General features: G+C 42.6%; 4 protein-coding genes, 2 non-coding genes and 1 pseudogene across 11 annotated transcripts; 5 read left to right on the forward strand and 2 right to left on the reverse strand.

The window, feature by feature from the left end:
• The first annotated feature begins 1,671 nt into the window (after positions 1-1,671).
• On the forward strand, positions 1,672-15,629 carry LOC129847348 (growth arrest-specific protein 2-like). The gene is made up of 2 exons (XM_055915117.1): positions 1,672-1,883; positions 13,647-15,629. The coding sequence occupies exons 1-2, from the start codon at positions 1,761-1,763 to the stop codon at positions 13,854-13,856; spliced, it is 333 nt and encodes a 110-aa protein (XP_055771092.1). The 5' UTR covers positions 1,672-1,760; the 3' UTR covers positions 13,857-15,629.
• A 7,651-nt stretch (positions 15,630-23,280) lies between these two features.
• Positions 23,281-23,431, forward strand: LOC129847351 (U2 spliceosomal RNA; annotated as a pseudogene).
• Positions 23,432-23,610: 179 nt separating this feature from the next.
• LOC129847350 (U2 spliceosomal RNA) lies at positions 23,611-23,793 on the forward strand. Its single transcript, XR_008758407.1, has one exon. It is a non-coding gene; the product is annotated as a U2 spliceosomal RNA (small nuclear RNA).
• A 2,434-nt stretch (positions 23,794-26,227) lies between these two features.
• On the reverse strand, positions 26,228-35,945 carry LOC129847344 (small VCP/p97-interacting protein-like). 3 transcript variants are annotated; one of them, XM_055915109.1, is made up of 5 exons: positions 35,721-35,945; positions 35,229-35,292; positions 34,825-34,875; positions 28,407-28,523; positions 26,228-27,990 (listed from the first exon to the last, which is right to left on the reverse strand). In XM_055915109.1, the coding sequence occupies exons 2-5, from the start codon at positions 35,289-35,291 to the stop codon at positions 27,976-27,978; spliced, it is 246 nt and encodes an 81-aa protein (XP_055771084.1). In that variant the 5' UTR covers position 35,292; positions 35,721-35,945; the 3' UTR covers positions 26,228-27,975. The 3 variants fall into 3 exon arrangements, with proteins under 3 accessions (XP_055771084.1, XP_055771086.1, XP_055771085.1); XM_055915111.1 differs by having other exon boundaries at positions 28,345-28,523; positions 35,516-35,938; XM_055915110.1 differs by lacking the exon at positions 26,228-27,990 and adding an exon at positions 33,424-33,488 and having other exon boundaries at positions 28,435-28,523; positions 35,721-35,938.
• A 4,309-nt stretch (positions 35,946-40,254) lies between these two features.
• LOC129847345 (growth arrest-specific protein 2-like) lies at positions 40,255-50,264 on the forward strand. 2 transcript variants are annotated; one of them, XM_055915113.1, is made up of 3 exons: positions 40,255-40,490; positions 45,059-45,166; positions 48,861-50,264. In XM_055915113.1, the coding sequence occupies exons 2-3, from the start codon at positions 45,152-45,154 to the stop codon at positions 49,068-49,070; spliced, it is 225 nt and encodes a 74-aa protein (XP_055771088.1). In that variant the 5' UTR covers positions 40,255-40,490; positions 45,059-45,151; the 3' UTR covers positions 49,071-50,264. The 2 variants fall into 2 exon arrangements, with proteins under 2 accessions (XP_055771088.1, XP_055771087.1); XM_055915112.1 differs by lacking the exon at positions 40,255-40,490 and having other exon boundaries at positions 44,923-45,166.
• A 7,523-nt stretch (positions 50,265-57,787) lies between these two features.
• Positions 57,788-57,978, forward strand: LOC129847349 (U2 spliceosomal RNA). The gene has a single exon (XR_008758406.1). It is a non-coding gene; the product is annotated as a U2 spliceosomal RNA (small nuclear RNA).
• Positions 57,979-60,443: 2,465 nt separating this feature from the next.
• On the reverse strand, positions 60,444-67,445 carry LOC129847346 (small VCP/p97-interacting protein-like). 3 transcript variants are annotated; one of them, XM_055915114.1, is made up of 5 exons: positions 66,947-67,445; positions 66,660-66,723; positions 66,242-66,292; positions 63,002-63,189; positions 60,444-62,645 (listed from the first exon to the last, which is right to left on the reverse strand). In XM_055915114.1, exons 2-5 carry the CDS (start codon positions 66,720-66,722, stop codon positions 62,636-62,638), a joined length of 312 nt encoding a protein of 103 aa, XP_055771089.1. In that variant the 5' UTR covers position 66,723; positions 66,947-67,445; the 3' UTR covers positions 60,444-62,635. The 3 variants fall into 3 exon arrangements, with proteins under 3 accessions (XP_055771089.1, XP_055771091.1, XP_055771090.1); XM_055915116.1 differs by having other exon boundaries at positions 63,064-63,189; positions 66,660-67,444; XM_055915115.1 differs by lacking the exon at positions 60,444-62,645 and adding an exon at positions 64,840-64,904 and having other exon boundaries at positions 63,101-63,189; positions 66,660-67,445.
• Between the last annotated feature and the right edge of the window lie 3,934 nt (positions 67,446-71,379).

The following is a 71,379-nucleotide window of genomic DNA, read 5'->3' on the forward strand; positions in this document are numbered from 1 at the left end:
CAACCAATAGTACGCAAGTATAAACACCATGGGACCACGCAGCCGTCATACCGCTCAGGAAGGAGAAGCATTCTGTCTCCAAGAGAGGAACGTACTTTGGTGCGAAAAGTGCAAATCAATCCCAGAACAACGGTAAAGGATCTTGTGAAGATGCTGGAGGAAACGGGTACAAAAGTATCTATATCCACAGTACAACGAGTCCTATATCGACATAACCTGAAAGGCCGCTCAACAAGGAAGAAGCCACTGCTCCAAAACCGCCATAAAAAAGCCAGACTACCGCTTGCAACTGCACATGGGGACAAAGATCATACTTTTGGAAAAATGTCCTCTGGTTTGATGATACAAAAATAGAACTGTTTGGCCATAATGACCATCATTATGTTTGGAGGAAGAAGGGGGAGGCTTACAAGCCAAAGAACACCATCCCAACCGTGAAGCACGGGGGTGGCCGCATCATGTTGTGGGTGTGCTTTGCTGCAGGAGGGACTGGTGCACTTCTCAAAATAGATGGCATCATGAGGATGGAAATTTATGTCAATATATTGAAGCAACATCTCAAGACATCAGTCAGGAAGTTAAAGCTTGGTCACAAAATTTAGTTTTATTGATTTTTTTTTTTTTCATTGATATCAGTGTTCCCATTCCTCTGTCAAAGATAGTCAACACATATTTATTTTACCTTTATTTAACTACGCAAGTCAGTTAAGAACAAATTCTTATTTTAAATGACGGCCTAGGAACAGGGGGTTAACTGCCTTGTTCAGGGGCAGAATGACAGATTTTCACCTTGTCAGCTCAGGGATTTGATCTTTCAACCTTTTGGTTACTAGTCCAATGCTCTAACCACTAGGCTACCTGCTGCAAATTGGTCTTCCAAATGGACAATGACCCCAAGCATACTTCCAAAGTTGTGGCAAAATGGCTTAAGGAAAACAAAGTCAAGGTATTGGAGTGGCCATCACAAAGCCCTGACCTCAATCCCATAGAAAATTTGTGGGCAGAACTGAAAAAGCGTGTGCGAGCAAGGAGGCCTACAAACCTGACTCAGTTACACCTGCTCTGAATGGGAATGGGCCAAAATTCACCCAACTTATTGTGGGAAGCTTGTGGAAGGCTACCCAAAACGTTTGACCCAAGTTAAACAATTCAAAGGCAATGCTACCAAATACTACATGTTATTTACAGATTGATTACCAGGAATTTATTAAGTTTACCAGGAATTTATGAGAATTACCAGGAATTTAGGAGGATTACCAGGAATTTAGGAGGATTACCAGGAATTTAGGAGGATTACCAGGAATTTAGGAGGATTACCAGGAATGTATGAGGATTACCAGGAATGTATGAGGATTACCAGGAATTTATGAGAATTACCAGGAATTTATGAGGATTACCAGGAATTTATGAGAATTACCAGGAATTTAGGAGAATTACCAGGAATTTAGGAGGATTACCAGGAATTTAGGAGGATTACCAGGAATGTATCAGGATTACCAGGAATGTATCAGGATTACCAGGAATGTATCAGGATTACCAGGAATTTATGAGGATTACCAGGAATGTAGGAGGATTACCAGGAATTTAGGAGGATTACCAGGAATTTAGGAGGATTACCAGGAATTTATGAGGTTTACCAGGAATTTAGGAGGATTACCAGGAATTTAGGAGGATTACCAGGAATTTAGGAGGATTAACATGCATTTTGTGGAGGGTTGTTGGATTGACCTCCGGACTAATCTAATGATGTTTGTTTGTGCATGTGTGCGTCTCAGGTGAAGCATATCTTTGAGGACCCTCCCTGCAAGTGTCCCAATAAGTTCTGTGTGGAGAGACAGGCTCAGGGCCGCTATCGCGTCGGAGAGAAGATTCTCTTCATCCGGGTGTGTGTGCCACCTCCTCGTCTTCTTTTTAACGCACTTTCTCTGACACAAAAAAAACACCTTGTTTTTGTAACATGATTTTTCTAGTTGCACACGGCTCAGCCACGTAGTTAACAGCAGCTGGACTTTAAATTGGGCTTGGACTGTGCCTGCCAAAATATCTTTGACCGAATGTTTTGGGTTCGGTGGGGTCAAATCTGAAGTGTTGAAATCTGGTGTAAATAATTTTGCACATGGCTGGCTTGTACTGTAAGTGATTTACACTGGGGTTGTGGTGTTTCATATTGCTGTGAATATTATATTGATACGGCAGATATGAATACGGATTGTATGCCCGGCTACAGAAATACTTACTTAGGTCCATTGCTCCTCAGTGTCCTCAGGGACCCATAGACCATTGATGACTACAGATGGCTGTTTAATGACAGCCAATTCTGTCCTCATAGCAAACCCACTCTTTCCTTCTTGTTCTGAGATTTGATGAGTCTGAATTTTATGAGTCTGGATTTGATGAGTCTGAATTTTATGAGTCTGGATTTTGGCTGACCCACTTTTACCAGGAATTTGTTGTTTATTGACCTTTCACTTTTGTCAGGATTTAAAAAAAAAATATCCAGGTTGGAGTTATATGAGGTTTTCAGTTTAACAACAATAATGTTTCTCATCTCAATGTGAACTGAATCGCACACACACACACACAGTCACACACACACAGTCACACACACACACACACACAGTCACACACACACAGTCACACACACACACACAGTCACACACACACACACACACACACAGTCACACACACACACACACAGTCACACACACACAGTCACACACACACACACAGTGCACATTGCAGTGTGTTGATATTTGGACTGCCTGACTGTGTGGATGACAGACGTCCATTGTCTCTGCTGGTAGCAGCTCCTCTGCTGCTGTGAGCCTTCATTTACTGGTGATGCTATTCCAACTATGTCTGTGTCCTGGCCCATAGAGATAGAAAGAGAACTCCTCTTTGTATTATCCATGTGTCACAAGCCGGCTCATAGCCTGTGACAAATGAGAGGACACGAACAACAGGTATAGGCCAATTCAAAAGTGTTCTTTATTATTAAACCAACTACTAACTTAAACTAAGAAATAGGAATGAGGTGTGGATGTATCATAATGTAAGGTGTATGTAAAGTGCATGGGTGCATGAATATGTGTGTGTGAACATGACTGAGTGAAAACTATGCAAAACTAAAAAGGAACAAACAAATCATGAGCATACCTGGAGGAGCAGAGAGAGAGAGAGCAAGAGTGATTAGTGACAGCTTTATACCCTGAGCCCAGGTGGCTCCAATCACTTAACGACCCTCCTCTGCCTGCAGGAGGAACCACCCCCTGCACGGCAGAGGAGGAGCTGTGACACCCCCCTCCTTAAAATGAGGGTCCCACCCTCAACCCAACTTCCTCCAACATATTCAAAATAATTCAAATTTCCCAAAAACAAATAAACAACAAAAATACCAATCCCGGCTCCTAGCAGTAGCCCCGTGTCCCCCAGCTGACTGTCCGCCCCTCAAACTCAGCAGCCCTGGTACCTGGGGAGCAATTTAAGAGAAAAGAGGCGCAGACAGCCCGTAGGGGTCAGCAGAGAAAAGATACAAGCTAGGTTAAAGGAGCACGGGACAGAGCATCAGCAATGATATTATCCTTACCCTTAATGTGCCTAATATCAAGGTTGAATGGTTGCAAGAACAAAGCCCAACGCATCAGGCGCTGGTTGGGGTTTTGCAGGGACCTCAGAAAAACCAGTGGGTTGTGGTCAGTGAACACAGTTAAAGGGGTCAAACCAGAACCAACATAGACCTCGAAGTGCTGTAAAGCCCAAATGAGACCTAAAGCCTCCTTTTCAATTACAGAATAGTTTTTCTGATACTTATTAAAATTTCGGGAGAAGAAACTGACTGGACACTCAACCTTGTCGTCATTCTCCTGGAGAAGCACAGCCCCAGCACCGATTTGACTGGCGTCTACCTGCAATTTGAAAGGTTTCCCAAAATTTGGTGCTGCCAATACAGGTGCCAAACACAAAAGAGTCTTAACTGCATCAAATGCCTCTTGACACTGGGTGGACCAGATAAATTCAGCCTTGGCCTTCAACAGATTGGTCAGTGGGGACACTACTACCGAAAAGTTTACAAAAAGCACGGTAGTACCCCGCCATTTCCAGGAAGCGCATCAGTTCTTTCTTTGTAGAGGGCTGTGGGAACTGCTTCACAGCCTGAACCTTGGCTTCTACGGGACAGACAAATCCCTGACCAACAACCTTGCCTAGGTATGTGACTGTAGCTTTGGCAAACTCACATTTTGCCAAATCAATACCTGTGTCCAACATAGACTGCATCTCTGTTTCCAGTTTTAGTCTCTTCTCCTCAGATACACGATAAAATCTGTGTTTGATAGGCTTAGCATCTCCGATGTCTATATCATGTTCAATTAAGTGGGTTTGTGATGGAGTGTCAGAAAACAAAACAGGGTAGTTTCTAATAAGAGCTACCAATTCATCACGTTTCTCAGAGTCTAAATGATCTACCAAAACCCCAAGGTTTTGCAAAGTCTGGGAGTTTTTCAACCGTCCTTGTAAGACCTCATCTGAAACTTTAACTTCCTCTTCTCCCCCCTCCACTAAATTAAAGCCACAAGATGCAGGGACTGGGGCAGCAGTCAACACTGACCTCACTGCTGGAGTGCCTTCAACTTTGCTTAGATCACGGGAGTGATAACATTTTAACAGGTTCACATGGCATAATTTAGAGGACTTCCTATGACTAGGGGTTTCAATAAGATAGTTCAAATCTGACACTTTACGCAACACAGTGAAAGGACCACAGTATTTTGCCTGAAAAGGTGAACTTACAAGAGGCAGAAGAGCAAGTACCCGATCACCGGGACTAAACTCACGCAGCTCAGCCTGTCCGTCATATTTCAGTTTCATTTTCCGTTGAGAACATTTTAGTTTTTCTTTCGCTAGTTCACCAGTCCTATACAACTTCAACCTAAAACCATTTACATAGTCAATAAGGTTCCGAGGTGGTTCCTCAGGCAAACAACCATCCTGCAACACTGCTAAAGGCCCACGCACCTTATGGCCAAACACTAAGTCATTTGGGCTAAACCCTGTGCTTTCCTGCACTACTTCACGAGCAGCTAGTAACAGCCAAGGTAACCCCTCCTCCCAGTCGGCAGACAGTTCCGTACAATATGCACGAAGCAAGGATTTTAAAGTTTGATGAAAACGTTCCAAAACTCCCTGGCTCTGGGCATGGAACGCAGTAGACTTGTTGTGTTTAACTTTAAGCTGTTTGAGAACCTGAGCAAATAAATGAGAGGTAAAGTTAGACCCCTGATCTGACTGGATGGTTTTTGGAATCCCAAATGTTGAAATAAATTGAGTTAAAGCTTTAACTACTGATTTTGAAGTTATGGTACGCAAGGAAAAAGCTGCCGGATATCTGGTTGCTTGACACATAACAGTTAATAAGTAGCTATGACCTGACTTGGACCTTGGTAATGGCCCAACACAATCGATAATAAGATGCTCAAAAGGTTGCCCTACGGCTGGTATTGGATACAACGGTGCAGGCTTTACAACCTGATTTGGCTTGCTTGTGCGCTGACACGTATCACAAGTTTTAATAAACTGAGATACATCCCGCTTTAAACGTGGCCAGAAAAAATAACGAAGTATACGATCATACGTTTTACGAACACCCATATGACCTGCCACATCACCATGTGAAGTTTGCAACACTTTATTTCGCAAAGTAGTAGGTACAACTATTTGAAAGACTGGTTCTCCTAGACCCTGATCATAGTGTGGAACCCATTTCCTGACCAACAGCCCATCAAGAAGAAAATAACACTGAGCACTATTCCTCACCACTGAATCAGGAACCACTTTATCAAACAGATCAGCCAAAGTAATATCGGCTTTTTGCTCAGCCATCAATGAATCTCTAGAACTAGTCAACTGTTCTGTCTGGAGTTTGACTGGCAACTCAAGACTTTCTGGCTTACTCTCAATCTTCTTACGAGAGGCTGCGCGGGTAACCGCACAAACTGTAAATACCTCAGGAGACACACAGTTCTGATCCGGAGATTCCCTTGCAGGGGACACTGAAGGTTGCTTCTTACAGATGTTTAATTTGCCATCTGCCCACACCTTACTACCTGCCAAGTCATTCCCCAAAATCATGTGCACTCCCTCTACTGGCAACTGAGGTCTAACCCCAACATCTACATCACCCTCTACCAGACCACATTTTAGGGTAACTTCATGTAAAGGACAAGAGAATGGAACTAAACCCATACCACATACCATTACACAACGGCCAGTATCAGACTCTTTAGAGAACGGCAAAACAGATTCCAGAATAAAAGAATCTAAAGCTCCAGTGTCTCTTAGGATCTTGATTTTAACATTCTGGTTGCCATCTACCAGGGACACTACACCATCTGAAATAAAGGCTGAAAAATCACAGCGGGAAAACTGAGAATCAAACTCAACTACTGGCTGACACAGCTCACCCTGGTGGTCAGAGGCTGTAACAGGACTTGCCATCACAGCAGGTTTAACTTGAACTGACTGTTTTGATTTAAGCAGAGGACAATTTTTCTTCCAATGTCCTTCAACTAAGCAGTAGCGACAGGTATTAGCATTAACCGGTGCTTTAAATCTTCCAGACCCAAACTTCTGCCGAGGCCTTTTGAAAAAATCTCCAAAAAAAGGTGACCTCCGATTCCTAGGAGTAAAGTTATTTTTATGGTACATGTCACTGTTTGACTCAAAATGGCTTTTATGTGTTAGCCTGTACTCATCTGCAAGGATTGCTGCATCACTTGGAGACTTAACTTTACGTTCATTCATGTATGTAGCAACCTGGTCAGGAACAGAATTTTTGAACTGTTCTAACACAATCAAATTAGACAGACCCTCAAAAGTACTAACTTCAGAAGCTGTACACCAACGATTAAATGCAGAAGTCAAATCACAAACAAACTCAGAATAGGTTTGTGAATCTAACTTTTTCCTGTAACGAAAACGTTGACGATATGCCTCTGGCACAAGCTCGTAGACCTTCAGAACTGCTGATTTAACTTTAGCATAAACTTTACTGTCAGCTACACTCAGTGCTGCAAAAGCCTCACGTGCTTTACCTGTAAGTACACATTGCAACAACGTAGTCATGTCCAAATCTGACCAAGCTCTAGCTTCCGCAATACGCTCAAATAAAGTAAAGTATGTGTCTGGATCTGACTCATCAAATTTAGGCAACAAATGAAGATTCTGTGAAACATCAAACTGTGGTAGTCTTTCCGGTCTATTAGCATTTCTCAATCGCTCTATCTCTAATTGCATTTGCATTTGCTCTAATTGCATTTGCCTTTGCATTTGCAACAGTTCCCTCTGCTGCTCAAAAGTTAATGAAGGGCTAGCCTGAAAACTTGCACCCTCACTACTAGCAGACTGACCGCCAAAAACACCCATTTCCCTAAGACCCTGCTTTAAGCTAGTTTTAACAGTCTCTTTAATTTTTTTATCAACAATCTCAATCTGATAATGTTCAGCAATTTCAATTAACTGCTCCTTAGTACACAACTCTAAGGCTACCTCTGAAGGAGCTTGAACAAAACTACTCAAAATGGAAGACATTTTCCTCAACCAATACAACTATTACAAATGCTCAAAAAAAACACAACTCACCTGCTGTCAATCTGGGTTCAAGGACAGGAGCCACACCCCACTATCCTCCAAAAACTACTAACTAACTGGCCCTGGTCTTCGTGCAGTCACATGTGGTGGGGTTTTATGCACACAAAACCAGTGGAGTGGAAAAGACAACCAGAAACTGGCGGCCCTCCCATAACCACGGAGGTGCTCCCGAGCCGATGTAGGGGAAAAGGGAAAGGGATGCTCTACCCACGTTCACTGCCACCTAAAACAAAAACACCACAAGCCTCCTATTGACACTCGCTGATATGCCTGAACAGGAGAGGACTCCCACCTGAACAAAACCCAGAAAAAAACAGAGTGAATTGCTTAGCTACCAAGCTAACTGAACCAAAAGAACACATGGCTCTCAACGCTCTCTTCAACAAAATTGGCCCAACAAAAACATCCACTCAAACAAAAAAAATTGTCAATCTGAACTAAACTAACCCAAGTTAACTACTATCCCGGATGAGCCCCCACTTGTCACAAGCCGGCTCATAGCCTGTGACAAATGAGAGGACACGAACAACAGGTATAGGCCAATTCAAAAGTGTTCTTTATTATTAAACCAACTACTAACTTAAACTAAGAAATAGGAATGAGGTGTGGATGTATCATAATGTAAGGTGTATGTAAAGTGCATGGGTGCATGAATATGTGTGTGTGAACATGACTGAGTGAAAACTATGCAAAACTAAAAAGGAACAAACAAATCATGAGCATACCTGGAGGAGCAGAGAGAGAGAGAGCAAGAGTGATTAGTGACAGCTTTATACCCTGAGCCCAGGTGGCTCCAATCACTTAACGACCCTCCTCTGCCTGCAGGAGGAACCACCCCCTGCACGGCAGAGGAGGAGCTGTGACACATGCTTAAAAAGAAAAATGGTTTATATCCATCTAGACTCCTCTTTCTACCTCTATGGGCCAGCCAGGGTTGATGGGGTTCGGGGGAAAAGAGAGCCCTCAGGATCAACAGGCTTGATAAATAATACATAGGATTGGAATAGCCCTTTTCTAAAACACAAAGATACTTTACGATAATACATATGCAGTTATTGTTGCCAATGAGCTATTGCCCTAATTTGTATTTATTATTAATTGTTTCCTCGTTTACATAAAATATAAATGTTCTTATGTCAAAATATCTTACTGTATACTGTAACGTTCTATTTATTTATTTGATTTAACTAAGGCAAGTCAGTTAAAGAACAAATTCTTATTTACAATAACAGCCTAGGAACTGTCTTGTTCAGGGGCAGAATGACAGATATTTACCTTGTCAGCTCGGGGATTCGATCCAGCAACCTTTCGGTAACTGGCCCAACCCTCTAACCACTAAGCTACCTGCCACCCCTAACTCAAACAGACCTTGCAAAAAAAAAATGCCTTGCAAGAATGAAGTCTATTGACAAGTACAGATTGGTGAAGTAGCATTTGGTGCTCTTGGGATCTTGGATTTACAACCAGGATTCACATGTCTTAAAATGCTGTTGAAGGAGGATCTGGACTGTAGGTCAACAAGGGCTGACAATGCGCTCTAGAAGGACCCCTGCTGGTAGCACACAGTATCACCATTTCTGGATGGATAGCTCTTTGAGGATCACAAATGCAGAATAAGAGAAAGGTTGTATGTTAGCCTGGTTTTAACGTACATGGACCAGTGTTCAGGGTCTAAAATAAACATTTTGTTCTGATAGTGCCCTCTGCTGTCAAGTAGATATCTTTAAGAAAAGATTTTCTACCATACAGAGAGGGGGAACTCAGACATCTTTTGTACGATAGACGTTTCTTTCAACCATCCATGAGGGTTGCTGAACAACCAAGGACAAGTCACAACTAAAGGCGAGTCTTGATTCTTCTTTGTCCAATGACTGTTCAATTCCAATAATGAGCTTGTTGGACTCTAGAGTGTTGGATGAAATGACACGTCTGTTGCTGTGTGCTCTCTACATGGGCTGTACATGGGCTGTACATGGGCTCTACATGGGCTGTACATGCTCTCTACATGGGCTGCCTGTAAGGTGTGAACCTCCATCTCACTCTGGTTCTCAACTAGCAAAATGGAGGTGGAAAGAGTACTCCAATTATCATACTTGAGTAAAAGTAAAGGTACCTTGATTTGAAAATGACTCAAGTCAAGGTGTCACCCAGTAAAATACTACTTGAGTAAAAGTCTAAAGTATTTGGGTTTTAAATATAAATTAAAGCTATAATGTTACTTATATTAAGTATCAAAAGTAAATGTAATTGCTAAAATCTATTTAAAGCTACAATATGTAACTTTTTTGGGCGACCCACCAAATTCACATAGAAATGTGATTTCTAGATGTGTCATTCACAATTGAAAGGAAGTCTAAGAAGCGGTAGATCTGTTCTATGTGTGCTATTTCTATGCTTCCTGTTCTTACGTTACGTTTCTGTATATTTTACTTTCGGTTTTGTACTTCAAACAGTTGAAAATACAATATTAATATTTTTTGTTTATGGAATGTATATTTCAAAGCGGTTTTAGATTGTACATTGATTCTCTACACTATACTTGTTTGTTTTGTCACATAAACTGAAATTAGGCAAACTATTAGAATATTAGCAACCAGGAAATGGTGGTGTGATTTCTACATAGTACACCTTTAAGTATCAAAAGTAAAAGTATAAATCATTTAAAATTACTTATATTAAGCAATCCAGACAGCACAATTATTATATTTAAAAAAAAATGTGGATAGCCAGGGGCACACTCCACACTCGGACATAATTTACAAACAAATCATTTTTCTTTCGTGAGTCTGCCAGATCGAGGCAGAATGGATGATCAGGGATGTTCTCTTGATAAATGTGTGAATTTCAAAACATAATTCTGCCCTGCTAAGCATTTAAAATGTAATGACTACTTTTGGGTGTCAGGGGAAATGTATGGAGTAAAAAGTACAGTGCCTTCGGAAAGTATTCAGACCCCTTGACTTTTTCCACATTTCGTTACGTTACAGCCTCATTCTAAAAATGGATTACATCGTTTTTTCCCCTCAATCTACACACAATGCCCCATTATGACGTCACAATACCCCATAATGACGTCACAATACCCCTTAATGACGTCACAATACCCCATAATGACAAAGCAAAACAGGTTTAGATATTTTTGCTACTTTATCCCCCCAAAAAACTGAAATATCACATTTACATAAGTATTCAGACCCTTTACTCAGTACTTTGTTGAAGCACCTTTGGCAGCGATTACAGCCTTGAGTCTTCTTGGGTATGACGCGACAAGCTTGGCACACCTGTATTTGGGGAGTTTCTCCCATTCTTTTCTGCAGATCTTCTCAAGCTCTGTCAGGTTGGATGGGGAGTGTTGTTGCACAGCTATTTTCAGGTCTCTCCAGAGAACCTTGTTTCTCATGGTCTGGGAGTCTTTAGGTGCCTTTTGGCAAACTCCAAGTGGGCTGTCGTACCTTTTACTGAGGAGTGGCTTCCGTCTGGCCACTCTACCATAAGGGCCTGATTGGTGGAGTGCTGCAGAGACTGTTGTCCTTCTGGAAGGTTCTCCCATTTCCACAGAGGAACTATAGCTCTGTCAGAGTGACCATCGGGTTCTTGGCCACCTCCTTGACCAACGCCCTTCTCCCCCGATTTCTCAGTTTGGCTGGGTGGCCAGCTATAGGAAGAGTCTTGGTGGTTCCAAACTTCTTCCATTTAAGAATGATGGAGGCCACTGTGTTCTTGGGAACCTTCAATGCTGCAGACATTTTTTGGTACCCTTCCCCAGATCTGTGCTTTCGCCACAATCCTGCCTTCAACCTCATGGTTTTTGCTGTGACATACACTGTTAGTTGGGGGACCTTATATAGACAGGTGTGTACCTTTCCAAATCATGTCAATTGACCACAGGTGGACTCTAATCAAGTTGATGAAACATCTCATGGATGATCAATGGAAACAGGATGCCCCTGAGCTCAATTTCAAGTCTCATAGCAAAGTGTCTGAATACTTATGTAAATAAGGTATTTCAGTTTTTTGAATACATTATTATCTCTCTCTCTCTCTTTCTCTCTCGCTCGCTCGCTAGCTAGCTAACCGGCCACCAGGACACCTGTTCACACCCAGGCTCCTCTCTCTCTCCTGGATACAGGCCTAGCCGCGGTCTGCCAGCACCATAGAGACATGATTGAAAAGGCCTCTGTGTCAAAAGCCCATAATGTCCCTAGTCACAATGCCTGAGGGGGCACACATTCATGGAACGAGTGTCCCGCCAATGGCCTGTTGATTGATTCTGTTAAAGAGGCTTATAAATGTTTGATGTTGAGAGAGCGAGAGAGAGAGCGAGAGAGAGAGCGAGAGAGAGAGAATAGAAGAGGACAGGCCATACCACATACCACAGATATCCTATTAAATGATATATGTAATTCTATGGGACACACAATCTAACTTGCTACTTCCATTCAGGAAGTCACTGTCTGTCAAATGGGGCTTTCTGCAGGCACTCATTCCTGCTTGGATTGATTGTGCTCTAAAGACATTCTACTGTAAATGTGATCTCCTTTTGTTTATCATGTATTTAATAGGATTGATAATGGCAGAATAGCTATGTAGTTTAATGGAATCACAACGTATTGTGGATATGGCAATGGCACCCTTTTTATTTCTCTGTCCCGCTATTTATTTGTGTGGTGTAGATGTTGCCACGGTAACCAACCCAGGAAACGTACAGGAGTACCATGTTAGACGGTAGCAGGTAGCAGGCAGGAGTAGTGTTTACAGTAGTACCACGTTACAGAAGGTAGCAGGCAGGAGTAGTGTTTACAGTAGTACCACGTTACAGAAGGTAGCAGACAGGAGTAGTGTTTACAGTAGTACCACGTTACAGAAGGTAGCAGGCAGGAGTAGTGTTTACAGTAGTACCACGTTACAGAAGGTAGCAGGCAGGAGTAGTGTTTACAGTAGTACCACGTTACAGAAGGTAGCAGGCAGGAGTAGTGTTTACAGTAGTACCACGTTACAGAAGGTAGCAGGCAGGAGTAGTGTTTACAGTAGTACCACGTTACAGAAGGTAGCAGGCAGGAGTAGTGTTTACAGTAGTACCACGTTACAGAAGGTAGCAGGCAGGAGTAGTGTTTACAGTAGTACCACGTTACAGAAGGTAGCAGACAGGAGTAGTGTTTACAGTAGTACCACGTTACAGAAGGTAGCAGGCAGGAGTAGTGTTTACAGTAGTACCACGTTACAGAAGGTAGCAGGCAGGAGTAGTGTTTACAGTAGTACCACGTTACAGAAGGTAGCAGGCAGGAGTAGTGTTTACAGTAGTACCACGTTACAGAAGGTAGCAGGCAGGAGTAGTGTTTACAGTAGTACCACGTTACAGAAGGTAGCAGGCAGGAGTAGTGTTTACAGTAGTACCACGTTACAGAAGGTAGCAGGCAGGAGTAGTGTTTACAGTAGTACCACGTTACAGAAGGTAGCAGGCAGGAGTAGTGTTTACAGTAGTACCACGTTACAGAAGGTAGCAGGTGGCAGACAGGAGAGTTGTTGTAATTTAAAAGGTGTGAAGGAAATTAACAGAATATTGCTATATACAATGCAACCCACATCATTACAATTTCTTGGTTAAACCACAGCACATGAATTTTTAGTTTTGGAGTCATTTATTAGTGAAAAGGGAATCAAACAAAGCCATTGTATTAGCTTTGAATTACTAGAGATGTCCATCTACTACACTAGGCAAATTAAAATCTGCATCTCAAAGACATTTCCATTGTGATTTTCATTCTTCCCCCTCTAATCAAGGTCTGATTTAGTCCTGGGACATCGGGTCAGTGCGATGAATTATCAGGTGGAACAGAACACCAGCAGTACTCTGGACCTCCAGGCTGGGATTTGAATAGCCCCTTTGTACTACACCATGAAATAATATCGTTGTCAGCTAAAGATTTTCCCAGAGTTTTTTTTTGAACGTTTGTGAACACTGACTGGACAATATAGTAATCTTCTTCTTCTTGTTCTCCTAGATGCTACACAACAAGCATGTGATGGTGCGTGTGGGAGGAGGCTGGGAGACCTTTGAGAGCTACCTGTTGAAACACGACCCATGTCGGATGCTCCAGATCTCCAGAGTGGAGGGGAAGACCTTTCCCATGTCCCCCAAGTCACCCAACACCAAGGACCTCACCCCAGACAGCTACTTGGTGGTGGCCGCACACTACCGCAGCAAGAAGTAAAGATGGCCGCCTACTAACACAACAAGAAGTAAAGATGGCCGCCTACTACCGCAGCAAGAAGTAAAGATGGCCGCCTACTACCACAACAAGAAGTAAAGATGGCCGCCAACTACCACAACAAGAAGTAAAGATGGCCGCACACTACCGCAGCACGAAGTAAAGATGGCCGCCTACTACCACAACAAGAAGTAAAGATGGCCGCCTACTACCGCAGCAAGAAGTAAAGATGGCCGCCTACTACCGCAGCAAGAAGTAAAGATGGCCGCCTACTACCACAACAAGAAGTAAAGATGGCCGCACACTACCACAGCACGAAGTAAAGAAGGCCGCCTACTACCACAACAAGAAGTAAAGATGGCCGCCTACTACCGCAGCAAGAAGTAAAGATGGTCGCCTACTACCACAACAAGAAGTAAAGATGGCTACCTACTACCGCAGCAAGAAGTCAACTGGCGCTTCAACCAAGGGGATCAGTTTGAGCAAGGCGAGGATGGTGATGGCCTACTACCACAACAAGAAGTAAAGATGGCCGCCTACTACCGCAACAAGAAGTAAAGATGGCCGCCTACTACCACAACAAGAAGTAAAGATGGCCACCTACTACCACAACAAGAAGTAAAGATGGCCGCCTACTACCACAACAAGAAGTAAAGATGGCCGCCTACTACCGCAACAAGAAGTAAAGACATTCATGAGGACCTGAGGAAATGACCTCTTGCCTTTCCCAACTAGCAAAACTGATTGAAATGACAGTGACACAGGGCAAAGCCAGTTGACACTGTCATTCCAACCAGATTCCAACCAGTTGCTTGTACAGTATGTCTTCTAGTTGATGTAAGCCACAGCCGGCCCACCTGAGCTACAGAATAGACAGTGGCCAGCAGGTATATATCTCCTGTCCTAGCGGTCACGGCAAACTAGCGTCACGGTGACGGTTTGATTTGGATTTCTAGCCTTTGAGAATAATCTATGCAATCATTTTGACAATCATTTTTAGTCGGGGATTGAGGCTGGTATATTTGGTTCTAAAAGCATGTTTTCTAATGTTACCTTGTGTGTATTTTGTTTGACTTTTGTCATTCATTCATTTAATAGTGTGAAAGTATAGTATGACTTCTGTAATAATTGATATATTCTGAATAGTGATTGGATACTGGTAAATCTGAATCTGGACATGTTCCACCAATCATGTTCCTCCTACGGTTCCACCAATCATGTTCTTCCTACGGTTCCACTAATCATGTTCCTCCTACGGTTCCACCAATCATGTTCCTCCTACGGTTCCACCAATCATGGCGTTTTTCCTTTCCTTGTTTTCTAAATATGCAGCTACACCACACAAGGGAAGATAATCATGGCTAAAACAATATATTTTTAAATGTATTCATGTAATCACACAATCAGTCACAGTACAGGCTTACTGGTTACCATGCCCAGGGACTTGTCTCTGGCTTGAGCTTTTGGCTTTAAAGACCAAAGGGTTCCACCATTCAATCTAATGGAAGTCAACATTTAAAATATGTTTGAAATAGTGCTACTTTATTATGTTAAAAGTCCTGACTAATATGAACAGCTGTAGGATGTGTTTATTATGGTGCTGATTATGGATTTCTCTGTAATGTCTGTTAAGAGTGATTCTCTTTTTTTTCACGAGCTAGTTCTGCTCTCCTGTTTTGAAGTTAAAAGCTTTTGATCATTTGTTAAGGAACGCTATTAACATCATTATTGTGAGAAGATTATTTCCGAGGATTAAAGAGACAATCAAATGTAGAATATTTCTTTTTGATTCTTGTGAATGGCAATAGGACTGATCCAGATAACATGTATTGTATGGTCTGTCTACGATAACGTAGATTTGTGTCCATTCAACCTCATCCCCTGGCAAATTGCAAGAGAGCTGGCTGGTGGACAAGACTCGTGTTGATTGCTACTTTACTGACACCTACTGGTATGTTACAGTACTGAAAATGGCCATCCACAACTACAACGTGATGGCTGGCACTGGCTTGTTCCAAGAAGCCTTGCGAAACCACACTAACAGACATGTTATAACATGACATTCAACCAACCGTCAGAGCAACCTCCAATCAAATCTAATCCTCTTTTATTCGCATTTACAAAATAACCTGTTTTACAACAGCATAGAAATTGGAGTCGTTATCCTTCATCAATGTTATTCAGTCACAGAACAAATCGTATATTTTACACACTCTAGCCTATAGTGCTGTGCACTACTTTTGACCAGGACCCATAGGGTTGTGTTCAAAAGTACACATGATGACAGGGAATAGGCTGTCATTTGGTAGAGCCTGGAGCACCGACAGATCACTGCTGGGTTACATTACAGATTAGAACTATGAACCAACCAGGAACTACTAGAATTCAATGACATCACTTTATTCACACAAACTACTAGAAAACATAAACAATCACAAAGACAACACATCCGTTTTATAATACAATTTATTGAATTTATTTTAAAAGAGGACGGAACATAAGATTAGAATCATTCAAACAGAATAGGGCCCGGTTTCCCAAAAGCATGTTAAGGATAAATGAATCGTTAGAACCTTCGTAGGAACATCGTACAATTTCCCGAGCGGTTTCACAAAACCATTGTTATTAACGTTGCACTGGAAAACGCTCGTAAATCTAATACACTACCTCAGACCACTCGGAGAACAGCTAAATGCGTCCGTACATGTTTAAAAAAATATTTTTAATAAACAATCTCCGGTAAAACATGAACCTAGAATCACGTGTTTTTCCGTCTGTGACCGCCAATAACATCTGAACAAAGTTGACTACAAATAATACAAAGTTGCCAATGCCTTTGCAATTTATACAAACAAGCGACGAATACAAATATGCTTCTAATGCAAAACGATGACTGTTTTAAAATATAAACAGTAGGCTCTAGGACCATTTTAATCATATTGAAATACATTTAATGTTCAATCAACTGAATTATATTTTGTTACTTGAAGGCTACTGTCTGAAACTAAACCAATTCACCTTGGTGGTGTGCAGACTGGTTTTATATTATTCTTAACGATTTCACACAAAACAGAAAAAAATGCAACAATTTGTCTGTGAAACTATATATACACTGCTCAAAAAAATAAAGGGAACACTTAAACAACACAATGTAACTCCAAGTCAATCACACTTCTGTGAAATCAAACTGTCCACTTAGGAAGCAACACTGATTGACAATAAATTTTACATGCTGTTGTGCAAATGGGATAGACAAAAGGTGGAAATTATAGGCAATTAGTAAGACACCCCCAAAAAAGGAATGGTTCTGCAGGTGGTGACCACAGACCACTTCTCAGTTCCTATGCTTCCTGGCTGATGTTTTGGTCACTTTTGAATGCTGGCGGGGTTTTCACTCTAGTGGTAGCATGAGACGGAGTCTACAACCCACACAAGTGGCTCAGGTAGTGCAGTTCATCCAGGATGGCACATCAATGCGAGCTGTGGTAAAAAGGTTTGTTGTGTCTGTCAGCGTAGTGTCCAGAGCATGGAGGCGCTACCAGGAGACAGGCCAGTACATCAGGAGACGTGGAGGAGGCCGTAGGAGGGCAACAACCCAGCAGCAGGACCGCTACCTCCGCCTTTGTGCAAGGAGGTGCACTGCCAGAGCCCTGCAAAATGACCTCCAGCAGGCCACAAATGTGCATGTGTCAACATATGGTCTCACAAGGGGTCTGAGGATCTCATCTCGGTACCTAATGGCAGTCAGGCTACCTCTGGCGAGCACATGGAGGGCTGTGCAGCCCTACAAAGAAATGCCACCCCACACCATGACTGACCCACCGCCAAACCGGTCATGCTGGAGGATGTTGCAGGCAGCAGAACATTCTCCACGGCGTCTCCAGACTCTGTCACGTCTTTCACGTGCTCATGTGCTCAGTGTGAACCTGCTTTCATCTGTGAAGAGCACAGGGCGCCAGTGGCGAATTTGCCAATCTTGGTGTTCTCTGGCAAATGCCAAACGTCCTGCGCGGTGTTGGGCTGTAAGCACAACCACCACCTGTGGACGTCGGGCCCTCACACCACCCTCATGGAGTCTGTTTCTGAACGTTTGAGCAGACACATGCACATTTGTGGCCTGCTGGAGGTGGTACTCTCCTCAGACAGTCTGCTACACCTGCAAAGTGGTACTCTCCTCTGAGACAGTCTGTTACACCTGCAAAGTGGTACTCTCCTCTGAGACAGTCTGTTACACCTGCAAAGTGGTACTCTCCTCAGACAGTCTGTTACACCTGCAAAGTGGTACTCTCCTCTGAGACAGTCTGTTACACCTGCAAAGTGGTACTCTCCTCTGAGACAGTCTGCTACACCTGCAAAGTGGTACTCTCCTCTGAGACAGTCTGTTACACCTGCAAAGTGGTACTCTCCTCTGACAGTCTGCTACACCTGCAAAGTGGTACTCTCCTCAGACAGTCTGTTACACCTGCAAAGTGGTACTCTCCTCTGAGACAGTCTGCTACACCTGCAAAGTGGTACTCTCCTCAGACAGTCTGTTACACCTGCAAAGTGGTACTCTCCTCAGACAGTCTGTTACACCTGCAAAGTGGTACTCTCCTCTGAGACAGTCTGTTACACCTGCAAAGTGGTACTCTCCTCTGAGACAGTCTGTTACACCTGCAAAGTGGTACTCTCCTCAGACAGTCTGCTACACCTGCAAAGTGGTACTCTCCTCAGACAGTCTGCTACACCTGCAAAGTGGTACTCTCCCCTCAGACAGTCTGTTTCACCTGCAAAGTGGTACTCTCCTCAGACGGTCTGCTACACCTGCAAAGTGGTACTCTCCTCTGAGACAGTCTGCTACACCTGCAAAGTGGTACTCTCCTCAGACAGTCTGCTACACCTGCAAAGTGGTACTCTCCTCTGACAGTCTGCTACACCTGGCGGTTCCTGAATAACAGTCTTTATGAACCCATCATAACAGAACCAGTAGAAAGGGAAAATACAGCCTGGTCCAACAATGGGCTGGTTGTTCTCTGAACGTCCCTCTGTAAAAGAAATTGTGAAGAAATAGTTCTTCGAGTAAATATTTTTTTTTTATTCACAAGCACTTGTGGTAATCTTAGTACAGTAAAACAATGTTTGTCTTCATTGAGTAGCCAAGCTATCGGTCAATCCACAGACATCTTGGATATCTCAGTTACAATCACATGCTTCTGAAACTTCACACGAGATAAAACTAAGGTGATAAAAATCAAGAGGATTTAGGCTGCTTCTCCATTCAATTAGAATTCTAAAAGTTATTAGTAAGACAAGAGAGATTCAATATCTCCCAGATAAAGCAGAGTTTTGCAGGACACAGCCTGTCTGAAAGCATAATATCTCTTATCCACCTTTATGTTTGGATGTTCAGGGAATCGAAGAGAAATGATACTTAAAGGTTGATTTAAATTGGTAGATAAGTGATTTGGCATTGTTGGGCTCCCGAGCGGCACAGCGGTCTAAGGCACTGCATCTCAGTGCTAGAGGCGTCACTACAGACACCCTGGATTGATTCCAGTCTGTATCACAACCGGCCGTGATTGGGAGTCCCGTAGTGCGGTGCACAATTGGCTCAGTGTCGTCCGGGTTTGGCCCGGTCGGTAGGCTGTCGTTGTAAATAAGAATTTGTTCTTAACTGACTTGCCTAGTTAAATAAATGAGTTGAGAGGAGGAAACAAAAGAAGATGAGGAAGAGGAGAAAGTTGGATATGATATGATATGTTACCTTTGGCATAACAGTAGGTTACTTAAGGCAAAAACTAAAAGACGGTGGTTGTTCGGGATGAATGTGTTTCCGTATAACGCGAATGTCAATCCAAAGGTTGCATGTTTTGAATCTCATCGCGGACAACTTTAGCAACTTTGAAACGACTTACTACTTAGCATGTTAGCTAACACCAACCTTAACCCTATAACTTAGCATGTTAGCTAACACCAACCATAACCTTAACCCTATAACTTAGCATGTTAGCTAACACCAACCTAACCCTATAACTTAGCATGTTAGCTAACACCAACCGTAACCTTAACCCTATAACTTAGCATGTTAGCTAACACCAACCGTAACCTTAACCGTATAACTTAGCATGTTAGCTAACACCAACCATAACCTTAGCCCTATAATTTAGCATGTTAGCTAACACCAACCGTAACCCTATAACTTAGCATGTTAGCTAACGCCAACCGTAACCTTAACCCTATAACTTAGCATGTTAGCTAACACCAACCGTAACCTTAACCGTATAACTTAGCATGTTAGCTAACACCAACCGTAACCCTATAACTTAGCATGTTAGCTAACGCCAACCGTAACCTTAACCCTATAACTTAGCATGTTAGCTAACACCAACCTTAACCCTATAACTTAGCATGTTAGCTAACACCAACCGTAACCTTAACCCTATAACTTAGCATGTTAGCTAACACCAACCGTAACCTTAACCGTATAACTTAGCATGTTAGCTAACACCAACCATAACCTTAGCCCTATAACTTAGCATGTTAGCTAACACCAACCGTAACCCTATAAATTAGCATGTTAGCTAACGCCAACCGTAACCTTAACCCTATAACTTAGCATGTTAGCTAACACCAACCTTAACCCTATAACTTAGCATGTTAGCTAACACCAACCATAACCTTAACCCTATAACTTAGCATGTTAGCTAACACCAACCGTAACCTTAACCCTATAACTTAGCATGTTAGCTAACACCAACCGTAACCTTAACCGTATAACTTAGCATGTTAGCTAACACCAACCGTAACCTTAACCGTATAACTTAGCATGTTAGCTAACACCAACCATAACCTTAACCCTATAACTTAGCATGTTAGCTAACACCAACCATAACCTTAACCCTATAACTTAGCATGTTAGCTAACACCAACCATAACCTTAACCCTATAACCTAACTTAACAACTCCTAACCCTTTTTTATATATATATTTAATTCAACTTATTATTAAGTAACTGGTTTCACAGCATTTTTTTTGTTTACTCAACTTTTTGATCAAAGTGTTTACAGAACTTAAAGTTTTAAGTTGGTCCAAACTTGAGAACTTAGGCTAGGGACACCCACACATTCAAATAGATATTTTAAATACAAAGTTTTCAACTCACGTTGACATTGTGCATGTTCATAGTAATTATTATTCAACATGTCCTCACCTGGGATTTGAACTCACAACCTCTTGGTTCACAGTATTACTATATTCCTGCTACGCCACCATGTCTGAGTCAATGACTGATTTCACCTGTCAAAGGACACTCCAAAAAAAACATTTTTGATTTATTATAGTGATTTAAGGAGTAACAATAAAACAAAAAAAAATGAAATAATAATAAGTCAATAGGTAAATCAAACCAATGATGAGAGAATAGTCAGATTACTTGATAATTGACTAAGACCTGATGGCGTTGGAGGAAGATCATAATACTGAGAACCAAGAAGTTGTGAGTTCAAATCCCAGATGAGGACATGTTGAATATCATTTACTGCATCAACAAACATCCACAATGTTGTTGTGTGTGAAATATGTAAGTTGAAAACGTTTGTTAACAGCACTGTGTGTTTCACTAGCCTTGATTTTCTCGAGCTTGCAGCTTGGGCCCACTAAAAGTTGAGTGAACTAAAAATGTTAAGTTCAGGTAACACTTTGACTGAAAAGTTGAGTAAACTAAAAAATGGCTGTGGAACCAGTTACTAAATATATATATATATATTTTTTTTTTTTCTTTTTTACAGTGTAACCTAACGTAGCATATAATACTAAAGCAGTCAAACGTAATATATCATACTAAAGTTTAGTATGATATAGTACACAGTGTTCGCGGGGTCCGACATGTCAATCAACCTGCTATCTGCCAATCACGGGAATGCCTGGAATGTTCTGATGCCGGGCATCGTGGTGGTTGGCGGAGTGGCGTGGAGGGGGGTTGGGCAGGGGGGTGGAGCATCGGAAGTTAAGACCAGGTTCACCCTTTGTTCTCCCTCTTTCGTCTGGATTTCACAAGAGAAGGTCACGGTTGGCTTGTGGGTTATTTTTCATTTATTTGGCGTGGGCTACGGCCAAACAGTAGCCTGTGTAAAGTTAGGTTAATAAACCGTCAATTCGTAAACTCAAACCTCTGTCTGGATAATTGTTCCTTTATGATCTAGTCAGGTCATTACATTGGTGTCAGAAGTAAAAACGTCGATAAAAGTTAGCCAGCTAGCTAGCTGACTTTTGTGGCTAGCTACCGTAGGTGAGAACGGGGTTGAAAATGCTTCGAGGGAATCCGAAAGTGAAGGTGGAGGTAGGGGACGATTATGGCCAATGAGGTACGTGTGAATGGACGTCGGTGGGTCTGGCTGAGGAGATCGCCAGGGCGTCGGAGCCCAGAGGCCGCTTGAGGGAGGACATTAGAGTGATGGCGGCTGAAGCGGGCATGAGCGCTTTGTCGACTGCTTCGCGCCGATTCTGGTGGGCGGACCGAAGGTGTGACGTCGACGAGGAATCTGGGGCTCAGGATGTAAACAAACATGGCGGCGCCCGGTTCCCAGCTGCGTCCCTAGCTGTTAAGACCCCGAAGTATTCCGGTAAGGCGGATTGGGAAGCTTTTCATGCTCAGTTTGAACTGTTAGCTCATTTTAGTGGCTACTGGCAGGTGCCCCTCTCCCCAGAGGCCAGAGCCAAAACTGTGTTCTCCACTAACAGAGGACACTGGCAGTTCAAGGTCCTGTGTTTTGGCCTGTGCAACGCTCCAGCTACTTTTGAGCGTTTGATGGACAGGGTGCTGGATGGCATCCCCGACAGCAGTGTCTGGTATACCATATATAAAGGCCTCCTCACAATGGCCTTATCATACAAGGCTCTACAGACAGATTAAAAAATACATAGGCTATTTTTGCGTTGATGATGTATGTATTGAAGTCAAGTGGTTCAACATTCAAGTGTATTTTATTGACAACATAGAACTGCTTGTACAAGGCGACGGTCGGTGGAAGTCTGGCGCCACCAAGTGGACAATTTGTTTTGTTCCCTTGTGGCATCAACGCTTCCTGAGATATTTTATAAAAGATAAAATGTTATGTCAATATTATTATCTGCAAATTGTTTCTCCCACCCGTATTTGATAGATTATTCCAATTTAGCTGTAAATCTGGTTTTAACTCAATAAGGATTTGTCTAGTTTCCGATTGGAGGGCGGATGAACGCGTGACTTTGTATCCTACCAATGTGTTACATTGTATCAGTGAAAAGTGTCTTTTCCCGACGTTGATCAAATCCCGATCTATGCCACCATTTTTTAACAGCATCATAATCTTTGATATTTGATGTAAAGTTTACAGAGCTCATTTTGCTGTAAGCGTTTCCGGATTTGACGTGTCTGAGAACGGCACCTTCCTCCCGAAAGCATTGCGGTATCGCTTCTCGGCCTTTTGGCTAAGATCAAGTGTAGTATTCTACTGGCTTTGTATTTATAGGGAGAGGAGTGTTAAACTGGTGCAGTGCAACAAAGCTGTAACATTGGTGTTTTTGTTGACAACACTACTGTATTTTGGAGGCAAGGCATCATTTAAAACAAAAAATATCACAAGTTTTTATTTTGTAATTGTTGTAATGGATGTTGTATTTGTCTATTCATGTTCTTTGCGCTGTCTTACTGAGTATCTTTGTTTCCTGGCGGTAAATACTGACAATTGTTGACTTACCAGTGACTGAGGGTCCTAACAATAAGAGGTTTATAAAGGACATTACCTCTGAAAAAAAAAAAAAAAAAAAATCTGTTCTTATCAGTTTAATATCTGATACGTCCCCTATCTGGGGACCATATATTAAATTGATTTTTGGAATAGGGAGATGGAATAGGGGCTTGCTCCGTCCACTCCACGCATCGACCTGGTATTGCAGTACCTCCAGGAACGGTGCACCCCCTGCCGTTGTAAAGAAAAAGCAGACGAAGCCAACCGGATGGTTTGTTTATTATATTCATGATGGATATTGCGTTTAATTAAGCAAGTCTATGTCACTAGATAGTGTTCAGTCACCCATTTAATCAAAACAAATTCAAATAGTTTTTGATGCTTTAATGCCGTTTTTATGTGTATAATATGATGTACAAAAATATATATGAGCTGTTTTCAAAGAAAATGCAACAATAAAACTTTTCCATAAGAAAATATATGTTCTCTGGGAGACCCGCCAGGGACCTGTGGAAGAAAACAGGCCCTGATCTCATGTCCGCCAGCAGGGGAAGACCTAACGCTCCAGCTCGTGCTGTTATGGGGTGGGCCGAAGGCCTCCACAAAGCTCTGGCCCACCCTCACGTGTCTGAAGGACGCACTGTGGTCCTCCCGCAACCTGCTGGTAGAGAAACGAGTCCCTCATGGTGTACTCTTGTACTATTTCAATCAGGAAACAACTGTCTTTACCTACTATTTTTTTTGGAACAAGGTTGTCGAGTTTCAAAACAGGAAATGGATTTTCAAAATGTAGTTGTCTTTTTAAAACATAAATACATTCATCAAAAGAACACGACTGCTTGCAACAACAAAAAAGATTAACGCGACTATACTTGTCTCTTGTGTCCAAGCGGACAAAACAGGAAGTTAGTTTTGTATTTTAAAAATCCCAGTAGATCTATACATTTTCTTTGCAGTCACTAAAATCATGATGATCAAAATTGGAAGTGCAACTATCCAAAGGTACAGAATTATGGGAAATGACTCATTTTAAGCATATTTCACCAACCAATATTACAAATCAAATTTGATACCTGATTTCAAAAAAATATTTCAAAAATAAGCAGATTGTGTGCCTGATTCATTCATCAGTACCATCCCAATCCAATTCCATGTATTCAATACATGGCTGGTTTGCTCTTTGTTTTGTCGACTTTCCATTGGCGTACAGAAACACAATCCACAACAGAGCTAAGGAAAGGTGGAGGAACACAAGTTCAAGTGCTTAATTTGAGCCGAATCCTGTCGGGACAAGATCCGGCACCTCTACGTTTTGGACTGTTTCGTTCCGGACCCTATTTGGCCGGATCTGGTACCTCTCGTGGCATGAAAAATAAGTGTCACTTTTTACAATGTAAAGTTCTAATAAACACGAACAAAGTTCATTTGAGTTGCCTCCTCCTTAATTCCCCCCCCCCCCCCTGTATCTCTCACCAAACTAGAATGAGATTCCCTTTCTAAAATCTCTCTCTCTGCTCTGATAGACATGAGCCTGCAACTCTCATCTCTCCAGCGTCGCACTTCATCATTCCCCTTATAGAATCATACGAAGGGTTCTGGAGGAGCTGAAGCACGCATGAGAAATTGAAATAAATGTGCCAAAGTTATAGAGTTACTGCTGTCTGTTCAGAAATACATTTAATAATTCAGAATAGCCTACTACACCATGAGAACGCCTAAACGTTTGCCACAGAGGATAAATAGCCTATTGGAGTGTACAATACAAGGCATAGTCTACAGTCGGGGACGCGCGCATAGGCCATCACCAGTGAGTGAGCCGCACATCTTTGGGTGAATCAGTGAAACTGGAAAGCATTTTTAGGACTATAATTTCCTATAGTCTCCACACAACTAGGCGTTGGGTATTGATGGACTCAAGAAGAGGTGGTTTTCATTCATCTCAGTTTGTCAGTGTCAAAGTAGCCTGTCATTTCGCTCATTTCTGAGCTATTATGGTGCTTTCGAGATGAATCGGGAAGTCGGAGCTCTAGAAAGAGGCCAGTAGAAATAGTAAAAATAAAGAAAAACCCTTGAACGAGTAGGTGTTCTAAAACTTTTGACAAGTAGTGTACACACACTGTATATTCCGGACTATGACATTGCTCGTTCTGATATTTCTTAATATCTTTCTATTACTTTTTGGTTTATATGTGTATTACTGCACTGTTGGAGCAAGATAAAAGCATCTTTATATATATATATATATATATATCTGTGTACGTGACCAATTAACTGATTTGTGTGTCCATCATAAAGGGTGGCAGGTAGCCTAGTGGTTAGTGTTGGGCCAGTAACCGAAAGGTTGACGGTTTGAATACCCGAGCCGACAAGGTGAATAATCTGTTAATGTGCCCTTGCGCAAGGCACTTATAACCCTAATTTGCTCCAGGGGTGCTGTACTATGGCTGACCCTGTAAACTGCACCTTTCCAGTGTATGTGACAAATTGTTTATTATTTTACATTATTTATAAACACATTGTTATGCTCAGCGGTCTAAGGCACTGCACCTCAGTGCTAGAGGCATCACTACAGACCCTGGTTCGATCCTGGGCTGTATCACAACCGGCCGTGATCGGGAGTCCCATAAGGCGGTGCACAATTGCCCCAGGTCAAAAGGTCATAAACAAGTCATCTGACAACTTTATTTCAACAAAATGACATTGGCGTGACTTCATGCACCTCAAAATGGCAAGAGCCTTTGAAGCACTAGGTGGGTATAGGAAGAAGAAACCTCAAGTATAAAAAGCAAGGCAGGTATAAATGCAATACTTCCAAGTGCACAATAACACCTGCTGGTTCAGGCTCTCTTCCCATTTCCTTCTGAGATCTGCAGAGTTATCATCGTGGACAGGTACGCCCCAGTGGATGACAGATCTGCAGAGTTATCATCGTGGACAGGTACGCCCCAGTGGATGACAGATCTGCAGAGTTATCATCGTGGACAGGTACGCCCCAGTGGATGACAGATCTGCAGAGTTATCATCGTGGACAGGTACGCCCCAGTGGATGACAGATCTGCAGGTATCATCGTGGACAGGTACGCCCCAGTGGATGACAGGGTTGGGGTCAATTCTATTTCAATTCAGAAAGTAAATCCAAAAAAAATGTTCCTCATTGAAAAGCATTGCAGATCATTGTAATTTCAGTGTACTTCCTGAACTGAAATGGACTGAAACCTGGTGAATAACGGTAGTCCTATTACCATCCTGACAACAGACTGCATACCCAAGAAAGAACATTGTGACACCGGTGTATGTTTGGATAAAATAATTCCTGGAACATTGTCATGACAACAATATTACTGAACAGGTTGAAATGAGAGGGAAAAAAGAAGAAATATTCATGCATAAAAAAAACACTTTCATCAGGCTTTCACGACTCAAACTTCTTACCTCATTTAAAATATAGCATTTTCTTCATACATTACAAACCAATACAACGTGTAGCAAATAACTTATATTGCACAGACATATGAAAATCAAACACTAAAGTGAAGTCAACTGAATAGTGCTGGTGCGTGAACTCTAAAACATTCATCAGTAGCTATGGGAAACGTAGTTCTTTTCACACTGATCTACAATAGAAAAGTCAACTGAATAGTGCTGGTGCGGGAACTCTAAAACGTTCACATGTGGTTCATCAGTAGCTATGGGAAACGTAGTTCTTTTCACACTGATCTACAATAGAAAATGACATTTGAATCATCTAGGCCTATTTTGAACAGTAAAAAGGACTTTGTTGCATAAAATAATTTTAGAAGGAAAATATACTATACAGTAAATAGATCACAAGAATATTCCTCAAAGTTCAAAATGTCTGAAACAATTGCAAAAGAAGTAAGCGCCATGGTGTTAAAGCTGGCAAAGTGGAAATGGCTGAGAGAAAGAAAGGCGAGAGGACAAAGAGAACACAAAGAGAGAGAGTTCACTGCAAGACGCCTGGTACAGTTTATCGATGTAGTGTGAGAGCATATTTCCTCTGAGTGTTTATATTCTATTCATAGCTACGCCACCCTGTCTGTTCTAAAGCTCCATTGGCTGGCTTGCATATTCTCTTGTATATCTTGGCATTAAGGGAGGCATGTCCTGTGATTCACACGGCCAACATTGGCCAACAGAATCTTTATTTTTTATTTTTTTAACCAGCGTCAAAGCCCGGCAAACTATCCTACGAAGTTGAGAGATGCAGACACACAATCGGCTCTAAAAAAAATATAAAAAAAACCTTGCATTTAAAAATAAAAAAATCTAGTAGAATGGGCTGACATTTAAAAAAAAAAAAAAAAGCCTTTAAGTCAACTGGTACCAACACTCTTCATGTTGTTAGCTGAACCTCAGTCTACATTGAGACTTCCAGGATCTCTCCATGTCTATCTTTAGCCTACCTGCCACTACAAAACAGAAGAAAACATGGTATTAAAGGATGGAATAGACACAGCTCACGCATCTCCTCAAAAAGGGGAAAAGCATACTCGTAGACAAATAAATGACCTGTTGAGAGAAACAGGAAACATTCGAACAACAAGTGGGATGTGGCATAAATAAAGCAGATTGTCATTCATGTAGTCGGAGACATTAAAACGCCTTTATGTTTTGGGCTACATCCTTTAACTATTCTAGCTCAAAACAAATGACCTATATGATTCATTCATTATTTATAAAGGAATATATATAAGCCAGCAAAGAATACAAGGTTAGGCCGTCTTGCCTTTCTCAAAGGTGTGCTGATTCGTTAAGAGACTTACCTCCTGAAGTTGCAGGCAGACTGTGACATGACATAATCTGTGTTGAAAATATGAGGACTAACCTTCATCCCTCCTCCTCCTCCTCCAGGCGGAGACGGTCTCATCTCTTGTTTCTCCATCTCCTTATTCTTTTTATTTCTCTCAACTGCTTGGGGGTTTTTGACACCCCTGTAGGTTGTCTAAGAGGAGATGGAGAGGTCAGAATGGCAGCTACAGACACATGGCTCTGTCCCCACTGGAACCCTATTCCCTATGTAGTGCACTACTTTAGACCAGAGCCCTAAAAAAACCTATTCCCTATATAGTGCACTACTTTAGACCAGGATCCTATAGAACCCTATATATGTGATGTGATCTTCCTGTCTGGGTTGGCGCCCCCCCTTGGTTTGTGCTGTGGTGGAGATCTTTGTGGGCTATACTCGGCCTTGTCTCACGATGGTAAGTTGGTGGTTGAAGATATCCCTCTAGTGGTGTGGGGGCTGTTCTTTGGCAAAGTGGGTGGGGTTATATCCTTCCTGTTTGGCCCTGTCCGGGGGTATCATCGGATGGGGCCACAGTGTCTCCTGACCCCTCCTGTCTCAGCCTCCAGTATTTATGCTGCAGTAGTTTGTGTCGGGGGGCTTGGGTCAGTTTGTTATATTTGGAGTACTTCTCCTGTCTTATCCGGTGTCCTGTGTGAATTTAAGCATGCTCTCTCTAATTCTCTCTCTCTCTCGGAGGACCTAAGCCCTAGGACCATGCCTCAGGACTACCTGGCCTGATGACTCCTTGCTGTCCCCAGTCCACCCGGCCGTGCTGCTGCTCCAGTTTCAACTGTTCTGCCTGCGGCTATGGAACCCTGACCTGTTCACCGGACGTGCTACCTGTCCCAGACCTGCTGTTTTCAACTCTAGAGACTAGAGGTCGACCGATAAATCGGAATGGCCGATTTCAAGTTTATAACATTTTTTATTTTACACCTTTATTTAACTAGGCAAGTCAGTTAAGAACACATTCTTATTTTCAATGACGGCCTAGGAACGAGGCAGAACGACAGATTTTTAACCTTGTCAGCTCGGGGGATCCAATCTTGCATTGATTACATTGCACTCCACGAGGAGCCTGCCTGTTAGCGAATGCAGTAAGGTAAGTTGCTAGCTAGCATTAAACTTATCTTATAAAAACAATCAATGACTGTCATTGCTCCAATGTGTACTTAACCATAAACATCAATGCCTTTCCTAAAATCAATACACAAGTATTTTTAAACCTGCATATTTAGCTAAAATAAATCCAGGTTAGCAGGCAATATTAACCAGGTGAAATTGTGTAATTTCTCTTGCGTTCATTGCACGCAGTCAGGGTATATGCAACAGTTTGGGCCGCCTGGCTCTTTGCAAACTAATTTGCCAGAACTTTACGTAATTATGACAACATTGAAGGTTGTGCAATGTAACAGGAATATTTAGACTGATGGATGCCACCCGTTAGATAAAATACGGAACGGAATAAACGTTTTGTTTGAGGTGATAGTTTCCGGATTAGTCAAAGGTATATGGTTTAGAGAGAAATAGTCGACGCGTTATAATTCCTGTAATAACTTGCGGCTGAACTTGAAAGGGGTTCCTTCGTTATTTTACCGTTCATGTCTTCCATAGAGAATGTCTTGATCTACTTCAAATAAGGTCTGTGTTTCGTGCAGGCTTAAACTGCCTCGACGTTTTGATACCCGTGTAAATCTCACTAGGATAAGGTAACGTTTGTCAACATATTTTCATAAATCCACTCTACAATTTTTTTTATCTTTGCTTATATTTAGCCAATATTGATCAGAGTTACCTTGTCCTATGGATATCTACACAGTTATAAAATTGGCACGGTGGTGTAAGCCTAAACGAAACACAGACCTTATTTTAAGTGAATCTAAAAATATCCTATGGAATAAATGAAGGAACCGCTTTTCAGATTTTGCTAGGTGTCATGGGAATTATGACTCGCACTTTGGTTGTCAATTCTTACCATGCCCATTATTAAAATAGGATTTCCTGCATATAGAAATTAAAGTTTTTGTTTTCAACATTCATCACAGGTAACTTAAACTCAATTTTTATTCAAACAGTTGAGTATTTGTCTCCTAAGCAGACTCTTCAGTATCATTGTCACTTCAGAGCTGTGTGTGTGTATTTATGTATTATATTAAGTTAAAATAAGTGTTCACTGTTTATTCAGTATTGTTGCAATTGTCATTATTACAAAAATGTGTGTGTGTATGAGATATACCGTAATTGCTGGACTATTAAGCGCACCTGAATATAAGCCGTACCCACTGATTTTTTTTACAAATATGTATTTTGTACATAAATAAACCGCACATGTCTATAAGCCGCAAGTGCCTACCGGTACATTGAAACAAATGAACTTTACACAGCCTTTAAACGAAACACGGCTTGTAACAAAAATAAATAGGCTTTTAAACGAAACACGGCTTGTAACAAAAATAAATAGGCTTTAACGAAACACGGCTTGTAAAAAAAATAAATAGCAGTAAACAGTAGCCTACCAAGAAAGTCAAACTTCATTGCGGTGGCGATTGTTTTGGCTTTCAGTCGGATTTGCACAGTTCCCACGTCTTATCATCGACTCATTAAGGCCAAGCTCCCATGCAGCAGCTCTATTTCCTTTTCCAACAGCCAGATCGATCGCCTTCAACTTGAAAGCTGCATCATATGCATTTCTCTGTGTCTTTGCCATGATGAGGGTGACAAGATGACTACCGTAATCAGAATGATGGAAAGTTTGAGCGCGCTCGATTTACGTCACATTATGTGACGGTGCTCAGTTTTTTGGCGGCATGAATCTTGTAAAAAATAAAAAAAAATAGCCGCGTCATTGTATAAACCGCGAGGTTCATAGCGTGGGAAAAAAGTAGCGGCTTATAGTCTGGAAATTACGGTATATATATATTTTTTTTTATTATAAAAATCGGACGATTAATCGGTATTGGCTTTTTTTGCCCTCCAATAATTGGTATCGGTATTGAAAAATCATAATCGGTCGACCTCTACTAGAGACCGCAGGAGCGGTAGAGATACTCTTAATGATCGGCTATGAAAAGCCAACTGACATTTACTCCTGATTATTATTTGACCATAGTGGTCATTTATGAACATTTGAACATCTTGGCCATGTTCTGTTGTAATCTCCACCCGGCACAGCCAGAAGAGGACTGGCCACCCTCATAGCCTGGTTCCTCTCTAGGTTTCTTCCTAGGTTTTGGCCTTTCTAGGGAGTTTTTCCTAGCCACCGTGCTTCTACACCTGCATTGCTTGCTGTTTGGGGTTTTAGGCTGGGTTTCTGTACAGCACTTTGAGATATCAGCTGATGTACGAAGGGCTATATAAATAAATTCGATATATATAGTGCACTACTTTAGACCAGGGCCCCATAGAACCCTATATATAGTGCACTACTTTAGACCAGGGCCCCATAGAACCCTATATATAGTGCACTACTTTAGACCAGGGCCCTATAGAACCCTATATATAGTGCACTACTTTAGACCAGAGCCCTGTAGAACCCTATTCCCTATATAGTGCACTACTTTAGACCAGAGCCCTAAAAAAAACTATTCCCTATATAGTGCACTACTTTAGACCAGGGCCCTATAGAACCCTATATAGTGCACTACTTTAGACCAGGGCCCTATAGAACCCTATTCCCTATATAGTGCACTACTTTAGACTAGGGCCCTATAGAACCCTATATATAGTGCACTACTTTAGACCAGGGCCCTATAGAACCCTATTCCCTATATAGTGCACTACTTTAGACCAGGGCCCTATAGAACCCTATTCCCTATATAGTGCACTACTTTAGACAAGGGCCCATAGTGTTGACTACACTGTTACAAGTCTAACGTCTCTTATCATGTGTTCAGTTGAAACGAGTTAATTCATCGTCTTCAGTTCACTTCATCGATCTTTTCAGAAATGGGTCTCGCATAATTGAGAGAATTTACAGACAAGAGTTTTACTAGAATACAGGCCTACATGTGCATGTCATGATCTGACTAGAAATATTATGTTGAACGTAATTCTATTTGTACGGTTAAACGCTAGATACAGAAGGGTTGCAAATCAAACAGCTTCCAGAGAGAGGATAGTGCTCGCCATTGAGCAGAGCAGCCAGTTATCAGATTTCCTGAAAGAGGATAGTGCTCGCCATTGGGCAGGGAAGCCAGTTGTCAGACTTCCTGAAAGAGGATAGTGCTCGCCATTGAGCAGAGCAGCCAGTTGTCAGACTTCCAGAGAGAGGATAGTGCTCGCCATTGGGCAGGGAAGCCAGTTGTCAGACTTCCAGAGAGAGGATAGTGCTCGCCATTGGGCAGAGCAGCCAGTTGTCAGACTTCCAGAGAGAGGATAGTGCTCGCCATTGAGCAGGGCAGCCAGTTGTCAGACTTCCAGAGAGAGGATAGTGCTCGCCATTGAGCAGGGAAGCCAGTTATCAGACTTCCTGAGAGACATTCAGTACAGTTCATGCAGACAGATAGCCGTTACCACAGCCACAAAGTCAAACACCACATATTTCTACAATTGATCTTGTTAAAATATTATTTTAAACCTAACCATAACCACACTGCTAGCCTTATGCCTTAAATTAAGACAACAAAAAAAAATCATGAATTTTACAATATAGCCAATTTTGACTTTGTGGCTGTCCTATCTAGTGGGAACCCAGTTGCCAGCTGTTTGACACATGCTGGATTATATGACCTCCAATGTGGCAAGAGGCCTGGTCCCAGATCTGTTAGAGGCATTAAGTTCCAGTATATAGTGTTGTTGTGTCGGGGAAAGCATATAGCCTGGTTCCAGATCTGTTTGTGCCGTCTTGCCAACTCCTGTGGTCAACGAAGTGACAACCATTGGAGCTGGCAAGACAGCGCAAACAGATCTGGAACTAGGGTAAGGAACGTTTAAAATAAAGTTAAGACAGAATGACAAAGTGTGCAGCACCAGAAGTGAGAGGTGGGTGGTGTGGGTGGTGGGAGGAAATACGAGCCGAGTCAAAACATGGAGCTAAGAACACGGTCTTCATACTCACCTCGATGCTTTAGTAGGACCACATGTTTTATGGGTTGGATACAATTGGCTTTGACTGAAGAATTTCTGCATAACAGTAAAAAGTAAAAAAAAAACACCAGTCTTATGAGGAGCTACTAAACATTATGATTGAAGAGACTTTAGTAGCCTTGCAACAAAGGGTACAAAACACCATAGATTGAATTTCTAGATTGGATTTCTTGGTTCAAGGCTCGTTATATTCGGCTAACCTTTTCACACTACGGAGCGGAAATCAAGCCGAGCTGCAGTGAGCTGACCTGGTTACACGGCACATCTACCGTACAGATGTAGGATCTTCATTTGAGCCAGTTTGCTACAGCCTGAACATTATCACGCAGCAACAGGATAAGTGAATTATTATGTGTATTATAATTAAATTGATTTTTTTTTTTTGTAGGAGTTGATACATTTTTCGTAAGGGAAAAATCGAGTCTGAAATATCACAGTGGAAATTACAAAGTTCAGAAGACTTTTTAAATCTCAAATATACTGCAAGTTCTCCTGCAACAGGGTGATCACATTAAGATCCTACATCTGTAGCTGCTGGAACCGTACTGGGAAGGGATTGGAGCCAGCGCAGTAGGGGTTTTCGGTCAGTTAACACGATAGTGGTAAAAGGGAAAGGTAATGAGATGCCTTCTCTCTTCTCCCAGCAGACTCCACTCTGTCTCAGGAAGCTCTTCTATACGAATAACAAGACTGGGAGAGTGGCTGGCTGCTGAGATAAACTGGTAGAGTTGGGACAAATAAACCATACCGATCACTTATCACAGGCATTTTGGCAGATATCGTTCATTACGATAAGTAGCCTATAACTAGAGAAATGTGTTTTGAAATTAAAAGTTTTCTAATATGACTGATTGTTCATGGAACAATAGATGGCTACAACCATACAACTAGTAGTAGTTTAAAGGATTTCATTTTTTTTGTACACATGGTGCACATTAAATGTTATAAACTTTATTGCATAAATTCAGGCAATTTATCACAATACGGATTTGTGTCCGTATCGCCCAGCTCTACTGACTGTTCAGTGGTTGTCTACAGTACTCCACTTAGAAGACCCCCATCCCAGCTAAATGACTCATGGTACAGTGGTGTACAGAATCCCTGTGGGAACTGACCCCACAACCTCACCACACCCTAATCCAACTGAGCCACACAGGACCACCATGTGTGGGCTATATAGGGCTGGTTTCCTGGACACAAATTAATCCTAGTCCTGGACTGAAAGAAAAAGAATAATTTAACGGTGAATCTCCATGGAAAATGCTTTTCAATCCTGGACTAGGCTTAATCTGTGTCCGGGAAACCAGCCCTTTGTTGTACCAGTGTAAACCTACCGTATATGGTTGTCATAACTTGTCCAAAACAGTCATACCTCTTTCTGTCTCTTCTCAGCGGCCTCTGCCAGCTCAAGTCTCCTTGTCTCCTGGGAAGGAAACAGAACATGTTGAGTGGGAGGAAAATGTAAATAAAAAAATCATGTTAAATTAATGAGGAGAAAAAAAATATGAAAGTAATGAGAAATGAAGAGCAGAAAACTGAATGGGAACGTATAATTTTTATTGTTTTGGTGTTTATTGGTTACGCTGTTTTATGTTACATTGTTTCATTTTGGAATCCAAATATATGTACAATTTGTTTACGATGTTGACCTGAAACATAGACAATTGTGTGTGTGTGTATACATACACAGCTGGCAATATATATAAAGTGTAGCTCGCTAGTTACCGGCAGCAACCAAGCTAATAATGAACCTAGCTACTGTAACAAGTTACTTACTCGATCTGGTGTGGTGGACAAGTCGTTTCCAGGTCCACCAAGGCACGGTAAGCACATCCCCATACTTGAGCAAGGAAATCAACTTTTTAGTTTCAGTGTTGAATGTTTGTTGGCTACTTGACTAGACTGAGCTAGTTAACGTCAGTTCGCTAAATCTAGAAGAACCCACCAGGCAAGGTTAGCAAAAGTGCCAAGTTAGTTACTCTTGTGCACGTCGACAAAGTGGCTACCCACTCTGCTTTTGCTAAATCTACGAGCTAACTAACTATAACCATGGAGGAACAGACCTTAATCACCACGGAAGGGCCAACCTCCAACCATTCTTATCAGCAAGTTTTTCCAACTGTCCAACCAAAACCACTGCCTTGTCTACTTGTATATTCCCAACAGTCATCTAGAACAGTAGCAGTGGGATGCTCAACTTAACAGCCTTTCAGCCTAACCCAATAAATTAATGTTGTTTTTTACGCCGTATATCCAAAGGCATCTCACCACTCGGACAGGCTGCACACAACACTGAGGTATACAGACCGGCTGCATAGTGTGTTCTGAATATATTTGTGAACCGCTTTGCGAGCTGAAACACAACCCGTTTGTAGTCTGCCATGTGCGATCGAAGCTGCCGCCCTGTAACGAGGAGTAACCAGCTTGTCAGCAACACACACAAAAAAAAGTACTTCCGTGTTGCGGAATTTAAGAAACTTTCTAAATAAAAGTCCCCCACGTAATATTATAAAAATTGTAATTGTGAAAAACTTGTATTTATTCATGATATATGAACAACTATTGTCTAAACATTAGCAATGATTCATATTTGTTCATATTTAAGTTGCATTTGCATTACATTTGTAAAAAAAATTATATGTTCTAAGGTCAAATAAATGTTCCCAATGCAAATCAACGCAAATGGAATACCTATTTGCCTATAGAGCAACACATATTCTGGGTGCCACAGTAAAAGTATTATAGGAAGGGCCTCCCGGGTGGCGCAGTGGTCTAGAGCACTGCATCGCAGTGCTATCTGCGCCACCAGAGTCTCTGGGTTCGCGCCCAGGCTCTGTCGCAGCCTGCCGCGACCGGGAGGTCCGTGGGGCGACGCTCAATTGGGCTACGACACGGCACGGGCGCGAACCAGGGACCTTCTGCACACATCAACAACGGTCGCCCACGAAGCATCGTTACCCATCGCTCCACAAAGGCCACGGCCCTTGCAGAGCAAGGGGAAACCCTACTTAAAGTCTCAGAGCAAGTGACGTAACTGATTGAAATGCTACCAGGCTCTGTCGCAGCCGGCCGCGCCCGGGAGGTCCGTGGGGCGACGCACAATTGGCCTAGCGTCGTCCGGGTTAGGGAGGGTTTGGCCGGTAGGGATATCCTTGTCTCATCGCGCTCCAGCGACTCCTGTGGCGGACCGGGTGCAGTGCGGCTAACCAAGGGGGCCAGGTGCACGGTGTTTCCTCCGACACATTGGTGCGGCTGGCTTCCGGGTTGGAGGCGCGCTGTGTTAAAGAAGCAGTGCGGCTTGGTTGGGTTGTGCTTCGGAGGACGCATGGCTTTCGACCTTCATCTCTCCCGAGCCCGTACGGGAGTTGTAGCGATGAGACAAGATGGTAATTACTAGCGATTGGATACCACGAAAATTGGGGAGAAAAGTGGATAAAAAAAATAGAAAAAGTATTATAGGAAATACTCAGGGGTGTCTGTAGAATGTATATATGGAGTCATTCCATGGTGTTCTGAATAATACGGAGTGTTGCCAATATGTATTACATATACAGTGATTTGCATTGTGATCAATGGAATGGGTGGAGAAAGGCCAGCATCATTCTAGGTGTTATTCCGTATGAATCGTTTTTCCTGTAAAGTGCTATATTTGTACCGTATAGTTTCCAGGCACCACATTTTAAGCTGTTTGACCACAGTAAAAGTCCAGCAACATTTCCTATGACCTAGCATTTTGTTTAAACTGATTTGTATTCTAGGGACTCTAGTGAGTAGACTGGACGAGGGACTCTAGTGAGTAGACTGGACTAGGGACTCTAGTGAGTAGACTGGACTAGGGACTCTAGGGAGTAGACTGGACTAGGGACTCTAGTGAGTAGACTGGACTAGGGACTCTAGTGAGTAGACTGGACTAGGGACTCTAGTGAGTAGACTGGACTAGGGACTCTAGTGACTAGGCTGGACTAGGGACTCTAGTGAGTAGACTGGACTAGGGACTCTAGTGAGTAGACTGGACTAGTGAGTAGACTGGACTAGGGACTCTAGTGAGTAGACTGGACTAGGGACTCTAGTGAGTAGACTGGACTAGGGACTCTAGTGAGTAGACTGGACTAGGGACTCTAGTGAGTAGACTGGACTATGGACTCTAGTGAGTAGACTGGACTAGTGAGTAGGCTGGACTAGGGACTCTAGTGAGTAGACTGGACTAGGGACTCTAGTGAGTAGACTGGACTAGGGACTCTAGTGAGTAGACTGGACTAGGGACTCTAGTGAGTAGACTGGACTAAGGACTCTAGTGAGTAGACTGGACTAGGGACTCTAGTGAGTAGACTGGACTAGGGACTCTAGTGAGTAGGCTAGATTAGGGACTCTAGGGAGTAGACTGGACTAGGGACTCTAGTGAGTAGGCTAGATTAGGGACTCTAGGGAGTAGACTGGACTAGGGACTCTAGTGAGTAGACTGGACTAGGGACTCTAGTGAGTAGACTGGACTAGGGACTCTAGTGAGTAGACTGGACTAGGGACTCTAGTGAGTAGACTGGACTAAGGACTCTAGTGAGTAGACTGGACTAGGGATTCTAGGGAGTAGACTGGACTAGGGACTCTAGTGAGTAGACTGGACTAGGGACTCTAGTGACTAGGCTGGACTAGGGACTCTAGTGAGTAGACTGGACTAGGGACTCTAGTGAGTAGACTGGACTAGTGAGTAGACTGGACTAGGGACTCTAGTGAGTAGACTGGACTAGGGACTCTAGTGAGTAGACTGGACTAGGGACTCTAGTGAGTAGACTGGACTAGGGACTCTAGTGAGTAGACTGGACTATGGACTCTAGTGAGTAGACTGGACTAGTGAGTAGGCTGGACTAGGGACTCTAGTGAGTAGACTGGACTAGGGACTCTAGTGAGTAGACTGGACTAGGGACTCTAGTGAGTAGACTGGACTAGGGACTCTAGTGAGTAGACTGGACTAAGGACTCTAGTGAGTAGACTGGACTAGGGACTCTAGTGAGTAGACTGGACTAGGGACTCTAGTGAGTAGGCTAGATTAGGGACTCTAGGGAGTAGACTGGACTAGGGACTCTAGTGAGTAGGCTAGATTAGGGACTCTAGGGAGTAGACTGGACTAGGGACTCTAGTGAGTAGACTGGACTAGGGACTCTAGTGAGTAGACTGGACTAGGGACTCTAGTGAGTAGACTGGACTAGGGACTCTAGTGAGTAGACTGGACTAAGGACTCTAGTGAGTAGACTGGACTAGGGATTCTAGGGAGTAGACTGGACTAGGGACTCTAGTGAGTAGACTGGACTAGGGACTCTAGTGAGTAGACTGGAATAGGGACTAGTTAGTAGACTGGACTAGGGACTCTAGTGAGTAGACTGGACTAGGGACTCTAGTGAGTAGACTGGACTAGGGACTCTAGTGAGTAGACTGGACTAGGGACTCTAGTGAGTAGACTGGACTAGGGACTCTAGTGAGTAGACTGGACTAGGGACTCTAGTGAGTAGACTGGACTAGTGACTAGTGAGTAGACTGGACTAGGGACTCTAGTGATTAGACTGGACTAGGGACTCTAGTGATTAGACTGGACTAGGGACTCTAGTGAGTAGACTGGACTAGGGACTCTAGTGAGTAGACTGGACTAGGGACTCTAGTGAGTAGACTGGACTAGGGACTCTAGTGTGTAGGCTGAACCCTGGTTTTATGGACACACAATCAATAATTTTTCCTGTACAGTGCAATTTGTTTGTGCAGTAGAACAAAAATACAGTGACTTTTCTTAAACATTACATTTCAAAATTGCATCCCTTGAACAATAGCACCAGTAAATAAACAAGAATCTTACAATCTGAATAAAATGTTTTTTTATTATTTAAATTTGTATGTATTTGTATATATATTTTTTACCAGTAGGCTATTATTATGTTCTTGACATTAATTTACTTAAACTCCAACCTTTCCTCAATGTGCTAAACCTTATAATATTATCTATCTTATATAACGTAGTAATTGTCTTTCGTTTAGAATTTTAACACATGTAGTTATATTTTTTACATCATGCACTATTCAAAGCTGCAAAAAAAATATTAGTTTACACATAGCGTCATACCGCCGACTTTTATTTTGAAGGCAACATGCTGGGCGTCTATGCAGGTGTTGTGAGATCTGACAATCTGTGTCGAACTGCAAAAAGAAGACTTGGAACACCAGCGTTTTCATGCAGTTGGGATGGTTGTCCAGTAAATGGAATATTATTGATTTCATTATCATAGCCAAAAAAAAACATTCCACTGTCCGTTTTTTTTTATATATATATAGGAAATGTAAACAAATAATGTCTAGTTTCCATAGTTTCTCTCATGGGATGTCATTCCTTTGCTGCATGATTTGGGGTTTAAGAGAGCATAGGAGGGGAATGTGACGTGTTCCTTCAAAATCAATAAAAAGGACATGTATAAAGGAAAAAAATACACTCTTCTCTACTACTGTCGCCTACATGTTATTTACAAAAGTATATCCTGGACAAGATCACTTCAGATGGATAGACTTCACAGCTATGCATCTTTATGTGTGTAATCCATTGACATGCAATCAAGAGATCTGTACAGACTTGTATATGTAAATATTCCAGTATATTAGATTATTTGAAATCTAGCCTATGATCATCTCTTTGTCATCTTGGATTAGCCCTGTTCAGTTAAATAGGCGAGCATTTTTTTCCACAGATTTGATTTCACCACTCCACCAATCAATAATCAATAGGCGTTTTATTATGTAATGCTGTCAGACTCATAACCAATCGAATTTCAAAACCCCACCCATGAATACCGCTATGATGAACATGTCAAAGGACAGTGCGTCAGTGTCTATTGGAAGACCATGGTCCGACTCCGTTTCGGGGAACCATATTTAATTTCATGTGTATCAGTTAGCCTAATGACATAGTTTCTCCGAGGTTAGGCTACCGGAATCGCACCATGAATACTCAAATTCCGTTTCATTCGGTGGATCCCGGACTCGAACTCTCCTCAACGCAGACAGGTAGGGCTACCACCAACTTCACTTTTAAAGACTTTCTTTTTGGAATAATTATAAAGGGGTTATCTTCCGTTCATTGGCACGGGGATAGCCTTGTTTGTCTGACATACATTTTCCTAATAAAGCGAATCGACTCTCGGTAGAGTCAACACGTTTCCATTTCTCATGAATTAGATTACAACCGCTATAATTTCTATGATCATAAATTATTCCGGAGGCACAATGGAGCGCCATGCTATGAATTTGACATTTTACGCACTAGCCTAATAATATACAGTACCAGTCAAAAGTTTGGACACACCTACTCATTCATGGGTTTCTCTTGTTTTCTACATTGTAGAATATTAGTGAAGACATCAACACTATGAAATCCCACAAATGGAATTATGTCGTAACCAAAAAAAGTGCTAAACACATCAAAATATATTTTATATTTGAGATTCTTCTAAATAGCCACCCTTTGCCTTGATGACAGCTTTGCACACTCAGCATTCTCTTAACCAACTTCATGAGGGAGTCACCTGGAATGCATTCCAATTAACAGGTGTGCCTTCTTAAAAGTTAATTTGTGGAATTTCTTTCCTTCTTAATGTGTTTGAGCCAATCAGTTGTGTTGTGACAAGGTAGGGGTGGTGTACAGAAGCTAGCCCTTTTTGGTAAGAGACCAAGTCCATATTATGTCAAGAAAAGTTCAAATAAGCAAAGAGAAACGACAGTCCATCATTACTTTAAGACATGAAGGTCAGTCAATCTGGAAAATTTGTACAGTGGCAAAAACCATCAAGTGCTATGATGAAACTGTCTCTCATGAGGACCGCCACAGGAAAGGAAGACCCAGAGATAACTCTGCTGCAGAGAATAATTTCATTAAAGTTAACTGCACCTCTGAAATTGCAGCCCAAATAAATGCTTCACAGAGTTCAAGAAACAGAAACATCTCAACGTCAACTGTTCAGAGGAGACTGCTTGAATCAGGCCTTCATGGTCAAATTGCTGCAAAGAAACCACTACTAAAGGACACCAATAAGAAGACTAGATTGAGCCAAGAAACACGAGTAATGGACATTAGAGCGGTGGACATCTGTCCTTTGGTCTGATAAATCCAAATGTGAGATTTTTGGTTCCAAACAACATGTCTTTGTGAGACGCATAGAAGGTGTACGGATGATCTCTGCACGTGTAGCGATACGCCATCCCATATGGTTTACGCTTAGTGGGACTATCATTTGTTTTTCAACAGGACAATGACCCAACACACCTCCAGACTGTGTAAGTGTAACAGTTCCGTAACTACAGACGCTGGGAGATGGGATGCAAGTACAAGGTGCTGATTTAATAAATAATAGACATGAAACAAAGCAAGAACAGCATCTGGACAAGAGAAACAAAAACAACATCAATGCAGACATGGGAATGAAACTGAGGAAGTGACGGATATTTGACCAAGAAGGAGGTTGATGGAGTGCTGCATCAGATGACCTGGCCTCCACAGTCACCCAACCTCAACCCAATTGGGATGAGTTGGACCGCAGGGTGAAGGAAAAGCAGCCAACAAGTGCTCAGCATATGTGGGAACTCCTTCAAGACTGTAGAAAAAGCATTACAGGTGAAGCTGGTTGAGAGAATGCCAAGAGTGCAAAATTGTCATCAAGGCAAAGAGTGGTTACTTTGATTCGTTTAACACTTCTCTGGTTACTACATGATTCCATTTGTGTTATTTCATAGTTTTGATGACTTCACTACTAACCTACAATGTAGAAATATAGTAAAAATAAAGAAAAACCCTGGAATGAGTAGGTGTGTCCAAATGTTTGACTGGTACTGTACATGCATGTCAATCTATTTCCAATAATAAAAAAATATATAATTTGCCCCTTATTTGACCATGCAAACAGTAATTGGGAAATTGTGTAGACTACATATTTAACCTGTATTTCTCCCCTTAAATATATTCATATGCACTACATTACACTACACAAAATGCAGGGTTGTTTGGATGACTGGTGGTGGCAGGTATTGGGTCAGTCAGTTGGGTTGCTTTCTTCACAAAGAGCATGGTTGGGTTGTTAACGCTAGGTTATTGATGCTGCGTTAATTCTCCCGCCAAATCCAGAAGGTCAAAGTGATGAGGTAAGCTTGTCAATGAGGATTGTTGCAGCTGTTTAGCAAGTCTAGCGTACCGTGCAGCCAGCGCTGAATGGAATTACTTTTTGCTGGACAAATGGGAAAGGCGTTGTGGCTGACCAAAAACGGTGAGTAAAAAGCTAGCTAGCTAACATGACTAATGATCCATTCAGGTTAAATAGACCTAGCTATCATAATTACATATTTTCTCAGTCATTGAGTCATTAAAACTCGTTTTTCAACCACTCCACAAATTTCTTGTTAACAAACTCTAGTTTTGGCAAGTCGGTTAGGACATCTACTTTGTGCATGACACAAGTCATTTTTCCAACAACTGTTTACAGACAGATTATTTCATTTATAATTCACTGTATCGCAATTCCAGTGGGTCAGAAGTTCACATACACTAAATTGACTGTGGTTTTTTTAACAGCTTGGAAAATTTCAGAAAATTATGTCATGGCTTTAGAAGCTTCTGATAGGCTAATTGACATCATTTGAGTCAATTAGAGGTGTACCTGTGGATGTATTTCAAGGCCTACCTTCAAACTCGGTGCCTCTTTGCTTGACGTCATGGGAAAATCAAAAGGCATCAGCCAAGACCTCAGAAGAAAAAAATTGTAGACCTCCACAAGTCTGGTTCATCCTTGGGATCAATTTCCAAACGCCCGAAGGTACCACGTTCATCTGTGCAACCAATAGTACGCAAGTATAAACACCATGGGACCACGCAGCCGTCATACCGCTCAGGAAGGAGAAGCATTCTGTCTCCAAGAGAGGAACGTACTTTGGTGCGAAAAGTGCAAATCAATCCCAGAACAACGGTAAAGGATCTTGTGAAGATGCTGGAGGAAACGGGTACAAAAGTATCTATATCCACAGTACAACGAGTCCTATATCGACATAACCTGAAAGGCCGCTCAACAAGGAAGAAGCCACTGCTCCAAAACCGCCATAAAAAAGCCAGACTACCGCTTGCAACTGCACATGGGGACAAAGATCATACTTTTGGAAAAATGTCCTCTGGTTTGATGATACAAAAATAGAACTGTTTGGCCATAATGACCATCATTATGTTTGGAGGAAGAAGGGGGAGGCTTACAAGCCAAAGAACACCATCCCAACCGTGAAGCACGGGGGTGGCCGCATCATGTTGTGGGTGTGCTTCGCTGCAGGAGGGACTGGTGCACTTCTCAAAATAGATGGCATCATGAGGATGGAAATTTATGTCAATATATTGAAGCAACATCTCAAGACATCAGTCAGGAAGTTAAAGCTTGGTCACAAAATTTAGTTTTATTGATTATTTTTTTTTTCATTGATATCAGTGTTCCCATTCCTCTGTCAAAGATAGTCAACACATTTTTATTTTACCTTTATTTAACTACGCAAGTCAGTTAAGAACAAATTCTTATTTTAAATGACGGCCTAGGAACAGGGGGTTAACTGCCTTGTTCAGGGGCAGAATGACAGATTTTCACCTTGTCAGCTCAGGGATTTGATCTTTCAACCTTTTGGTTACTAGTCCAATGCTCTAACCACTAGGCTACCTGCTGCAAATTAGTCTTCCAAATGGACAATGACCCCAAGCATACTTCCAAAGTTGTGGCAAAATGGCTTAAGGAAAACAAAGTCAAGGTATTGGAGTGGCCATCACAAAGCCCTGACCTCAATCACATAGAAAATTTGTGGGCAGAACTGAAAAAGCGTGTGCGAGCAAGGAGGCCTACAAACCTGACTCAGTTACACCTGCTCTGAATAGGAATGGGCCAAAATTCACCCAACTTATTGTGGGAAGCTTGTGGAAGGCTACCCAAAACGTTTGACCCAAGTTAAACAATTCAAAGGCAATGCTACCAAATACTACATGTTATTTACAGATTGATTACCAGGAATTTATTAAGTTTACCAGGAATTTATGAGAATTACCAGGAATTTATGAGAATTACCAGGAATTTATGAGGATTACCAGGAATTTAGGAGGATTACCAGGAATTTAGGAGGATTACCAGGAATTTAGGAGGATTACCAGGAATTTAGGAGGATTACCAGGAATGTATGAGGATTACCAGGAATGTATGAGGATTACCAGGAATTTAGGAGGATTACCAGGAATGTATGAGGATTACCAGGAATGTATCAGGATTACCAGGAATTTATGAGGATTACCAGGAATGTATCAGGATTACCAGGAATGTATCAGGATTACCAGGAATTTAGGAGGATTACCAGGAATTTAGGAGGATTACCAGGAATTTAGGAGGATTACCAGGAATTTAGGAGGATTACCAGGAATTTAGGAGGTTTACCAGGAATTTAGGAGGTTTACCAGGAATTTAGGAGGATTACCAGGAATTTAGGAGGATTAACATGCATTTTGTGGAGGGTTGTTGGATTGACCTCCGGACTAATCTAATGATGTTTGTTTGTGCATGTGTGCGTCTCAGGTGAAGCATATCTTTGAGGACCCTCCCTGCAAGTGTCCCAATAAGTTCTGTGTGGAGAGACAGGCTCAGGGCCGCTATCGCGTCGGAGAGAAGATGCTCTTCATCCGGGTGTGTGTGCCACCTCCTCGTCTTCTTTTTAACGCACTTTCTCTGACACAAAAAAAACACCTTGTTTTTGTAACATGATTTTTCTAGTTGCACACGGCTCAACCACGTAGTTAACAGCAGCTGGACTTTAAATTGGGCTTGGACTGTGCCTGCCAAAATATCTTTGACCGAATGTTTTGGGTTCGGTGGGGTCAAATCTGAAGTGTTGAAATCTGGTGTAAATAATTTTGCACATGGCTGGCTTGTACTGTAAGCTATTTACACTGGGGTTGTGGTGTTTCATATTGCTGTGAATATTATATTGATACGGCAGATATGAATACGGATTGTATGCCCGGCTACAGAAATACTTACTTAGGTCCATTGCTCCTCAGTGTCCTCAGGGACCCATAGACCATTGATGACTACAGATGGCTGTTTAATGACAGCCAATTCTGTCCTCATAGCAAACCCACTCTTTCCTTCTTGTTCTGAGATTTGATGAGTCTGAATTTTATGAGTCTGGATTTTGGCTGACCCACTTTTACCAGGAATTTGTTGTTTATTGACCTTTCACTTTTGGCAGGATTTAAAAAAAAAATCCAGGTTGGAGTTATATGAGGTTTTCAGTTTAACAACAATAATGTTTCTCATCTCAATGTGAACTGAGTCACACACACACACACACACACACACACACACACACACACACACACACACACACACACACACACACACACACACACACACACACAGTCACACAGTCACACAGTCACACACACAGTCACACACACAGTCACACACACAGTCACACAGTCACACACACAGTCACACACACACACACACACTGTCAGGTTTTGGCCAGGACTGTTCAGGTTTTGGTCACTAGATGTCCCCATTGCACCTTTTTTGTACCTTTTGTTTTTCCTTGCTCTAATTATTGTTTGCACCTGTGTCGTTCCCTTGTTAGTATTTAAACCCTGTGTGTTCCTCAGTTCCTTGCTCAGTGTTTGTATGTTAGCACCCAGCCCCAGCCTTGTTCTGAACATATGAGTCTCCTATTGGATTTTCCAGAGGTTCTCTGGTTTAGTTCTTGTGTATTTTTTTAGATCTTTTGAGGTTTGTTTTTCCCTGCTGTTTTTACCACTTTGTGTAGTTTTCTTTGTATTTTGGAGCATTTTGTGCTTCTTGGCTTTATGTTTGGACATTGTGGAGTTAGATTCTTTGCCTGAAGATTTTGTTCTTTAATTAAACCACCATCTCTAGTACTGCTGTGTCTGCCTCATCTTCTGGGTTCTGACGATTATTAGTGACTGTTTCTCGCACCGGGTCCTGACACACACACACACACAGTGCACATTGCAGTGTGTTGATATTTAGACTGCCTGACTGTGTGGATGACAGATGTCCATTGTCTCTACTGGTAGCAGCTCCTCTGCTGCTGTGAGCCTTCATTTACTGGTGATGCTATTCCAACTATGTCTGTGTCCTGGCCCATAGACATAGAAAGTTAACTCCTCTTTGTATTATCCATGCTTAAAAAGAAAAATGGTTTATATCCATCTAGACTCCTCTTTCTACCTCTATGGGCCAGCCAGGGTTGATGGGGTTCGGGGGAAAAGAGAGCCCTCAGGATCAACAGGCTTGATAAATAATACATAGGATTGGAATAGCCCTTTTCTAAAACACAAAGATACTTTACGATAATGCATATGCAGTTATTGTTGCCAATGAGCTATCGCCCTAATTTGTATTTATTCTTAATTGTTTCCTCGTTTACATAAAATAAATGTTATGTCAAAATATCTTACTGTATACTGTAACATTCTATTTATTTATTTTATTTAACTAAGGCAAGTCAGTTAAAGAACAAATTCTTATTTACAATAACAGCCTAGGAACTGTCTTGTTCAGGGGCAGAATGACAGATATTTACCTTGTCAGCTCGGGGATTCGATCCAGCAACCTTTCGGTTGCTGGCCCAACCCTCTAACCACTAAGCTACCTGCCACCCCTAACTCAAACAGACCTTGCAAAAAAAAATGCCTTGCAAGAATGAAGTCTATTGACAAGTACAGATTGGTGAAGTAGCATTTGGTGCTCTTGGGATCTTGGATTTACAACCAGGATTCACATGTCTTAAAATGCTGTTGAAGGAGGATCTGGACTGTAGGTCAACAAGGGCTGACAATGCGCTCTAGAAGGACCCCCGCTGGTAGCACACAGTATCACTGTCACGTAGAGTAGGCCAGAAGGCTAAACTGGAAAACCTAACCTCTATAAAAATAAAAAGATGGCGGAACCGCAAAAGTTCTTCTGTGCAAAGGTGTTTATTTACAAGGTGATTCCGGAACAAAAACAACAGTACTGCCATCAAACGTCTACCTTATGGGACAGCTTAAAACAATGCTGCCCCATCCACAGCTCAATCCAAAATGCCCTCCCTATGAACTGAAAGAGAGGCTCCTTTTGTAGGGCTAGCCCCTCCCCTCAGAACAATTAACACTAATTAATTAAGCAATTAACTATACAAACCTACATTTTCCATTAACTAAACCTACTAAAGGATATACATTGCATTACATTGCAGGAGTAGTGTTTACAGTAGTACCACGTTACAGAAGGTAGCAGGCAGGAGTAGTGTTTACAGTAGTACCACGTTACAGAAGGTAGCAGGCAGGAGTAGTGTTTACAGTAGTACCACGTTACAGAAGGTAGCAGGCAGGAGTAGTGTTTACAGTAGTACCACATTACAGAAGGTAGCAGGCAGGAGTAGTGTTTAAAGTAGTACCACGTTACAGAAGGTAGCAGGCAGGAGTAGTGTTTACAGTAGCACCACATTACAGAAGGTAGCAGGCAGGAGTAGTGTTTACAGTAGTACCACGTTACAGAAGGTAGCAGGCAGGAGTAGTGTTTACAGTAGTACCACATTACAGAAGGTAGCAGGCAGGAGTAGTGTTTACAGTAGTACCACGTTACAGAAGGTAGCAGCCAGGAGTAGTGTTTACAGTAGTACCACGTTACAGAAGGTAGCAGGCAGGAGTAGTGTTTACAGTAGTACCACGTTACAGAAGGTAGCAGGCAGGAGTAGTGTTTACAGTAGTACCACGTTACAGAAGGTAGCAGGCAGGAGTAGTGTTTACAGTAGTACCACGTTACAGAAGGTAGCAGGCAGGAGTAGTGTTTACAGTAGTACCACGTTACAGAAGGTAGCAGGTGGCAGACAGGAGAGTTGTTGTAATTTAAAAGGTGTGAAGGAAATTAACAGAATATTGCTATATACAATGCAACCCACATCATTACAATTTCTTGGTTAAACCACAGCACATGAATTTTTAGTTTTGGAGTCATTTATTAGTGAAAAAGGAATCAAACAAAGCCATTGTATTAGCTGTGAATTACTAGAGATGTCCATCTACTACACTAGGCAAATTAAAATCTGCATCTCAAAGACATTTCCATTGTGATTTTCATTCTTCCCCCTCTAATCAAGGTCTGATTTAGTCCTGGGACATCGGGTCAGTGCGATGAATTATCAGGTGGAACAGAACACCAGCAGTACTCTGGACCTCCAGGCTGGGATTTGAATAGCCCCTTTGTACTACACCATGAAATAATATCGTTGTCAGCTAAAGATTTTCACCAGAGTTTTTTTTTTAACGTTTGTGAACACTGACTGGACAATATAGTAATCTTCTTCTTCTTGTTCTCCTAGATGCTACACAACAAGCATGTGATGGTGCGTGTGGGAGGAGGCTGGGAGACCTTTGAGAGCTACCTGTTGAAACACGACCCATGTCGGATGCTCCAGATCTCCAGAGTGGAGGGGAAGACCTTTCCCATGTCCCCCAAGTCACCCAACACCAAGGACCTCACCCCAGACAGCTACTTGGTGGTGGCCGCACACTACCGCAGCAAGAAGTAAAGATGGCCGCCTACTACCACAACAAGAAGTAAAGATGGCCGCCTACTACCGCAGCAAGAAGTAAAGATGGCCGCCTACTACCACAACAAGAAGTTAAGATGGCCACCTACTACCGCAGCAAGAAGTCAACTGGCGCTTCAACCAAGGGGATCAGTTTGAGCAAGGCGAGGATGGTGATGGCCTACTTCCGCAACAAGAAGTAAAGATGGCCGCCTACTACCACAACAAGAAGTAAAGATGGCCGCCTACTACCGCAACAAGAAGTAAAGATGGCCGCCTACTACCGCAACAAGAAGTAAAGAAGGCCGCCTACTACCACAACAAGAAGTAAAGATGGCCGCCTACTACCACAACAAGAAGTAAAGATGGCCGCCTACTACCACAACAAGAAGTAAAGACATTCATGAGGACCTGAGGAAATGACCTCTTGCCTTTCCCAACTAGCAAAACTGATTGAAATGACAGTGACACAGGGCAAAGCCAGCTGACACTGTCATTCCAACCAGATTCCAACCAGTTGCTTGTACAGTATGTCTTCTAGTTGATGTAAGCCACAGCCGGCCCACCTGAGCTACAGAACAGACAGTGGCCAGCAGGTATATATCTCCTGTCCTAGCGGTCACGGCAAACTAGCGTCACGGTGACGGTTTGATTTGGATTTCTAGCCTTTGAGAATAATCTATGCAATCATTTTGACAGTCATTTTTAGTCGGGGATTGAGGCTGGTATATTTGGTTCTAAAAGCATGTTTTCTAATGTTACCTTGTGTGTATTTTGTTTGACTTTTGTCATTCATTCATTTAATAGTGTGAAAGTATAGTATGACTTCTGTAATAACTGATATATTCTGAATAGTGATTGGATACTGGTAAAGCTGAATCTGGACATGTTCCACCAATCATGTTCCTCCTACGGTTCCACCAATCATGTTCTTCCTACGGTTCTACTAATCATGTTCCTCCTACGGTTCCACCAATCATGGGGTTTCTCCTTTCCTTGTTTTCTAAATATGTGTTTATTATGGTGCTGATTATGGATTTCTCTGTAATGTCTATTATGAGTGATTCTCTTTTTTTCACGAGCTAGTTCTGCTCTCCTGTTTTGAAGTTAAAAGCTTTTGATCATTTGTTAAGGAACGCTATTAACATCATTATTGTGAGAAGATTATTTCCGAGGATTAAAGAGACAATCAAATGTAGAATATTTCTTTTTGATTCTTGTGAATGGCAATAGGACTGATCCAGATAACATGTATTGTATGGTCTGTCTACGATAACGTAGATTTGTGTCCATTCAACCTCATCCCCTGGCAAATTGCTAGAGAGCTGGCTGGTGGACAAGACTCGTGTTGATTGCTACTTTACTGACACCTACTGGTATGTTACAGTACTGAAAATGGCCATCCACAACTACAACATGATGGCTGGCACTGGCTTGTAACAAGAAGCCTTGCGAAACCACACTAACAGACATGTTATAACATGACATTCAACCAACCGTCAGAGCAACCTCCAATCAAATCTAATCCTCTTTTATTCGCATTTACAAAGTAACCTGTTTTACAACAGCATAGAAATTGGAGTCGTTATCCTTCATCAATGTTATTCAGTCACAGAACAAATCGTATATTTTACACACTCTAGCCTATAGTGCTGTGCACTACTTTTGACCAGGACCCCATAGGGTTGTGTTCAAAAGGACACATGATGACAGGGAATAGGCTGTCATTTGGTAGAGCCTGGAGCACCGACAGATCACTGCTGGGTTACATTACAGATTAGAACTATGAACCAACCAGGAACTACTAGAATTCAATGACATCACTTTATTCACACAAACTACTAGAATACATAAACAATCACCAAGACAACACATCCGTTGTATAATACAATTTATTGAATTTATTTTAAGAGGACGGAACATTAGATTAGAATCATTCAAACAGAATAGGGCCCGGTTTCCCAAAAGCATGTTACGGATAAATGACTCGTTAGAACCTTCGTAGGAACATCGTACAATTTCCCGAGCGGTTTCACAAAAACATTTTTATTAACGTTGCACTGGAAAACGCTCGTAAATCTAATAAACTACCTCAGACCACTCGGAGAACAGCTAAATGCGTCCGTACATGTTTAAAAAAATATTTTAAATAAACAGATCTCCGGTAAAACATGAACCTAGAATCACATGTGTTTTTCCGTCTGTGACCGCCGATAACATCTGAACAAAGTTGACTACAAATACAAAGTTGCCAATGCCTTTGCAATTTATACAAACAAGCGACGAATACAAATATGCTTCTGATGCAAAACGATGACTGTTTTAAAATATAAACAGTAGGCTCTAGGACCATTTTAATCATATTGAAATACATTTAATGTTCAATCAACTGAATTATATTTTGTTACTTGAAGGCTACTGTCTGAAACTAAACCAATTCACCTTGGTGGTGTGCAGACTGGTTTTATATTATTCTTAACGAATTCACACAAAGCAGAAAAAAATGCAACAATTTGTCTGTGAAACTATATATACACTGCTCAAAAAAATAAAGGGAACACTTAAACAACACAATGTAACTCCAAGTCAATCACACTTCTGTGAAATCAAACTGTCCACTTAGGAAGCAACACTGATTGACAATAAATTTTACATGCTGTTGTGCAAATGGGATAGACAAAAGGTGGAAATTATAGGCAATTAGTAAGACACCCCCAAAAAAGGAATGGTTCTGCAGGTGGTGACCACAGACCACTTCTCAGTTCCTATGCTTCCTGGCTGATGTTTTGGTCACTTTTGAATGCTGGCGGTGCTTTCACACTAGTGGTAGCATGAGACGGAGTCTACAACCCACACAAGTGGCTCAGGTAGTGCAGTTCATCCAGGACGGCACATCAATGCGAGCTGTGGCAAAAAGGTTTGTTGTGTCTGTCAGCGTAGTGTCCAGAGCATGGAGGCGCTACCAGGAGACAGGCCAGTACATCAGGAGACGTGGAGGCGGCCGTAGGAGGGCAACAACCCAGCAGCAGGACCGCTACCTCTGCCTTTGTGCAAGGAGGTGCACTGCCAGAGCCCTGCAAAATGACCTCCAGCATGCCACAAATGTGCATGTGTCAACATATGGTCTCACAAGGGGTCTGAGGATCTCATCTCGGTACCTAATGGCAGTCAGGCTACCTCTGGCGAGCACATGGAGGGCTGTGCAGCCCCACAAAGAAATGCCACCCCACACCATGACTGACCCACCGCCAAACCGGTCATGCTGGAGGATGTTGCAGGCAGCAGAACGTTCTCCACGGCGTCTCCAGACTCTGTCACGTCTGTCACGTGCTCATGTGCTCAGTGTGAACCTGCTTTCATCTGTGAAGAGCACAGGGCGCCAGTGGCGAATTTGCCAATCTTGGTGTTCTCTGGCAAATGCCAAACGTCCTGCACGGTGTTGGGCTGTAAGCACAACCACCACCTGTGGACGTCGGGCCCTCACACCACCCTCATGGAGTCTGTTTCTGAACGTTTGAGCAAACACATGCACATTTGTGGCCTGCTGGAGATGGTACTCTCCTCAGACAGTCTGCTACACCTGCAACGTGGTACTCTCCTCTGACAGTCTGCTACACCTGCAAAGTGGTACTCTCCTCAGACAGTCTGCTACACCTGCAAAGTGGTACTCTCCTCAGACAGTCTGCTACACCTGCAAAGTGGTACTCTCCTCAGACAGTCTGTTATACCTGCAAAGTGGTACTCTCCTCAGACAGTCTGCTACACCTGCAAAGTGGTACTCTCCTCAGACAGTCTGTTATACCTGCAAAGTGGTACTCTCCTCAGACAGTCTGCTACACCTGCAAAGTGGTACTCTCCTCAGACAGTCTGTTATACCTGCAAAGTGGTACTCTCCTCAGACAGTCTGTTACACCTGCAAAGTGGTACTCTCCTCAGACAGTCTGTTACACCTGCAAAGTGGTACTCTCTGAGACAATCTGCTGCACCTGCAAAATGGTACTCTCCTCTGAGACAGTCTGCTACACCTGCAAAGTGGTACTCTCCTCTGAGACAGTCTGCTACACCTGCAAAGTGGTACTCTCCTCTGAGACAGTCTGCTACACCTGCAAAGTGGTACTCTCCTCTCAGGCAGTCTGCTACACCTGCAAAGTGGTAATCCTCTGAGACAGTCTGCTACACCTGCAAAGTGGTACTCTCCTCTCAGGCAGTCTGCTACACCTGCAAAGTGGTACTCTCCTCTGAGACAGCCTGCTACACCTGCAAAGTGGTACTCTCCTCAGACAGTCTGCTACACCTGCAAAGTGGTAATCCTCTGAGACAGTCTGTTACACCTGCAAAGTGGTACTCTCCTCTGACAGTCTGCTACACCTGCAAAGTGGTACTCTCCTTTGAGACAGTCTGCTACACCTGCAAAGTGGTAATCCTCTGAGACAGTCTGTTACACCTGCAAAGTGGTACTCTCCTCAGACAGTCTGCTACACCTGCAAAGTGGTACTCTCCTTTGAGACAGTCTGCTACACCTGGCGGTTCCTGAATAACAGTCTTTATGAACCCATCATAACAGAACCAGTAGAAAGGGAGAATACAGCCTGGTCCAACAATGGGCTGGTTGTTCTCTGAACGTCCTTCTGTAAAAAAAATTGTGAAGAAATAGTTCTTCAAGAAAGATTTTTTTACATTCACAAGCACTTGTGGTAATCTTAGTACAGTAAAACAATGGTTGTCTTCATTGAGTAGCCAAGCTATCGGTCAATCCACAGACATCTTGGATATCTCAGTTACAATCACATGCTTCTGAAACTTCACAAGAGATAAAACTAAGGTGATGAAAATCAAGAGGATTTAGGCTGCTTCTCCATTCAATTAGAATTCTAAAAGTTATTAGTAAGACAAGAGAGATTCAATATCTCCCAGATAAAAGCACAGATTTGCAGGACACAGCCTGTCTGAAAGCATAATATCTCTTATCCACCTTTATGTTTGGATGTTCAGGGAATACAAGATAAATGATACTTAAAGGTTGATTTAAATTGGTAGATAAGTGATTTGGCATTGTTGGGCTCCCGAGCGGCACAGCGGTCTAAGGCACTGCATCTCAGTGCTAGAGGCGTCACTACAGACACCCTGGATTGATTCCAGTCTGTATCACAACCGGCCGTGATTGGGAGTCCCGTAGTGCGGTGCACAATTGGCTCAGTGTCGTCCGGGTTTGGCCCGGTCGGTAGGCTGTCGTTGTAAATAAGAATTTGTTCTTAACTGACTTGCCTAGTTAAATAAATGAGTTGAGAGGAGGAAACAAAAGAAGATGAGGAAGAGGAGAAAGTTGGAGGAAGAGGAGGAGGTGTGGTGAGCTTTAGTGTTAATACTGGAGAAAGGCCTGTCCCAGTCTCCGCTGTCTATGTACCACCAATGTCAATATAAATATCAAAACAGATACCAAACATTAAGAAACTATAAGGAAGAGAAGAGTAACTGCAGTGAAATAAGCCAGGGACCTGTGGAAAGAAGCCCCCTGATCTCCCCGTGTCCGCCAGCAGGGGAGGACACAACACCTCAGCTCGTGCTGTATGGGGTGGACCGAAGGCCGATTCCACCAAGCTCTGGCTCACCCTCAGGTGTCTGAAGGACAAACTGTGGTCCTCTGACAACTTGTTGGTAGGGAAACGGGTGGAGACCCCCCACCAGGTAGTGGCCTTGAGAGCCACGGAAGCCCTGAGGTGGTATGGACAAAATAGTCTCGACCCCAGACAAAGTATCACCCACAACATCTAAGGTCCCGGCCGCCATGGCCTGACAGTGCTGCGGCGCCTAGGGGAGGGATCTCTTCTGGGCCCTGAAGGATGGTGTTAAGGCTGCGAAGGTTCAACTGAGATAGGAACAATAGCACACCTGAACTTGGTTAAAATAATTGTTTAATTCAAAAGTTAATAAATGGCAAATGCAATTTCCGTATATACGGGGTCACTGTGTCATCACGCAGGACAAGACAGAGAACTGATTTGTTCCTGACAAAGATATTATAATATACTCATGACAGAGATAATTCCCGTTTCCGAGCCGGCCTGTCAGAGTAGAGACTGGGCGTGGTTTAGACTCACCCAGCCTATCGTTGGTGTTGGCGCTTAAGCTAGTCACAGCCCCTTAGCGCTCTCTGGTGTCCCGTCGCTGTTGCTGTGTAGATTACGCTCCCTCACCCCAGAGACTGAGGTCAGACAGCTCTGCAACATTGTCTGAGCTATTTGCACCTGTATACAAAGCCCACTGTTCTCGCTCAAGGCTAACCACAGCTTCCCAGCACACTTATCTGAGGCTAACTGTTACTTCCAGCACACACACACAGACACCCAGGCCAACAGTTGCTAATATTCAATCACATGTGTTATAGTATTGGGTTATAGTGCATAACTCAGAACCTCACAGATGTTCTTCGTGTGTATAGTTGATCTGTTATTGTCTATTGTACACCACAGTCAGCAGTCTCCTGATTCACCCCCCTCCCTCTACACCCCTCCTGTGCCTCTCTAAGATTAGCACAGTTTCGGACACACAGAACAGAGCCCTTCTTGCCACACACACACACACACACATTATTGTTCATATATTAGGCCTTGTACATTGTTGCATACACACATATTTCAGGCTGTGGCCTCATGGTTAGGCTATGAGAACTGTTACTCCTGAGAACAAAGACAAATGTCAGGCCTACATGAGTCTTTAGCTTAAACTTTAATTAATGCAAAATCCTTCTAGTTTATAGTTATTTTAGCACGCTAAGCTTAGCAAAACCCCACAATGGGGGCGGAGTTGATTCGGAAGAGCAGGAGGAGGCAAATTTGATAAGGACTCACCCCATTCCTCCACAAAGGAGAGAAGACCGCTTTTTTAATAATGGGATTTTTAAACCGTTTTACATGTCTTTAAAAAGGTATACAGTACTCTTGTTTGAATTATATGTGCACATTTGAAATGGCTTTTACAGATTGGATATTTTTAAAATTAATTATTTCTTAGGTTATTTTATTGTTTTAATAACAACATGTACTTTTAACATATTGTAGCGACCCGCACAGACAGCTGTGTGTTATGTGTTAGGCTAGTAGGTGGTTGTGTTGTACTGACCAGTACACAGTGTTCGCGGGTCCGACATGTCAATCAACCTGCTATCTGCCAATCACGGGAATGCCTGGAATGTTCTGATGCCGGGCATCGTGGTGATTGGCGGAGTGGCGTGGAGGGGGGTTGGGCAGGGGGGTGGAGCATCGGAAGTTAAGACCAGGTTCACCCTTTGTTCTCCCTCTTTCGTCTGGGCTTCACAAGAGAAGGTCACGGTTGGCTTGTGGGCTACGGCCAAACAGTAGCCTGTGTAAAGTTAGGTTAATAAACCGTCAATTCGTAAACTCAAACCTCTGTCTGGATAATTGTTCCTTTATGATCTAGTCAGGTCATTACATTGGTGTCAGAAGTAAAAACGTCGATAAAAGTTAGCCAGCTAGCTAGCTAGCTGACTTCTGTGGCTAGCTACCGTAGGTGAGAACGGGGTTGAAAATGCTTCGAGGGAATCCGAAAGTGAAGGTGGAGGTAGGGGACGATTATGGCCAATGAGGTACGTGTGAATGGACGTCGCTGGGTCTGGCTGAGGAGATCGCCAGGGCGTCGGAGCCCAGAGGCCGCTTGAGGGAGGACATTAGAGTGATGGCGGCTGAAGCGGGCATGAGCGCTTTGTCGACTGCTTCGCGCCGATTCTGGTGGGCGGACCGAAGGTGTGACGTCGACGAGGAATCTGGGGCTCAGGATGTAAACAAACATGGCGGCGCCCGGTTCCCAGCTGCGTCCCTAGCTGTTAAGACCCCGAAGTATTCCGGTAAGGCGGATTGGGAAGCTTTTCATGCTCAGTTTGAACTGTTAGCTCATTTTAGTAGCTACTGGCAGGTGCCCCTCTCCCCAGAGGCCAGAGCCAAAACTGTGTTCTCCACTAACAAGGGACACTGGCAGTTCAAGGTCCTGTGTTTTGGCCTGTGCAACGCTCCAGCTACTTTTGAGCGTTTGATGGACAGGGTGCTGGATGGCATCCCCGACAGCAGTGTCTGGTATACCATATATAAAGGCCTCCTCACAATGGCCTTATCATACAAGGCTCTACAGACAGATTAAAAAATACATAGGATATTTTTGCGTTGATGATGTATGTATTGCTATTTTTGCGTTGATGATGTATGTATTGAAGTCAAGTGGTTCAACATTCAAGTGTATTTTATTGACAACATAGAACTGCTTGTACAAGGCGACGGTCGGTGGAAGTCTGGCGCCACCAAGTGGACAATTTGTTTTGTTCCCTTGTGGCATCAACGCTTCCTGAGATATTTTATAAAAGATAAAATGTTATGTCAATATTATTGTCTGCAAATTGTTTCTCCCACCCGTATTTGATAGATTATTCCAATTTAGCTGTAAATCTGGTTTTAACTCAATAAGGATTTGTCTAGTTTCCGATTGGAGGGCGGATGAACGCGTGACTTTGTATCCTACCAATGTGTTACATTGTATCAGTGAAAAGTGTCTTTTCCCGACGTTGATCAAATCCCGATCTATGCCACCATTTTTTAACAGCATCATCATCTTTGATATTTGATGTAACGTTTACAGAGCTCATTTTGCTGTAAGCGTTTCCGGATTTGACGTGTCTGAGAACGGCACCTTCCTCCCGAAAGCATTGCGGTATCGCTTCTCGGCCTTTTGGCTAAGATCAAGTGTAGTATCTGTTCTTATCAGTTTAATATCTGATACGTCCCCTATCTGGGGACCATATATTAAATTGATTTTTGGAATAGGGAGATGGAATAGGGGCTTGCTCCGTCCACTCCACGCATCGACCTGGTATTGCAGTACCTCCAGGAACGGTGCACCCCCTGCCGTTGTAAAGAAAAAGCAGACGAAGCCAACCGGATGGTTCGTTTATTATAGTCATGATGGATATTGCTTTTAATTAAGCAAGTCTATGTCACTAGATAGTGTTCAGTCACCCATTTAATCAAAACATTCAAATAGTTTTTGATGCTTTAATGCCGTTTTTATGTGTATAATATGATGTACAAAAATATATATGAGCTGTTTTGAAAGAAAATGCAACAATAAAACTTTTCCATAAGAAAATATATGTTCCCTGGGAGACCAGCCAGGGACCTGTGGAAGAAAACAGGCCCTGATCTCATGTCCGCCAGCAGGGGAAGACCTAACGCTCCAGCTCGTGCTGTTATGGGGTGGGCCGAAGGCCTCCACAAAGCTCTGGCCCACCCTCACGTGTCTGAAGGACGCACTGTGGTCCTCCCGCAACCTGCTGGTAGAGAAACGAGTCCCTCATGGTGTACTCTTGTACTATTTCAATCAGGAAACAACTGTTTTTAACCTACTATTTTATTTGGAACAAGGTTGTCATGTTTCAAAACAGCGTCCATAAGACCTACAGAGCTGTTGCAAAACAGGGAATGGATTTTCAAAATGTAGTTGTCTTTTTAAAACATAAATACATTCATCAAAAGAACACGACTGCTTGCAACAACAAAAAAGATTAACGCGACTATACTTGTCTCTTGTGTCCAAGCGGACAAAACAGGAAGTTAGTTTTGTATTTTAAAAATCCCAGTAGATCTATACATTTTCTTTGCAGTCACTAAAATCATGATGATCAAAATTGGAAGTGCAACTATCCAAAGGTACAGAATTATGGGAAATGACTCATTTTAAGCATATTTCACCAACCAATATTACAAATCAAATTTGATACCTGATTTCAAAAAAAATATTTCAAAAATGAGCAGATTGTGTGCCTGATTCATTCATCAGTACCATCCCAATCCAATTCCATGTATTCAATACATGGCTGGTTTGCTCTTTGTTTTGTCGACTTTCCATTGGCGTACAGAAACACAATCCACAACAGAGCTAAGGAAAGGTGGAGGAACACAAGTTCAAGTGCTTAATTTGAGCCGAATCCTGTCGGAACAAGATCCGGCACCTCTACGTTTTGGACTGTTTCGTTCCGGACCCTATTTGGCCGGATCTGGTACCTCTCGTGGCATGAAAAATAAGTGTCACTTTTTACAATGTAAAGTTCTAATAAACACGAACAAAGTTCATTCGAGTTGCCTCCTCCTTAATTTTTCTCCCCCCCCCCCCCCCCCTGTATCTCTCACCAAACTAGAATGAGATTCCCTTTCTAAAATCTCTCTCTGCTCTGATAGACATGAGCCTGCAACTCTCATCTCTCCAGCGTCGCACTTCATCATTCCCCTTATAGAATCATACGAAGGGTTCTGGAGGAGCTGAAGCACGCATGAGAAATTGAAATAAATGTGCCAAAGTTATAGAGTTACTGCTGTCTGTTCAGAAATACATTTAATAATTCAGAATAGCCTACTACACCATGAGAACGCCTAAACGTTTGCCACAGAGGATAAATAGCCTATTGGAGTGTACAATACAAGGCATAGTCTACAGTCGGGGACGCGCGCATAGGCCATCACCAGTGAGTGAGCCGCACATCTTTGGGTGAATCAGTGAAACTGGAAAGCATTTTTAGGACTATAATTTCCTATAGTCTCCACACAACTAGGCGTTGGCTATTGATGGACTCAAGAAGAGGTGGTTTTCATTCATCTCAGTTTGTCAGTGTCAAAGTAGCCTGTCATTTCGCTCATTTCTGAGCTATTATGGTGCTTTCGAGATGAATCGGGAAGTCGGAGCTCTAGAAAGAGGCCAGTAGAAATAGTAGAAATAAAGAAAAACCATTGAATGAGTAGGTGTTCTAAAACTTTTGACAAGTAGTGTACACACACTGTATATTCCGGACTATGACATTGCTCGTTCTGATATTTCTTAATATCTTTCTATTACTTTTTGGTTTATATGTGTATTACTGCACTGTTGGAGCAAGATAAAAGCATCTTTTTTTATATATATATATCTGTGTACGTGACCAATTAACTCTGATTTGATTTGTGTGTCCATCATAAAGGGTGGCAGGTAGCCTAGTGGTTAGTGTTGGGCCAGTAACCGAAAGGTTGACGGTTTGAATACCCGAGCCGACAAGGTGAATAATCTGTTAATGTGCCCTTGCGCAAGACACTTATAACCCTAATTTGCTCCAGGAGTGCTGTACTATGGCTGACCCTGTAAACTGCACCTTTCCAGTGTATGTGACAAATTGTTTATTATTTTACATTATTTATAAACACATTGTTATGCTCAGCGGTCTAAGGCACTGCACCTCAGTGCTAGAGGCATCACTACAGACCCTGGTTCGATCCTGGGCTGTATCACAACCGGCCGTGATCGGGAGTCCCATAAGGCGGTGCACAATTGCCCCAGGTCAAAAACAACAGTCATCTGACAACTTTATTTCAACAAAATGACATTGGCGTGACTTCATGCACCTCAAAGTGGCAAGAGCCTTTGAAGCACTAGGTGGGTATAGGAAGAAGAAACCTCAAGTATAAAAAGCAAGGCAGGTATAAATGCAATACTTCCAAGTGCACAATAACACCTGCTGGTTCAGGCTCTCTTCCCATTTCCTTCTGAGATCTGCAGAGTTATCATCGTGGACAGGTACGCCCCAGTGGATGACAGATCTGCAGAGTTATCATCGTGGACAGGTACGCCCCAGTGGATGACAGATCTGCAGAGTTATCATCGTGGACAGGTACGCCCCAGTGGATGACAGATCTGCAGAGTTATCACCGTGGACAGGTACGCCCCAGTGGATGACAGATCTGCAGTTATCATCGTGGACAGGTACGCCCCAGTGGATGACAGATCTGCAGAGTTATCATCGTGGACAGGTACGCCCCAGTGGATGACAGATCTGCAGAGTTATCTTCGTGGACAGGTACGCCCCAGTGGATGACAGATCTGCAGAGTTATCATCGTGGACAGGTACGCCCCAGTGGATGACAGATCTGCAGAGTTATCATCGTGGACAGGTACGCCCCAGTGGATGACAGATCTGCAGAGTTATCATCGTGGACAGGTACGCCCCAGTGGATGACAGATCTGCAGAGTTATCATCGTGGACAGGTACGCCCCAGTGGGTGACAGATCTGCAGAGTTATCATCGTGGACAGGTACGCCCCAGTGGATGACAGATCTGCAGTTATCATCGTGGACAGGTACGCCCCAGTGGATGACAGGGTTGGGGTCAATTCCATTTCAATTCAGAAAGTAAATCCCCCAAAAAAATTCCTCATTGAAAAGCATTGCAGATAATTGTAATTTCAGTGTACTTCCTGAACTGAAATGGACTGAAACCTGGTGAATAACGGTAGTCCTATTACCATCCTGACAACAGACTGCATACCCAAGAAAGAACATTGTGACACCGGTGTATGTTTGGATAAAATAATTCCTGGAACATTGTCATGACAACAATATTACTGAACAGGTTGAAATGAGAGGAAAAAAAGAAGAAATATTCATGCATAAAAAAACACTTTCATCAGGCTTTCACGACTCAAACCTCTTACCTCATTTAAAATATAGCATTTTCTTCATACATTACAAACCAATACAACGTGTAGCAAATAACTTATATTGCACAGACATATGAAAATCAAACACTAAAGTGAAGTCAACTGAATAGTGCTGGTGCGTGAACTCTAAAACATTCATCAGTAGCTATGGGAAACGTAGTTCTTTTCACACTGATCTACAATAGAAAAGTCAACTGAATAGTACTGGTGCGTGAACTCTAAAACATTCATCAGTAGCTATGGGAAACGTAGTTCTTTTCACACTGATCTACAATAGAAAAGTCAACTGAATAGTGCTGGTGCGGGAACTCTAAAACGTTCACATGTGGTTCATCGGTAGCTATGGGAAACGTAGTTCTTTTCACACTGATCTACAATAGAAAATGACATTTGAATCATCTAGGCCTATTTTGAACAGTAAAAAGGACTTTGTTGCATAAAATAATTTTAGAAGGAAAATATACTATACAGTAAATAGATCACAAGAATATTCCTCAAAGTTCAAAATGTCTGAAACAATTGCAAAAGAAGTAAGCGCCATGGTGTTAAAGCTGGCAAAGTGGAAATGGCTGAGAGAAAGAAAGGCGAGAGGACAAAGAGAACACAGAGAGAGAGTTCACTGCAAGACGCCTGGTACAGTTTATCGATGTAGTGTGAGAGCATATTTCCTCCGAGTGTTTATATTCTATTCATAGCTACGCCACCCTGTCCCAAAGCTCCATTGGCTGGCTTGCATATTCTCTTGTATATCTTGGCATTAAGGGAGGCATGTCCTGTGATTCACACGGCCAACATTGGGCAGCAGAATCTTTTATTTATTTATTTTACCAGCGTCGAAGCCCGGCAAACTATCCTACGAAGTTGAGAGATGCAGACACACAATCGCCTCTAAAAAAAAGCTTGCATTTAAAAATAAAAAATCTAGTATAAGGGCTGATATTCAAAAAAAAAAAGCCTTTAAGTCAACTGGTACCATCTTCATGTTGTTAGCTGAACCTCAGTCTACATTGAGACTTCCAGGATCTCTCCATGTCTATCTTTAGCCTACCTGCCACTACAAAACAGAAGAAAACATGGTATTAAAGGATGGAATAGACACAGCTCACGCATCTCCTCAAAAAGGGGAAAAGCATACTCGTAGACAAATAAATGACCTGTTGAGAGAAACAGGAAACATTCGAACAACAAGTGGGACGTGGCATAAATAAAGCAGATTCAGTCATTCATGTAGTCGGAGACATTAAAACGCCTTTATGTTTTGGCCTACATCCTTTAACTATTCTAGCTCAAAACAAATGACCTATATGATTCATTCATTATTTAAAAAGGAATGTATATAAGCCAGCAAAGAATACAAGGTTAGGCCGTCTTGCCTTTCTCAAAGGTGTGCTGATTCGTTAAGAGACTTACCTCCTGAAGTTGCAGGCAGACTGTGACATGACATAATCTGTGTTGAAAATATGAGGACTAACCTTCATCCCTCCTCCTCCTCCTCCTCCTCCTCCAGGCGGAGACGGTCTCATCTCTTGTTTCTCCATCTCCTTATTCTTTTTATTTCTCTCAACTGCTTGGGGGTTTTTGACACCCCTGTAGGTTGTCTAAGAGGAGATGGAGAGGTCAGAATGGCAGCTACAGACACACGGCTCTGTCCCCACTGGAACCCTATTCCCTATATAGTGCACTACTTTAGACCAGGATCCTATAGAACCCTATTCCCTATATAGTGCACTACTTTAGACCAGGGCCCTATAGAACCATATTCCCTATATAGTGCACTACTTTAGACCAGAGCCCTATAGAACCCTATTCCCTATATAGTGCACTACTTTAGACCAGGGCCCTATAGAACCCTATATATAGTGCACTACTTTAGACCAGGGCCCTATAGAACCATATTCCCTATATAGTGCACTACTTTGGACCAGGGCCCTATAGAACCCTATTCCCTATATAGTGCACTACTTTAGACCAGGGCCCTATAGAACCCTATTCCCTATATAGTGCACTACTTTAGAGCAGGGCCCTATAGAACCCTATTCCCTATATAGTGCACTACTTTAGACAAGGGCCCATAGTGTTGACTACACTGTTACAAGTCTAACGTCTCTTATCATGTGTTCAGTTGAAACGAGTTAATTCATCGTCTTCAGTTCACTTCATCGATCTTTTCAGAAATGGGTCTCGCATAATTGAGAGAATTTACAGACAAGAGTTTTACTAGAATACAGGCCTACATGTGCATGTCATGATCTGACTAGAAATATTATGTTGAACGTAATTCTATTTGTACGGTTAAACAGCTTCCAGAGAGAGGATAGTGCTCGCCATTGGGCAGGGCAGCCAGTTATCAGACTTCCTGAAAGAGGATAGTGCTCCCCATTGGGCAGGGCAGCCAGTTGTCAGACTTCCTGAAAGAGGATAGTGCTCGCCATTGGGCAGGGAAGCCAGTTATCAGACTTCCTGAAAGAGGATAGTGCTCGCCATTGGGCAGGGAAGCCAGTTGTCAGACTTCCTGAGAGACATTCAGTACAGTTCATGCAGACAGATAGCCGTTGCCAGGTCGTCACTAGTTACCACAGCCACAAAGTCATAAACACCACGTATTTCTACAATTGATCTTCTTAAAATATTATGTTAAACCTAACCATAACCACACTGCTAGCCTTATGCCTTAAATTAAGACAACAACAAAAAAATCATGAATTTTACCATTTAGCCAATTTTGACTTTGTGGCTGTGCTATCTAGTGGGAACCCAGTTGCCAGCTGTTTGACACATGCTGGATTATATGCCCTCCAATGTGGCAAGAGGCCTGGTCCCAGATCTGTTAGAGGCATTAAGTTCCAGTATATAGTGTTGTGTCGGGGAAAGCATATAGCCTGGTTCCAGATCTGTTAGAGGCATTAAGTTCCAGTATATAGTGTTGTTGTGTCGGGGAAAGCATATAGCCTGGTCCCAGATCTGTTAGAGGCATTAAGTTCCAGTATATAGTGTTGTGTCGGGGAAAGCATATAGCCTGGTTCCAGATCTGTTTGTGCCATCTTGCCAACTCCTGTGGTCAACGGAGTGACAATAACCATTGGACAGCACAAACAGATCTGGAACTAGGGTAAGGAACGTTTAAAATAAAGTTAAGACAGAATGACAAAGTGTGCAGCACCAGAAGTGAGAGGTGGGTCGTGTGGGTGGTGGGAGGAAATACCAGCCGAGTCAAAACATGGAGCTAAGAACACGGTCTTCATACTCACCTCGATGCTTTAGTAGGACCACATGTTTTATGGGTTGGATACAATTGGCTTTGACTGAAGAATTTCTGTATAACAGTAAAAAAAATACCCACCAGTCTTATGAGGAGCTACTAAACATTATGATTGAAGAGACTTTAGTAGCCTTGCAACAAAGGGTACAAAACACCATAGATTGAATTTCTAGATTGGATTTCTTGGTTCAAGGCTCGTTATAGTCGGCTAACCTTTTCACACTACGGAACGGAAATCAAGCCGAGCTGCAGTGTGCTGACCTGGTTACACGGCACATCTACCGTACAGATGTAGGATCTTCATTTGAGCCAGTTTGCTACAGCCTGAACATTAGCACGCAGCAACAGGATAAGTGAATTATTATGTGTATTATAATTAAATTGATTTTTTTTTGTTGTAGGAGTTGATACATTTTTCGTAAGGGAAAAATCGAGTTTGAAATATCACAGTGGAAATTACAAACTTCAGAAGACTTTTTAAATCTCAAATATACTGCAAGTTCTCCTGCAACAGGGTGATCACATTAAGATCCTACATATGTAGCTGCTGGAACCGTACTGGGAAGGGATTGGAGCCAGCGCAGTAGGGGTTTTCGGTCAGTTAACACGATAGTGGTAAAAGGGATAGGTAATGAGATGCCTTCTCTCTTCTCCCAGCAGACTTCACTCTGTCTCAGGAAGCTCTTCTATACGAATAACAAGACTGGGAGAGTGGTTGGCTGCTGAGATGAACTGGTAGAGTTGGGACAAATAAACCATACCGATCACTTATCACAGGCATTTTGGCAGATATCGTTCATTACGATAAGTAGCCTATAACTAGAGAAATGTGTTTTGAAATTAAATGTTTTCTAATGTGACTGATTGTTCATGGAACAATAGATGGCTACAACCATACAACTAGTAGTAGTTTAAAGGATAACATTTTTTTTGTACAAATGGTGGACATTAAATGTTATAAACTTTATCGCATAAATTCAGGCAATTTATCACAATATGGATTTGTGTCCGTATCGCCCAGCTCTACTGACTGTTCAGTGGTTGTCTACAGTACGCCACTTAGAAGACCCTCATCCCAGCTAAATGACTCATGGTACAGTGGTGTACAGGATCCCTGCGGGAACTGACCCCACAACCTCACCACACCCTAATCCAACTGAGCCACACAGGACCACCATGTGTGGGCTATATAGGGCTGGTTTCCTGGACACAAATTAATCCTAGTCCTGGACTGAAAAAAAAAAAAGAATAATTTAACAGTGAATCTCCATGGAAAATGCTTTTCAATCCTGGACTAGGCTTAATCTGTGTCCGGGAAACCAGCCCTTTGCTGTACCAGTGTAAACCTACCGTATATGGTTGTCATAACAACTTGTCCAAAACAGTCATACCTCTTTCTGTCTCTTCTCAGCGGCCTCTGCCAGCTCACGTCTCCTTGTCTCCTGGGAAGGAAGCAGAACATGTTGAGTGGGAGGAAAATTTAAATTAAAAAAGTATAATGTTAAATGAAATTAATGAGGAGAAAAAATATTAAAGTAATGAGAAATGAAGAGCAGAAATCTGAATGGGAACGTATAATTCTTATTGTTTTGGTGTTTATTGGTTACGCTGTTTTATGTTACATTGTTTCATTTTGGAATCCAAATATATGTACAATTTGTTTACGATGTTGACCTGAAACAGACAATTGTGTGTGTGTGTGTGTGTGTGTATACATACACAGCTGGCAATATATATAAAGTGTAGCTCGCTAGTTACCGGCATCAACCAAGCTAATAATGAACCTAGCTACTGTAACAAGTTACTTACTCGATCTGGTGTGGTGGACAAGTCGTTTCCAGGTCCACCAAGGCACGGTAAGCACATCTCCATACTTGAGCAAGGAAATCAACTTTTTAGTTTCAGTGTTGAATGTTTGTTGGCTACTTGACTAGATTGAGCTAGTTAACGTTAGTTCGTTATATCTAGAAGAACCCACCAGGCAAGGTTAGCAAAAGTGCCTAGTTAGTTACTCTTGTGCACGTCGACAAAGTGGCTACCCACTCTGCTTTTGCTAAATCTACGAGCTAACTAACTATAACCATGGAGGAACAGACCTTAATCACCACGGAAGGGCCAACCTCCAACCACTCTCATCAGCAAGTTTTTCCAACTGTCCAACCAAAACCACTGCCTTGTCTACTTGTATATTCCCAACAGTCATCTAGAACAGTAGCAGTGGGATGCTCAACTTTACAGCCTTTCAGCCTAACCCAATAAATTAATGTTGTTTTTTACGCCGTATATCCAAAGGCATCTCACCACTCGGACAGGCTGCACACAACACTGAGGTATACAGACCGGCTGCATAGTGTGTTCTGAATATATTTGTGAACCGCTTTGCGAGCTGAAACACAACCCTTTTGTAGTCTGCCATGTGCGCTCGAAGCTGCCGCCCTGTAACTAGGAGTCACCAGCTTGTCAGCAACACAAAAAAAATAAAAGTACTTCCGTGTTGCGGAATTTAAGAAACTTTCAAAATAAAAGTCCCCCACGTAATATTATATAAAGTGTGAAAAACTTGTATTTATTCATGATATATGAACAACTATTGTCTAAACATTAACAATGATTCATATTTGTTCATATTTAAGTTGCATTTGCATTACATTTGTAAAAATATATATATATATGTTCTAAGGTCAAATAAATGTTCCCAATGCAAATCAACGCAAATGGAATACCTATTTGCCTATAGAGCAACACATATTCTGGGTGCCACAGTAAAAGTATTATAGGAAATACTCAGGGGTGTCTGTAGAATGTATATATGGAGTCATTCCATGGTGTTCTGAATAATACGGAGTGTTGCCAATATGTATTACATATACAGTGATTTGCATTGTGATCAATTGAGTGGGTGGAGAAAGGCCAGCATCACTCTTGTGTTATTCCGTATGAATCGTTTTTCCTGTAAAGTGCTATATTTGTACCGTATAGTTTCCAGGCACCCCATTTTAAGCTGTTTGACCACAGTAAAAGTCCAGCAACATTTCCTATGACCTAGCATTTTGTTTAAACTGATTTGTATTCTAGGGACTCTAGTGAGTAGACTGGACTAGGGACTCTAGTGAGTAGACTGGACGAGGGACTCTAGTGAGTAGACTGGACTAGGGACTCTAGTGAGTAGACTGGACGAGGGACTCTAGTGAGTAGACTGGACGAGGGACTCTAGTGAGTAGACTCGACTAGGGACTCTAGTGAGTAGACTGGACTAGGGACTCTAGTGAGTAGACTGGACTAGGGACTCTAGTGAGTAGGCTGGACTAGGGACTCTAGTGAGTAGGCTGGACTAGGGATTCTAGGGAGTAGACTGGACTAGGGACTCTAGTGAGTAGGCTGGACTAGGGACTCTAGTGAGTAGGCTGGACTAGGGATTCTAGGGAGTAGACTGGACTAGGGACTCTAGTGAGTAGACTGGACTAGGGACTAGTGAGTAGACTGGACGAGGGACTAGTGAGTAGACTGGACTAGGGACTAGTGAGTAGACTGGACTAGGGACTAGTGAGTAGACTGGACGAGGGACTCTAGTGAGTAGACTGGACTAGGGACTCTAGTGAGTAGGCTGGACTAGTGAGTAGGCTGGACTAGGGACTCTAGGGAGTAGACTGGACTAGGGACTCTAGTGAGTAGACTGGACTAGGGACTAGTGAGTAGACTGGACGAGGGACTAGTGAGTAGACTGGACTAGGGACTAGTGAGTAGACTGGACTAGGGACTAGTGAGTAGACTGGACGAGGGACTCTAGTGAGTAGACTGGACTAGGGACTCTAGTGAGTAGGCTGGACTAGTGAGTAGGCTGGACTAGGGACTCTAGGGAGTAGACTGGACTAGGGACTCTAGTGAGTAGACTGGACTAGGGACTCTAGTGAGTAGACTGGACTAGGGACTCTAGTGAGTAGGCTGGACTAGGGACTCTAGTGAGTAGGCTGGACTAGGGATTCTAGGGAGTAGACTGGACTAGGGACTCTAGTGAGTAGACTGGACTAGGGACTCTAGTGAGTAGACTGGACTAGGGACTAGTGAGTAGACTGGACTAGGGACTAGTGAGTAGACTGGACTAGGGACTAGTGAGTAGACTGGACTAGGGACTAGTGAGTAGACTGGACGAGGGACTCTAGTGAGTAGACTGGACTAGGGACTCTAGTGAGTAGGCTGGACTAGTGAGTAGGCTGGACTAGGGACTCTAGTGAGTAGGCTGGACTAGGGACTCTAGTGAGTAGACTGGACTAGGGACTCTAGTGAGTAGGCTGGACTAGGGACTCTAGTGAGTAGGCTGGACTAGGGATTCTAGGGAGTAGACTGGACTAGGGACTCTAGTGAGTAGGCTGGACTAGGGACTCTAGTGAGTAGGCTGGACTAGGGATTCTAGGGAGTAGACTGGACTAGGGACTCTAGTGAGTAGACTGGACTAGGGACTAGTGAGTAGACTGGACGAGGGACTAGTGAGTAGACTGGACTAGGGACTAGTGAGTAGACTGGACTAGGGACTAGTGAGTAGACTGGACGAGGGACTCTAGTGAGTAGACTGGACTAGGGACTCTAGTGAGTAGGCTGGACTAGTGAGTAGGCTGGACTAGGGACTCTAGGGAGTAGACTGGACTAGGGACTCTAGTGAGTAGACTGGACTAGGGACTCTAGTGAGTAGACTGGACTAGGGACTCTAGTGAGTAGACTGGACTAGGGACTCTAGTGAGTAGACTGGACTAGGGACTCTAGTGAGTAGGCTGGACTAGGGATTCTAGGGAGTAGACTGGACTAGGGACTCTAGGGAGTAGACTGGACTAGGGACTCTAGGGAGTAGACTGGACTAGGGACTAGTGAGTAGACTGGACTAGGGACTAGTGAGTAGACTGGACTAGGGACTAGTGAGTAGACTGGACGAGGGACTCTAGTGAGTAGACTGGACTAGGGACTCTAGTGAGTAGGCTGGACTAGTGAGTAGGCTGGACTAGGGACTCTAGGGAGTAGACTGGACTAGGGACTCTAGTGAGTAGACTGGACTAGGGACTCTAGTGAGTAGACTGGACTAGGGACTCTAGTGAGTAGACTGGACGAGGGACTCTAGTGAGTAGACTGGACTAGGGTCTCTAGTGAGTAGACTGGACGAGGGACTCTAGTGAGTAGACTGGACGAGGGACTCTAGTGAGTAGATTGGACTAGGGACTCTAGTGAGTAGACTGGACGAGGGACTCTAGTGAGTAGACTGGACGAGGGACTCTAGTGAGTAGACTGGACGAGGGACTCTAGTGAGTAGGCTGGACGAGGGACTCTAGTGAGTAGGCTGGACTAGGGACTCTAGTGAGTAGGCTGGACTAGGGACTCTAGTGAGTAGGCTGGACTAGGGACTCTAGTGAGTAGACTGGACTAGGGACTCTAGTGAGTAGACTGAACCCTGGTTTTATGGACACACAATCAATAATTTTTCCTGTACAGTGCAATTTGTTTGTGCAGTAGAACAAAAATAGTGACTTTTCTTAAACATTACATTTCAAAATTGCATCCCTTGAACAATAGCACCAGTAAATAAACCAGAATCTTACAATCAGAATAAAATGTTTTTTTATTATTTAAATTTGTATGTATTTGTATATATTTTTTTTACCAGTAGGCTATTATTATGTTCTTGACATTAATTTACTTAAACTCCAACCTTTCCCCAATGTGCTAAACCACATAATATTATCTATCTTATATAATGTAGTCTGTGTCTTTCGTTTAGAATTTTCACACATGTAGTTATATTTTTTACATCATTTTAACATCATGCACCATTCAAAGCTGCAAAAAAAATATTAGTTTACACATAGCGTCATACCGCCGACTTTTATTTTGAAGGCAAAATGCTGGGCGTCTATGCAGGTGTTGTGAGATCTGACAATCTGTGCCGAACTGCAAAAAAGAAGACTTGGAACACCAGCGTTTTCATGCAGTTGGGACTGTTGTCCAGTAAATGGAATATTATTGATTTCATTATCATAGCCAAAAAAAACGATTCCACTGTCCGTTTTTTTTTTCATAGGAAATGGAAACAAATAATGTCTAGTTTCCATAGTTTCTCTCATGGGATGTCATTCCTTTGCTGCATGATTTGGGGTTTAAGAGAGCATAGGAGGGGAATGTGACGTGTTCCTTCAAAATCAATAAAAATGACATGTATAAATGAAAAAAATACACTCTTCTCTACTACTGTCGCCTACATGTTATTTACAAAAGTATATCCTGGACAAGATCACTTCAGATGGATAGACTTCACAGCTATGCATCTTTAGGTGTGTAATCCATTGACATGCAATCAAGAGATCTGTACAGACTTGTGTATGTAAATATTCCAGTATATTAGATTATTTGAAATCTAGCCTATGATCATCTCTTTGTCATCTTGGATTAGCCCTGTTCAGTTAAATAGGCGAGCATTTTTTTCCACAGATTTGATTTCACCACTCCACCAATCAATAATCAATAGGCGTTTTATTATGTAATGCTGTCA

This window comes from Salvelinus fontinalis, unplaced genomic scaffold (assembly GCF_029448725.1).
Source record: "Salvelinus fontinalis isolate EN_2023a unplaced genomic scaffold, ASM2944872v1 scaffold_0790, whole genome shotgun sequence".
Classification (NCBI taxonomy): domain Eukaryota; kingdom Metazoa; phylum Chordata; class Actinopteri; order Salmoniformes; family Salmonidae; genus Salvelinus; species Salvelinus fontinalis.

Coding starts and splice junctions, on each gene's coding strand:
- LOC129847344 (XM_055915110.1), bottom strand. CDS start 35,835: ATGGCAGACTACAAACGGGTTGTGTTTCAGCTCGCAAAGCGGTTCACA. Junction 34,876..35,228: donor TGTCCACCACACCAGATCGA/GTAAGTAACTTG, acceptor TTTCCTTCCCAG/GAGACAAGGAGACTTGAGCT. Junction 28,524..33,423: donor GGTCCTACTAAAGCATCGAG/GTGAGTATGAAG, acceptor ATCTCCTCTTAG/ACAACCTACAGGGGTGTCAA.
- LOC129847345 (XM_055915112.1), top strand. CDS start 45,044: ATGTGTGCGTCTCAGGTGAAGCATATCTTTGAGGACCCTCCCTGCAAG. Junction 45,167..48,860: donor AGAAGATGCTCTTCATCCGG/GTGTGTGTGCCA, acceptor TTGTTCTCCTAG/ATGCTACACAACAAGCATGT.
- LOC129847346 (XM_055915114.1), bottom strand. CDS start 66,722: ATGGAGATGTGCTTACCGTGCCTTGGTGGACCTGGAAACGACTTGTCC. Junction 66,293..66,659: donor TGTCCACCACACCAGATCGA/GTAAGTAACTTG, acceptor CTTCCTTCCCAG/GAGACAAGGAGACGTGAGCT. Junction 63,190..66,241: donor CTGAGAAGAGACAGAAAGAG/GTATGACTGTTT, acceptor ATCTCCTCTTAG/ACAACCTACAGGGGTGTCAA.
- LOC129847348 (XM_055915117.1), top strand. CDS start 1,761: ATGTGTGCGTCTCAGGTGAAGCATATCTTTGAGGACCCTCCCTGCAAG. Junction 1,884..13,646: donor AGAAGATTCTCTTCATCCGG/GTGTGTGTGCCA, acceptor TTGTTCTCCTAG/ATGCTACACAACAAGCATGT.